Source organism: Onychostoma macrolepis, chromosome 10 (genome assembly GCF_012432095.1).
Source record: "Onychostoma macrolepis isolate SWU-2019 chromosome 10, ASM1243209v1, whole genome shotgun sequence".
NCBI lineage: Eukaryota > Metazoa > Chordata > Actinopteri > Cypriniformes > Cyprinidae > Onychostoma > Onychostoma macrolepis.
In genome coordinates, this window is record NC_081164.1 from 67,850 (window position 1) to 128,797 (window position 60,948).

The following is a 60,948-nucleotide window of genomic DNA, read 5'->3' on the forward strand; positions in this document are numbered from 1 at the left end:
CTCATTCTCTACTGTGGGAGAGGAAGAATTGTATAAACTTGTTAAATCATCTAAACCAACAACATGTATGTTAGACCCGATTCCATCTAAACTACTAAAAGAGCTGCTTCCAGAAGTCATAGATCCTCTTTTGGCTATTATTAATTCATCATTGTCATTAGGATATGTCCCCAAAACCTTCAAATTGGCTGTTATTAAGCCTCTCATTAAAAAACCACAACTTGACCCCAAAGATCTAGTTAATTACAGACCGATCTCAGATCTCCCTTTTCTGTCAAAGATACTAGAAAAGGTAGTATCCTCACAATTATATTCCTTCCTAGAGAAAAATGATATCTGTGAGGAATTCCAGTCAGGATTTAGATCGTATCATAGTACTGAGACTGTTCTCATTAGAGTTACAAATGACCTGCTTCTATCATCTGATCGTGGTTGTATCTCTTTATTAGTTCTACTGGATCTTAGCACTGCGTTCGACACTATCGACCACAACATTCTTTTGAATAGACTACAAAACTTTGTTGGCATTAGTGGAAGTGCCTTAGCATGGTTCAAATCGTACTTATCTGACCACCATCAGTTCGTAGCAGTGAATGAAGAGGTATCATATCGATCACAAGTGCAGTATGGAGTACCTCAAGGCTCAGTACTAGGGCCGTTACTTTTCACGCTCTATATGTTACCCTTGGGAGATATTATCAGGAGACACGGTGTTAGCTTTCACTGTTATGCTGATGATACTCAGCTCTATATTTCTTTGCGGCCCGGTGAAACACACCAAATTGAGAAACTAACGGAATGCATAGTCGATATAAAAAACTGGATGACGAGTAATTTTTTACTGCTAAATTCTGAAAAACAGAGGTGTTAATTATCGGACCTAAAACCCCACATGTAATAACCTAGAACATTATCTAACACTTGACGGCTGCTCTGTCAATTCTTCTTCATCAGTCAGGAACCTAGGTGTGCTGTTCGATAGCAATCTGTCATTTGAAAGCCATGTTTCTAGCATCTGTAAAACTGCATTTTTTCATCTCAAAAGCATATCTAAATTGCGACCAATGCTCTCAACGTCAAATGCAGAAATGTTAATTCATGCGTTTATGACCTCAAGGTTAGACTATTGTAATGCTTTATTAGGTGGTTGTTCTGCACGCTTGATCAACAAACTACAGTTAGTCGAAAATGCAGCAGCTAGAGTCCTTACTAGAACCAGGAAATATGATCATATTAGCCCGGTTCTGTCAACACTGCACTGGCTCCCTATCAAGCATCGGATAGATTTTAAAATCTTGTTAATTACTTATAAAGCCCTGAATGGTTTAGGTCCTCAGTACTTGAGCGAGCTCTTATCGCATTATAGTCCTCCACGTCCGCTGCGTTCTCAAAACTCCGATTCGAGATTCAAATGGTGTATTGCTCTTATCTGTACGATCAAATATGGCAGAGTAATTCAAGCTCATTTCAGCCTTATCAGGAAAATCTGCCTCAGAACGCGTATACACGTTTGTCGACCCCAGACGGTTAAATCTAGATTAAAGACACATCTCTTTAGCCTGGCTTACACATAACACACTAATACGCTTCTATTATTCAAATCCGTTAAAGGATTGTTAGGCTGCATTAATTAGATCTACCGGAACCGGGAACACTCCCTATAACACACAATGTACTCGTTACATCGTAAGTTGAATGGCATCTACGCTAATATTTGTCTGTTTCTTTCCTAGTCTGTTTCTCAGTCCGTATCCGATCAGATGGTGGATCAGCACCAAGAGATGATGTCTACAGCCCTGATCGTCAGCGGAGACCAGGACACCCAGATGACCCCCAGAGATATATCCCCAGATATATCAACCAAAATAACAAAATAACTAAAATATAATAAAATACCTAACTACATAATACTACTATTGTTAGAAATTGCAACAAAATTAAAATAGAAATATAAACTTTTGAACTGCGGGTTTCGTCTGGTCAGAGGAGAACTGGCCCCCCGACTGAACCTGGTTTCTCCCAAGGTTTTTTTGTCTCCATTCTGTCACAGAGGGAGTTTTGGTTCCTTGCCGCTGTCGCCTCTGGCTTGCTCAGTTGGGGACACTTAATTTCTAGCGATTATCGCCGATTTGATTGCACAGATACTATTTAAACTAAACTGAGCTAGACAATGACATCTCTGAATTCAATAATGAAATGCCTTTAACTGAAAATTGAAAATTGAGTGTTTAATCTTATTATACATTACTGACACTCTATCCTCCAATTTGATACTGTTAAGTGCTTTGACACAATCTGTATTGTAAAAGCGCTATATAAATAAAGGTGACTTGACTTGACTTGACTGCCTCTGTGGTGGAAATGACATTTATGGTTACAAAGTACAATTGATATGTTTAATGACTTTGTGAATTGAGTTTAATGAGTGTGATGAGTTTAAGACTTTTTCTAATAAATATCTCTGCTGTTTCTCTACATTCATGTTAATTCATTGTCATTTCCACCACCACCCTGTCATTTCCATCACACATTTTTTTAAAATATTTAAAAAGTTCTCATCACACATTAAAAATGTATCCACAATTTATGAGATCATGCTCTACTTGATATAAAAGTTATTTCTTTTCTAATAAGCTCTTACCCAAACCAATATTCAATTTCAGAGTGTGACAGGTGTACAGTTCAGCATTTGGTCCTTAGGGCAGTTAATTTATCTCAAATGATAATTATTGTACATTGTGGAAAAAGTGGTAAAACTATTTACAAAAATGATCTTAGACAATTCTTGAGTGGCATAAGTTATTCTATATTTAAATAACAGCTGTATATTGACGTGGTGGAAATGACATTTGTTCATTGCCGGTCGGAAAAATGTAAAATATTAACAATTTCTCTTGTAATCTAAGTTTGTCCTCTTACAGACCTTAAAACTAGACAAATTATTTAAACTTATGAGACTGTTACGTGACTTTTGAACAAGTTTTTTATTTTTTATTCAACTTCACAAGGCTAAAAGTGCCCCTAGTTGAAGAAACACCCTTAAATGAATTTATAAATGAAATAATGGTAACACTTTAGAATAGGGAACACTTATTAACTATTAACTACGACTTTTCCCTCAGTAAATTCCTAATTTGCTGCTTATTAATAGTTAGTAAGGTAGTTGTTAAGTTTAGGTAATGGGTAGGATTAGGGATGTAGAATAAGGTCATGTAGAATAAGGCATTAATATGTGCTTAATTACTACTAATAAATGGCTAATATTCTATTAATATGCATGCTAATTAGCAACTAGTTAAGAGACCTTAAAATAAAGTGTTACCGAAATAATTAAAAAGGGCAGAAAACAAAAAATAGAAATACACATCTAAATTAAATGACTGAAAATAAAAAGAATAAAATAAGTAATGTAGGAAATATGCTTCAAAGACTGGGAAAAACAGGGATAAACTCAAAAAAATCTGTCAATGACTTGCTGATGTGCATGAAAACACGCTATGTATTGGACCCGAAAATAACGTCTCTACAGATACTATATAATATGTATTAATCTATAAGTATAATATTAATGTACTATATGTATATATTATTATATATAGTAGATGAATATTATACTTAACTGTTATATTATATTATATTATATCCTAGCTGTCTGGAACGCAGCATTAGGTTAACATTTCAATAAACGAGCGTGTACAATTATGAGCCATTCTATAAATTGACTTTTCAGCACTTGACAAACGGATAGGGACTCCCTAGTAGCACTTAAAGCAGGGCAACAACCCTGCTGGAAAAACCAGCATAGACCAGCGTAATTCCTATGCTGGTTTATGCTGGTCTATGCTGGTATATGCTGGTTTGGTGCTGGTATATGCTGGTTTGGTGCTGGTTTAGCTGGTGGACCAGCAAGACCATGCTGGTCTACCAGCATGGTCTTGCTGGTGATGCTGGTCAACCAGCATGGTCTTGCTGGTGATGCTGGTCTACCAGCATGGTCTTGCTGGTGATGCTGGTCTACCAGCATGGTCTTGCTGGTGATGCTGGTCAACCAGCATGGTCTTGCTGGTGATGCTGGTCAACCAGCATGGTCTTGCTGGTGATGCTGGTCTACTGGTCTTGCTGGTGATGCTGGTCAACCAGCCTGGTCTTGCTGGTGATGCTGGTCAACCAGCCTGGTCTTGCTGGTGATGCTGGTCTACCAGCCTGGTCTTGCTGGTGATGCTGGTCTACCAGCCTGGTCTTGCTGGTGATGCTGGTCACCCAGCATGGTCTAGCTGGTGATGCTGGTCTACTGGTCTTGCTGGTGATGCTGGTCTACCAGCCTGTTCTTGCAGGTGATGCTGGTCTATCAGCCTGGTCTTGCTGGTGATGCTGGTCACCAGCATCTCAGCATCGGAATCAGGCCGAATGCGGCTGAGTGTCGGCTCACTCGGCAGCGGCTTGCCAGAACTGAGCCAGGTCCGGCCTGGCACAGTAATGGTTGCCAGATTTGGCTAGGTTTTGGATCTGTGGATCTGGCCCGATTCTGGTTGAGAAACGGCACATTTAGCCACATTCAGCCCGACTGTGGGCCAGAAGTCTCAGTCCTAAAATGTCAAAAATTCAGGTTTTACTCCTTATCTGAATATTTGGTCCCCACAATTAAAAATAAAAAAAATTAAAAAAATAAAACGGTACACACACAATCAATCAATTAGGCTGAATTATAAAATTACAAAAATATATATTTTTAAACAAAATACTTTAAAGTTGTAAACCTTTTGCCTGTCAAAGTTATTTATTCAATTTTATTATTATTTTAATATTTCTATTAATTTTTAGGCTGACCTCAAATGGACTTTGCTTATAATTTAAAAATGTTCCCTTAATCTAAATTGACACTTTCTGACTGTGTGTGATTGCAAAAACTGATACCTCAGTAAGAAGTGGTAAACTTTTACAAAATATGATTTCAGATGTTATAATAGTGATTTTATTATGTCCAAATAAAAGTACCACAGCAAATCTTCTGAAATCAGTGAGTGAAACTTTATTATTAATAACTGTAACAATATATATATATATATGTGTGTGTGTGTGTGTGTGTGTATGCGCCTTTGTTCTGCAGTGAAGGGCTACTGCATTTTTGTGACAAATCAGGACATAGATGTGTATAATGACAAGGGTATGACAGGTATTACAAGGAGAAGGTGACTTTTCAGGACATTCCCCCATGTCCCCACTTTTCAAAACGCTTATAAATCACGCAGAGTGGAGTGTATTGAAAATCTGAAATAGCAGAAAGTCTCCTGTAAGGGGTAGGTTTAGGTGTAGGGTTGGTGTAGGACAATAGCACATACAGTTTGTACAGTATAAAAACCATTACGCCTATGGGATGTCCCCACTTTTCACAAAAACAAACGTGTGTGTGTGTGTGTGTGTAATTTATTTCATTTTATTTCATTTTTTTTATTTTATTTTTTTAAATAATCTAAGATGTAGGCTACAATCATTACCTCATGTTATATTTTTCCTGGCAAAAAAATAATAAATAAAAAAAAAATCAATAGATATAAATGTAACTTTAACTATTTGACACCTCACGTGCAAAGCCCGCGAAAGAACCGGAGGTTATATAAGCTGCGGTCGTCACGTGACGCGCACAGCCGGACTCTGAGTGGACGTCGCCTGATGGGAGAGCTTTCACGAGGTAAAGTATTTTTTGTGTACACAAGTATAAAATCGACGGCCTGTCATTTAAATGTACCATAAGCCTACTGTTCACTGTTCAAACGAGCCGTTCCGTCTTTATTTTGTACGGCCCGCTCTTCAGCTCGGTTAATTACCGTTAATGCCGTTCTGTGTGTCGCCATTTGCGCAGATCTGCTAGAATTGAGAAAACCTCCTTTCGTTTCACATTCATGTCGGTCAAGGTAACATTAGTTTAAAAAAATGTAGCCATTTACAATTAATATTTTCACATTTAAGCAGTGTTGTCCCACAGATTTGTCTGAGTGAGAGCGAGCGACACTGACGCACACTGAACGCTCTCTCTCTCTCTCTCAGCGTGTGTGGTAGAGCGAGCGAGAGACAGAAGACTCACACAAGCCAATGTAGCCTATCCTTATGAGATAATAATAGTAAAAATAATAATATTTCTGCTTTTTAATAACAAATAATTACTATAAAAGCAAAACATGTATGCATGTGTATACACCAGGGAAGAAATAAAAGTCATATTCAAGTAAAGTTATAATTATTTTCAAAAATGAAAATATTTATTCTTTTTTTCTTTCTTTTTTCAGATTGTCATCCGATTGTTGTAAGTGATCAGTCAAGCAGTCATCCTGTATCTTGGATTTGCCATGTTCAGTTTGTACAAACATTATCTGATATTGAGTGAGGCTTTTTCTTTTGCTCCCCTTTGTTTGTGTGTCAGTAGCTGCTCCACAGCACACCACAGCACAGCACAGCACAAGCTTTGGCTTTGTAAGTATATATTTTTTAAGCTGACTGTCAAACATTTTCTCAATTTTTTTTATTTAGGTTCATTAAATATATGTCATGCAGCAGTTATTTATTTATTTATTTATTTAACAGGCTTGTAATATCTGATCTGTTTTAAAAGTTATGTATTTTGTAGTTTGTTAGTGAATTTTAATTATTTAATTACACAACATATTATGTGAATAGTGTAATAATGTTCCTGCTACATTTCTTCTAATATTTTTGTGATTACTTTTTCTTCCTACCTGGTCTTTATGCTAAGTTAGGAAAACCAGCTTCATGTTTAAATAGGCAAACTTGTGCCACATATACCAGACTGACACACACACACACACACACACACACACACACACACATATATATATATACCAGGACAGCCAGGCACAAGAACAGTTTCTTCCCCAGATTTTCAAATAGTTGTTGTCAAATAGTTAAATGTAAAATAATCTAAAAAAATTACCCTTATGACTGGTTTTGTGGTCCAGGGTCACATATTAAGTCCTGTTATATTAAGTTTTTTCCCTTTGAATTAATGAGATTTTTCTGAGCCCATTGGCAGATATTTGTTCGTTTTGATCGTGAAATCACTTTATTTTGATCAGTTTCTCAGAAAACAAGACTTTGTATAAAGTGCACTGCAAAACAAGACAGAAATACTGAGGAAGAGCATCGGTTTATTGAAGTGTGATCAGAAGGTTCAGTAAATGTTATTTAGTTATACACTTTGTTAAAAGAATGAAAAAGTAATGGAGATCTGTTGAAAGTTGTATTTTCAAACTTTGAAGTGTTATTAATTTGCATTTAGAGACCATATTGACATGCTGCATTCAGTTTATCCCTTAAATCTTACATTTTTCTTTACCTTCATAAAATCTGCATAAACCCTGTACCTGCTAATATGCATCACTCAAATATGATTAAATACATATTTATTTTTTCTTTCAATAGTGCCAAGTTATAATCACTCCAATCCAAGTCATTATGAATGAATGATCGACAGGGTCATGTATGAATGTGCCAGAATGAAGGAGTTTGTCTTCACATCAAAAAACAAAACATAATAATAATAAATAAATAAATAAATAAAATACATTTAAAAAATACAATAAAGTAAAATAAACAAATTCATTACTTAAAAAAAACATTAACTTATACTAAACACTAAAACTATATAGATATATATAAAAAAATTAATAAAATCACAGCCATATCACCCTGCAGCCCAAGACCGGTTGCCCATGGAAGCTAAGCAGGGCTGAGCCTGGTCAGTACCTGGATGGGAGACCTCCTGGGAAAACTAGGTTGCTGTTGGAAGAGGTGTTAGTGAGGCCAGCAGGGGGTGCTCACCCTGCAGTCTGTGTGGGTCCTAATGCCCCAGTATAGTGATGGGGACACTATACTGTAAAAAAGCACCGTCTTTCGGATGAGACGTTAAACTGAGGTCCTGACTCTCTGTGGTCATTAAAAATCCCATGACACTCATTGTAAAGAGTAAGGGTGTAACCCCGGTGTCCTGGCCAAATTCCCTCCACTGGCCCTTGTCTATCATGGCTTCCCAATAATCCCCATCCACTTGATTGGCTCTATGACACTCTCTCCTCTCCACCTGTAGCTGGTGTGTGGTGAGCGCACTGGCGCCGTTGTCCTGTGGCTGCCGTCGCATCATCCAAGTGGATGCTGCACACTGGTGGTGGTTGAGGAGAGACACCCCACATGATTGTAAAGCGCTTTGGGTGTATTGCAATACACATTAAAAGCGCTATATAAATGCCTCATTCATTCATTCATTCATAAAATGACTAAAACGCACAACAAATTTTAACTAAACATTTAACAAAATTAAGCTCAAAATTAAGTTTGTTAAAGTGCTATAATAACAACTAAAGCTTAATGGAAAAAAAATTATATATATATATATATATATATATATATATATATATATATATATATAAAAACGCACAACAAAATTACTAAAACTTTAACTGGAATTTTAAAATAAATATTGAAATAAAATATTATTAACTGTTAAGGTCTTTGCACACAGAGTCTGAAATTTCGTCACGCATGGAAACCAGAGGCGGACGAAGTACACAACTCCATTACTTGAGTGAAAGTACAGATACTGCTGGTCAAATATTACTCCATTACAAGTGAAAGTTGTAAAGACAGAATTTTACTTTAGTAAAAGCACAGAGGTACTTGCTTTTAAAAGTACTTAAGTACCAAAAATAAATCTACAGAACAGTTAAATGCCTTTTTATTCTCATCTTATTTTTATTGTCTGTGTGCTGTTGTTGTCTCTGTGAACTGGAAGCTTTTGACACTAAAAGAAATTGTTTGTATGTGCAAGCATACTTGGCAATAAAAGCTCTTTCTGATTCTGATGTATATTTTTTATAAATATATATTTATTTATTTTTCTGCAAATACTGCAGTGTGCTGGATGGAGAAACTGAGAAGTTTATAAACAGAAGGCATGGAAGAAGAGAGCAGGTCCTAAAACAAAGAAATTCTTCTTAAGGTATGCTCCAAATTTACCATTTACCATTGAGTTCACGGAGATCTGACTAACTGTGTCTATATGTATCCCCTCTTTATCTCTCTTTCCTTTTTTTCTGTCCTCTTTTAGGATAAACCTGGGGTCCTGGGAGTTCTTAGAGGTTCTAAAGTGTTTTTTATGCATTTGTTAATGTCACATTTTCAATAATAAATTCAAATAAATTCTCATAGTTTTTACATTTATATGGTGTCATTCTATGGTGTGTGTAATATTTGTGGAAACAACATTGTTAAAAAAAATACTGGCTTTAATAATAAATTTTTTTTTGTTTTTAGAGAACCAATTAATTACATGAACAGTTTTTTTTCCCATGTAGGCTATATATATATATATATATATATATATATATATAATATTGTTTTGGTAAATTTTTGTTTTGTTGTTATTAATTAAATTAATATTGGTTTGTGTTTCATATACATTTCCATTTGGTATCCAGACTAATTGTATAATCTATGCTGGTGTGATTGTGGCCTGATGCCGGCAGTGTCGGCTCAGTTTCGGCAACCGGACTCGGGCCAGCGTACTCGGGACGATTCTAGCGCGTCATTCACTCCCGTAATTCACAAGAGTCCGGCAACCGCATCCGCATCCCATGCTGGTCACCAGCGTACCACCAGCATCCCATGCTGGTCACCAGCATACCACCAGCATCCCATGCTGGTCACCAGCGTACCAGCGTACCACCAGCATCCCATGCTGGTCACCAGCGTACCAGCGTACCACCAGCATCCCATGCTGGTCACCAGCATACCACCAGCATCCCATGCTGGTCACCAGCATACCACCAGCATCCCATGCTGGTCACCAGCATAATACCAGCACCAAAACACAACATATGCTGGTCTTGCTGGTATGACCAGCTATGCTGGTCTATGCTGGTTTTTCCAGCAGGGAATTGTGTTAAGTGCAGTTTTGGGAAACGCACATGAAACAATAACGAATGTTCGTAAAATGACTCGTAGAAAATGCTCTTAAGCGCTAAGATCAATCGTTATAGAGAAACTCAGCCCAGCTCAGAACAACGTCGAGTCGACGCAGGGTAGATCAATGCATTTGAAACACGACTACAAATTCCCTTCACAGGGATATGATATCATATTTACACTTATACATGCACAACAGGTTACAAACGCTTAAAATACAATGCATATTTCAAAGATTAGGGACAAAACGAGGCATCAGTTACTGTAGAAAATGTGTTGCGTCGCGCCACTTCCCGTGTGGACAGTCACAGCATCAACTGTTTAATTATAATGGGTTCTCTTGGTGTAGACACGGCAGTAACGCTTTAGATTACAGCCCGCAATGTACTGCGTAATTAAACAGAATTTACAGCGTACCTATTTGTAACTATAGAGTACCTCCACAGTATCAACTCATAGGTATAAGGGAACAATATGCAATGTTTGGGGAATAAGGGGGTAATAACCTGCGGAATTATAAAACATTTATACTGTAAGTATTTTATAACTAAAGGGTACCTATTCTGAAATTACATGTATGTAGAGTCCGTGATTTTCCGCATCAGCATAACTTAAAGCTGAATGTACATGTAGGTAAACAGAAACAATTGGGGAATAAGGGGGTAATGACTTGGAAAATTAAAGTATTTACACTGTTAGTATTTCATAAGCAAGGTGTAACTATTCTAGGATTATGTGGTATTTATATCCTACTGTGTTAGGCACTGTCGAGGTGCAATACAGTGGAAAAGTAGATTACCTGTTTCCAGCTCCTCCCAAGATAAATAACAGCATAATACACAGCATGTATAATTACTGTATAATTCAGTCTGTTGTGCTGCTGAGAGGTTTGTGTTTGTAGATTAGATTAGATTAGATTAGATTAGATTAGATTCAACTTTATTGTCATTACACAAGTACAGGTACAGGGCAATGAAATGCAGTTTAGGCCTAACCAGAAGTGCAATAGCAGCAAGTGCAGTATATACAATGGTTGAATAAGTGCAGGACAAGGATATGTACTGAATATATGTATAAATATATATAGAAAGATGGTTATTAATATAAACAGAATTTACAGGTGAATATGTATAGTGAATAAATATACAGATGGCTATTACTATAAACAGAATTTACAGGTGATATGTACTATCAATATAATATATATACAGATGACTATTACTATAAACAAGGTGTAAAAGTGCAGTGGAAGTGATTGCATATTACAATTAGACATACGGTGCAAAATGTTAATGTAAACATTGATAATGTAAACAACAGTCGGCAGTGCAAATGAGCATAGTCCAATTTAGGTATGGTAGTGCAAGATACAAAAGTAAACAGTTGTTACTGTAATAAAAATTTACATTCAGTAGTGCAAATAAGGCAGATGTGAGGTAGGAGAGAAGAGTTAATAATATATGAGGAAGTGGATCAACGGGGGTTAGAGTTCAGTAAAGAGACAGCTCTGGGGAAGAAACTGTTCTTTAGTCTGCTGGTCCTGGTCCTGAGGCACCTGAAACGCCTACCGGAGGGCAGGAGAGAAAACAGTCTGTGGGCTGGGTGAGAGGAGTCCTTAAGGATGCTGCGAGCTCGATGCAGACAGCATTTCCTCTGGATGTGTTCGATGGCAGGTAGTGGAGTCCCTGTGATGCGCTGGGCAGTTTTCACCACCCGTTGCAGTGCCTTGCGCTCCGCAACAGAGCAGCTCCCATACCATACTGTGACACAGTTGGTCAGGATGCTTTCTATTGCGCAGCGATAGAAGTTCACCAGGATAGCAGAGGAGAGCTGATTCTTCATCAGTGTCCTCAGAAAGAAGAGGCGCTGGTGAGCCTTCTTGACCAGGCTGGAGGTGTTGGTTTTCCACAACATGTCCGCCGAGATGTGGATCCCCAGGAACTTGAAACTGGAGACACGCTCAACAGCCATTCCATTGATGTGGATGGTGTCGTGTGTGCCTCTTGACTCCTTCCTGAAGTCCACAATGAGCTCCTTCGTTTTGGTGGTATTGAGGAGCAGGTTATTTTCAGTGCACCATGTGGCCAGGTGCTGGATCTCCTCCCTATAGGCAGTCTCATCGTTGTTACTGATGAGGCCAATCACCGTGGTGTCGTCTGCAAACTTGACGATGGAATTAGATCCATACACAGGCTTGCAGTCGGAGGTGAAGAAGGAGTAGAGAAACGGACTTAGCACACAGCCCTGTGGTACACCAGTGTTAAGTGTGATGGATGTGGAGCAGGTGAATCCTGATCGAACATTCTGGGGTCTGTTGGTCAGGAAGTCCAAAATCCAGTTACACATTGAGGTATTGATGCCCAGGTCTCCAAGTTTGGCTATTAACTTGGTTGGGATGACAGTGTTGAATGCTGAGCTGAAGTCAACAAACAGCATACGTGCATAAGTGTTCTTATTGTCCAGGTGAGTGAGCACAGAGTGCAGTGCCATGGAAACTGCGTCCTCTGTGCTCCTATTGCTACGGTAGGCAAACTGGTGTGAGTCCAATGTGGATTGTAGAGAGTCTTTTAGGTGTTCCAGGACCAGCCGCTCAAAGCACTTCATGACGATGGGTGTGAGTGCTACAGGGCGGTAGTCATTAGGGCACCTCGGACTAGAGTGTTTTGGCACTGGCACAATGGAAGTGCATTTAAAGCATGTTGGTATGGCTGCTTGGGCAAGAGACAGATTGAAAATGTCTGTAAAACCCCAGCGAGCTGCTCCGCACATGCCCTGAGAACACGACCAGGGATGTTGTCTGGTCCAGCAGCCTTGTGCGCGCTGATCCGGCTCAGTGCCTTGCAGACATCTGTGGAGGAGAGTATGATTGGTGGGTGGTCAGCTGAGGGATTGAGCTTGGTGGCAGTTTCTCTGTTGTCTCTTTCAAAGCGAGCATAAAAGTAATTTAGCTCGTTCAGGAAGTTGACATCAGTGGCTGCGGGGGTGGAGTGGGTGGGTTTGTAGTCACTGATGGCCTGAATGCCCTGCCACATGCGTCGAGGGTCAGAGTTGGAAAAGTGTCCCTCTATCTTTAGCTTGTAGCAGTGCTTGGCCTTTTTGATGCCCCTCTTCAGGTTTGCTCTGGATGTGCTGTAGGCTTGTGCATCTCCTGATCTGAAGGCAGTGTTGCGTGACTTCAACAGGAGTCGCACTTCCTTGTTCATCCAAGGCTTCTGATTTGGATATGTGGTGATCTGTTTCTGGGTTGTAACACTGTCAATGGTGATATTGATGTGATCCAATACAGAGGAGGTGTAAGAGTCAATGTCTGTGTGAGCGCCAGTGGTGGCTTGAGAAGCAAACATACTCCAGTCTGTGTGTAGAAACCTTTCCTGGAGTGTGGAATCTGCGTGTGGTAGCACTGACTTTAAGTTTGAGTGATTAAAGTCACCTGCAACAATAAAAGCCGCTTCCGGGTGATCAGTCTGTTGTTTACTGATGGCTGCGTGAAGTTCTTTCATAGCAAGCTTGGCATCAGCATCCGGGGGAATATAGGCTGCAGTTATAATGGTGGAAGTGAACTCCCGCGGTAGATAAAACGGTCTACATTTAACCATGAGAAACTCAAGGTTAGCTGAACAATGACTCCCAACAATAGCAGAGTTTGTGCACCAAGCTTTGTTAATGTAAATGCACAATCCACCACCTCTGGTCTTACCGGAGCCATCTAATGTTCTATCTACCCGAGTGTGTGGCGTCCGCTAGCTCAATAGCGGTGTCCGTATTCCGCTGTTTAACCAGGTTTCCGTGAAGATTAGGACGTTACAGTTCAAAAGTTTCTTGCTGTGTGTGATGCTGAGTCGAATCTCCTCCATTTTGTTCACTAGCGACCGTACATTGGCAAGGAAAATGCTGGGTAAAGAGAGCCGGTGTGGTGTTAGCCTTAGCTTAGCTCTTAGTCCTCCGCGCTTCCCCCGCCTTTGTTTACGATCTCGACGCCGCCTGCGAGCACTTCCGCCCAGCCGGGTAGGGTGCATAGCCTTAGGTGTCCTAGCGCTCTCAGGAAGGAGTCGAAGATTGTCCATAAAAGTGTCGGAAATTCGCAAACCGATATCCAAAAGCTCACAACGGGTGTACGATGTAAAGGCACAACTGTTCTGCACAAACAGGCCCGAGATGAATAAGAAAAATACAGCAAAATTGCAAAATCTGGAGAGACCCAGAGCCTCGCGATGTACTCGCGCCGCCATCTTGGGTTGAAAAAAGCTTTAGGGTTAGGGTCTCCTGTTAAAAAGCTCCTGGTACCTTCACTTTTTATTGAATCTCTACCTTCCTTTCACTCCCTTTTGTCTAAAGCGATAATATATAACTTAATTCCCACCATATTTCTGGTGTTATCTTTCAAACTAATCTAACTAATTTGATTGTTCGCCTTTAAAAACTGCGAGTGCAGCTTGTTAGCCCGTTAGCTTGTCACTCGCGGTTCCATTTGCATTTCTATTCACGCCTATTATTTTTTTATTTTTTTATTTTTTCCTCGCTCCGTTTTTCACGAGCTCATCAAACAACAGTGGTAAGTGGTAAGTTAAGTTGGTATCATTCATCAATCACGGTGAGTAATGGCTTCTTCTCCTGCTATTGTTGTTTGCACTGTTTGCCACATGTATAGCTTAACTGTCTCTGTCAGCAGCGAGGGATTCACATGTGATAAATGCAGGGAAATAGTTAGGCTGACAGAGAAGGTTTTTGAACTAGAGACACGCATCCAAACTTTAGTTGAGGATAGTGAGAATGTGAGGGCTGTAGATACTGCTTTGGATGCGACTAGCTCAGGGAGTCCTGTACATTGTTCGGTTTCGGTTGAGCCCGTGCAGCAGGGCAACTGGGTGACTGTGAGGCGGCCTAGTCGCGGGTCAAAACACCACTCTTCCGTTCCGATCAAAACATCAAACAGGTTCTCCCCACTCAGTGAAGCAATAGTAATAGTAACAATTTAATTGATGTTCAACAAATAAAAAAACGATATAATACAGATAAACACATGATAAAGCTTGGCTTATTGAATATTAGATCCCTTTCTTCAAAAGCACTTTTTGTAAATGATATGTTCACTGACCATAAACTAGATGTGCTTTGTCTGACAGAAACCTGGCTAAAACAAGATGATTACATTACTTTAAACGAGTCTACACCCCAAGATTACTGTTACAAACATGAACCGCGTCCAAAAGGTAAAGGGGAATTGAAATGAATTCAATAATGAAATGCCTTTAACTGAAAATTGAGTGTTTAATCTTATCATTATACATTACTGACACTCTATCCTCCAATTTGATACTGTTAAGTGCTTTGACACAATCTGTATTGTTAAAAGTGCTATATAAATAAAGGTGACTTGACTTGACTATAATTGATGTTTTTTGAAAGCTGTAGTGCTGTTGGTGCACTTTGGGCTTCCGTGTGTGGGTTGAGGCAAGTAGAATAAAATGTACTACAACCTTTTTCTTAACTACTGTGCAAACCTTGTTACACCCTTGTTACATGTAGTTATTGTGTAAATGTAACATCCGCGGGCTGTAATCTAAAGTGATGCCTTGTTACCCTCTTGTTATGTGTGTCACGGGATGGGTCGAGAGATGAGGCGAGGACTCAAGTGCAGGAGAAAATGGGTCTTTTTAATAAAAGAGAAACAAAAAGAACAAAAACCACCCCGAAGGGGAAAAACAGGCAGGCAGGCAGAGACCACAGTACATGTAAACGAACTCACACACGACATGAACCATCCGACATTAAACAACGAAACATCACAGGACTGCAGACACCAGGAGACTATATGGGGAGCCAAACGAGGAGGACACAGGTGAAGTAAATGAAACAATAATGAGATAACAAGGAGGGTGGGGTGAGACAATAGACAGGAAAGCACATGGCAGAAACAACAAACAATAAGCCATGTGCTAACACACACAGTGACATCTGGTGGCCAACCAGGGCACACCAGCAGGGCCGTGACACAACCCCCCCTTTAAGGAGCGGATTCTAGACGCCCACACACTAAAACTGAAAAGGGAAAAAAAAAATGTCTAGGAGAGAGGTGGGCCGGAGGTGGATCAGGGGAGAGATGGTGGGCCAGGCCCATGTAGCGGCAGAGGGGACCTGGGGACTGAGGCAGCGCCGGCGGATAGGGACCCAGGGCAGAGCCCGCGCCACCACAGCGGTGTGTGTGGAGCTGCCCCTGGCAACGGGCAATGACAGGCTCTGCCATTTCGAGCCTTGTGTGCGGGCACCGCCGCCTGGAGGAACGCGAGCGGCACCGCCGCCTGGAGGAATGTGAGCGAAACCGCCGCCTGAGCTTTGTGTGTAGGCACCGCCGCCTGGAGGAACTGTGAGCGGAAACCGCCGAGAGCCTTGTGTGCGGGCACCGCCACTGGAGGAATGTGAGCGAACACCGCCGCCTGGAGGAATGTGAGCGGAAACCGCCGAGAGCCTTGTGTGCGGGCACCGCGCCTCGGAGGAATGCGTGCGGGCACCGCCGCCTGAGGAATGTGAGCGGAAACCGCCGCCGAGAGCCTTGTGTGCGGGCACCGCCGCCTGGAGGAATGTGAGCGAACACCGCCTGGAGGAATGCGAGCGGCACCGCCGCCTGAGGAATGCGTGCGGGCACCGCGCCTCGGAGGAATGCGTGCGGGCACCGCCGCCTGGAGGAATGTGCGGTCACCGCCGCCTGAGGAATGTGAGCGGAAACCGCCGCCGAGAGCCTTGTGTGCGGGCACCGCCGCCTGAGGAATGTGAGCGAACACCGCCTGAGGAATGTGAGCGAAACCGCCTGGAGGAATGTGTGCGGGCACCGCCTGGAGGAATGTGAGCGAAACCGCCGCTGAGCTTTGTGTGTAGGCACCGCCTGAGGAACTGTGAGCGGAAACCGCCGAGAGCCTTGTGTGCGGGCACCGCCACTGGAGGAATGTGAGCGAACACCGCCGCCTGGAGGAATGTGAGCGGAAACCGCCGAGAGCCTTGTGTGCGGGCACCGCGCCTCGGAGGAATGTGAGCGAACACCGCCGCCTGAGGAATGTGAGCGGAAACCGCCGCCGAGAGCCTTGTGTGCGGGCACCGCCGCCTGGAGGAATGTGAGCGAACACCGCCTGGAGGAATGCGAGCGGCACCGCCGCCTGAGGAATGCGTGCGGGCACCGCGCCTCGGAGGAATGCGTGCGGGCACCGCCGCCTGGAGGAATGTGCGGTCACCGCCGCCTGAGGAATGTGAGCGGAAACCGCCGCCGAGAGCCTTGTGTGCGGGCACCGCCGCCTGAGGAATGTGAGCGAACACCGCCTGAGGAATGTGAGCGAAACCGCCTGGAGGAATGTGTGCGGGCACCGCCTGAGGAATGTGAGCGGAAACCGCCGCCGAGAGCCTTGTGTGCGGGCACCGCCGCTGGAGGAACGTGTGGAAACCGCCGCTGGAGGAATGTGAGCGAACACCGCCGCCTGAGGAATGTGAGCGAAACTGCCGCCTGGAGGAATGTGAGCGGAAACCGCCGCCGAGAGCCTTGTGTGCGGGCACCGCCGCTGGAGGAATGTGAGCGAACACCGCCGCCTGAGGAATGTGAGCGAAACTGCCGCCTGAGGAATGTGAGCGAAACCGCCGAGAGTTTTGTGTGCGGGCACCGCCGCCTGGAGGAATGTGTGCGGGCACCGCCGCCTGAGGAATGTGAGCGGGCACCGCCGCTGGAGGAATGTGAGCGAAACCGCCGCTGAGGAATGTGAGCGAACACCGCCGCCGAGAGTTTTGTGAGCGGGCACCGCCTCGGGAGGAATGTGAGCGGAAACCGCCGCCTGGAGGAATGTGAGCGGGCACCGCCGAGAGCCTTGTGAGCGGAAACCGCCGCTGAGGAATGTGAGCGGAAACCGCCGCCTGGAGGAATGTGAGCGGGCACCGCCGCCGAGCCTTGTGAGCGAAACCGCCGCCTGGAGGAATGTGAGCGGAAACCGCCGCTGAGGTTCGCGAGCGGCACCGCCTGAGGAATGTGAGCGGAAACCGCCGCCTGGAGGAATGTGAGCGGCACCGCCGCCGAGAGCCTTGTGAGCGAAACCGCCGCTGAGGAATGTGAGCGGAAACCGCCTGGAGGTTCGTGAGCGGGCACCGCCGCCGAGAGGTTCGTGAGTGGGAACCGCCGGAGGAACTGTGAGCGGAAACCGCCGCTGGGAGCGCGAGCCGACCACGCCGCATTGACATCAGTTGGGGTTCCTGCACGCCGCATCAGCCCGGGACGCCTGTGAGCGGGCTGGAGGTACTGGGTGCGGCAGATGAGGCTTGACGCCTTTGATTGCCGCTGGGGTGCTGCAGCTTCGGCCAACACTGGAGGTGCTGCAGCTCGCGAGCACTGCCTGAGGCACTCCAGCCACCCTAGCTGGGGAACGTGCCAGGAACTCCACAAATTCCCCAAACGTCAGGTGGTCCAGCCCCTCATCCTCCACCATTTGAGGGCTCCTCAAGGGCACTATTGAAAAGGTCCTGAGGGCCGCATCATTGTACCCCAAACCCTCTGCTGCTCCACAGAACCTCAGGGCAAACTTCCTCACGTCAGTACCCTGCTGACGGAGGGAGCTCAGGGCCTGGAACTGGAGGATGCGTTGGTAGAGGGGGCTGCTGACGTTAGAGGCTGGTGGATGGTGTGAGCCCATTCTCCGCTGAGTCCTCATTTGGGATGTTTCGTTCTGTCACGGGATGGGTCGAGAGATGAGGCGAGGACTCAAGTGCAGGAGAAAATGGGTCTTTTTAATAAAAGAGAAACAAAAAGAACAAAAACCACCCCGAAGGGGAAAAACAGGCAGGCAGGCAGAGACCACAGTACATGTAAACGAACTCACACACGACATGAACCATCCGACATTAAACAACGAAACATCACAGGACTGCAGACACCAGGAGACTATATGGGGAGCCAAACGAGGAGGACACAGGTGAAGTAAATGAAACAATAATGAGATAACAAGGAGGGTGGGGTGAGACAATAGACAGGAAAGCACATGGCACAAACAACAAACAATAAGCCATGTGCTAACACACACAGTGACATCTGGTGGCCAACCAGGGCACACCAGCAGGGCCGTGACAATGTGTAGTTACTGTGTAAGTGTAACATCCATGGGCTGTAATCTAAAGTGAAGCCTTGTTACCCTCTTGTTACGTGTAGTTACTGTGTAAGTGTAACATCTGTGGGCTGTAACAAATAAATATTTTTATTATTTAACAATTTTAACAGATCTTTTCCAAGAACAGAATGCAGAAAAAAACTAATTTGCAACCACTTATACAAAATACAAAGAACTGTAAAACACACACACTGTCATGAATCCGGTTAATGGTCTTCCATCCACTCACCATCAGAGGTCGCCCTTCCTTCATATTGACTCTCGCACCACACAGACTGTTGCCCATTACACTGGACTGCATTTCCCATCATCCATTGCACTGAACACACAATTGTCATCATCACACGGCTTTCACCAATCACACGCTCACCTGAGGGCTATTACACACACCATATAAACACACTCAGATCCTGATCTAGTTTGCCAAATATTAATCTGCGTATAGCACTCCTCAAGCGCTAGCTGCCTTACCGTGCCATTCCGTGTTCCTGTTCAGTTCCAGTATTGTCCTGCGTTTATCACTCCCCTAGTGTTAGCTGCGATACGGAACCTGTTTCTTGTTTTCTAGTCTGTGTTCCCTGTATTTACCCCTGTCTCACCGTTCGGACTCTGTTTATGCCCTGCCTGGATTATTTCTGTGTACCTGGAGTTTCTCTCTGCTTTGCCCTTTGGATATTGTTTGCGCCTTGCCTGGATTATTGCTCACGTTTCAGATTACCTCTCTTGTCTAGCCCTCTATATACCTGTTTGCCAGTTGTTCGACCCTGCTTGTATTTTGACCTGATTTCTAAATAAAGCTTGCACTTGGATCCACACGTCTCACGTCTCATCAGCCTTGTTACACACACACACACACACACACAAAATCATGTTCTACATTTATTTTTAATAGGCATATTGGCAATTTTTCCTTTCAGCTGTGGGCAGGAGTCATCAAATTTCTGGAGATCTTTTGCATATGCGTGCAAAGTTGTCCCTGCAGTATATGAGGGAGCAGAAAAGTCCTCCCCCTCTGATGCAGTTTTCACCTGTGATCACAATTAGAAAAAAATACATAGCACAAAAAAAAAAAAAAAGTTAATACATGTCAAGTTTGCATAATGTAAAGAAGTGTTGCAAAAAACTTATATTTAACAAAATATATAAAATAAGGATTTCTGTGAGGACTCTGTGTCACAGCAATGTTTCAAGGAAAATCTGTAAGAGTTGCCAACACTGTGATTCGGTAAAGCAATAAATAATAAATTAACAAAGGACTACAAAAGTACACAGGTAACTGGAAAATAAAAAGAAGAACTTAATAGTATAACAAAATAGAGAATATGCGACAGTAAGTAGGTGACAGTCAACTCCACTCCGATGGGCTCCAATTTACCTTAAAGGAGTAGCTCACTTCTGGAACAAAAATTTACAGATAATGTACTCACCCCCTTGTCATCCAATATGTTATCATGTCTGTCTTTCTTCAGACGTAAAGAAATTATGTTTTTTGAGGAAAACATTTCAGGATTTCTCTCCATTAAATGGACTTCTATGGTGCCCCCGAGTTTGAACTTTGAAAATGCAGTTTGAATTCAGCTTCAAAGGACGCTAAACAAGCCGAGGAAGAAGGGTCTTATTTAGCAAAAAGATTGGTTAAACGCTCCTCTTGTCTAGCTCTGCGTTAACTGTGTTTGTTTCCGGTTCATGACAGTTAGGGTAGGTCTAAAAACTGCCATCTCATTTTCTTCTCCAAATTCAAAATCATCCTACATCGCAGAAGTACTCACCCAGTGTTCACAAAGTGAATATACAAAGAAGGTCAAATGCCCTATATAAAAACAGTGCGACGTAGGACGATTTAGGACGATTTTGAAGTTGGAGGAGAAAATGAGATGGGAGTTTTTCGACATACCTGAACTGTCATGAACCGGGAAAAAACAGCCTTGACTCAGAGCTAGACAAGAGGAGCGTAAAGCGTAACTTTTTTAGAAAATAATCGATCGTTTCGCTAGATAAAGGCTGGGGCACACCAAGTTTATTTCCACTCGTCGGCTCTCCTCGGGCTCACGTCGCGATTCAACATGTTGAATTGGCGTTGGGGCCGTCGGGACCGTCGGCGCGAGTGAAAACTCTGATTGGATGTTCAGTTTAGCGAACGAGTCAGTGCCCTAGAATTAAAGCGCAAGTGATTAAAACAAGCATGTAAATGAAGGCGGTACAGACAGAAGGCTGTTTAAATGTTACGTGATCTTTCCAACCCGATGTCATGAAAGTGCATATAATAGTACGCCAAATAAAAACGAAAACTCATGGTATTGATACGCAAAAATGGACTTTGGCGTGTCTATGCTACGTGATGGGTAGGATTAGGGTTGTGGTGTAGATGCGTATCATATGTATGCGAAAACTGCGTATATCTTTGTTTCAGTTTCTCCTTTTGAATGATGAATATATACTATTGATAGCTGCTGATATGGACAGCTCGTTCCTCTCACACATGCGCAGAACGCACGTGTTAGTTTGCCGTCGGCTGTAGTCTGTGCAGTGTGTTCGAGCGCAGCTTTTTGGTCCGACGCTGACGACGCAAGGCGACAACACCCTCAAGTAGTTCCAAACCTGTATGAATGTCTTTATTCTGCTGAACACAAAGGAAGATATTCTGAAGAATGTGGGAAACGGATCAGTTCTGGGGCACCATTGACTTCCATAGTATTTTTTTTTCCTACTATGGAAGTCAATGGTGCCCTAAAACAGCCTGGTTACAAACTTCCTTCAAAATATCTTATTTTGTGTTCGGCAGAACAAAGAAATTCATACAGGTTTGGAACTACTTGAGGGTGAGTAAATGATGACAAAATTTTCATTTTTGGGTGAACTATCCCTTTAAGACCCTTCTTCCTCAGCTAGGATTGTGTAGAGCCCTTTGAAGCTTCATTGAAACTGCGTTTTTAATCTTCAGTCCACTGGGCTGGCCACCATAAAAGTTCACTATATGAAGAATAATCCTGGAATGTTGTCCTCAAAAAAACTTTGCGACTGAAGAAAGAAAGACATGAACATCTTGGTCACATATGGGTTAGTAACTTGTCAAGAATTTTTTTTCATTTGTGTTTGTCATAAAATTATGAACAAATACATTAAAACAACACCATGGTTTAAAATTTAGAGGGTTTTCAGTCCCTCTTTATATTGAGTGGCCTTAACATTTAAATTAATAATTTGGTACTATGCACATATTGTGTACATTTATTTTACATTGTACTTATATTTTAAAAATACCTGCATATAATTACATCTGTAATTCATTTCTGTAATTGCATTTATAATTACACTGTTGAACCATCCCTTACTCCTTAATCCACCCTTAATAAACCTACCCACACCACCAAACCTGTCCCTAACCTCACCCGTATCCCACCTCAATACAAGAAAAAGTGATTTGCAATACAATATAAATGCAATAAGTACATTGTACTTATTTTTTGATGCAAGTACATAGTAGTTAGTTAAGGCCAGTTAATATAAAGTGGGAGTGGGTTTTCCGTACATAGAGACTATTTTTTATAAATGTTCTCTAATGTTTGTGGGTAGGGCACTTTTTTTAAAATTAAAAAATGCTAAAATATGCATCAGGGCTGAAGAGGTTTTTACCACAGGTTTTGTAGTACAATCATGGCTGTTTTGTGGTACCCATGGTTTAACTATAGTAACAATGTTTCTTTTTTTAACTATGGTATAAACATTACATGGTTATAACATGGTTATAACATGGTTAAAACATTTTCATAAGGTACAGGGTATACCCAGGGGTTAAGGTGAGTTGGAGCCCATCAGAGTGGAGTTGACTGTCACCTACTTACTGTCGCATATTCTCTATTTTGTTATACTATTAAGTTCTTCTTTTTATTTTCCAGTTACCTGTGTAATTTTGTAGTCCTTTGTTATTTTATTATTTATTGCTTTACCGAATCACAGTGTTGGCAACTCTTACAAATTTTCCTTGAAACATTGCTGTGACACAGAGTCCTCACAGAAGTCCTTATTTGATATATTTTGTTAAATATAAGCTTTGTGCAACACTTCTTTACATTATGCAAACTTGACATGTATTAACAGTTTTATTTTTAATCTCTAATTGTGATCACAGGTGAAAACTGCATCAGAGGAGGAGGACTTTTCTGCTCCCTCATATACTGCAGGGACAACTTTGCAAGCATATGCAAAAGATCTCCAGAATTTTTCGACTGCTGCCCACAGCTGAAAGGAAAAATTGATAAAATGCCTATTAAAAATAAATGTACAACATGAGTGTATGTGTGTGTGTTTGTTTACTGTTCTTTGTATTTTGTATAAGTGGTTGCAAGTTTGTTTTTTCTGCATTCTGTTCTTGGAAAAGATCTGTTAAAATTTTGTTAAATAATACAAATATTTCTTTAACTTAAGGTGCTTAAGGTCTTTGGACCTTGCATTTAACCATGTAATACAGTTCATTGTTAATAACTTTGAAACACATCTATTGCATAACTAAAATTGTTTAATGGTACTCTTACACAGTAACTACATGTAACAAAAGGGTAACAAGGCATCACTTTAGATTACAGCCCGCGGATGTTACCCTTACACAGTAACTACACGTAACAAGAGGGTAATAAGGCTTCACTTTAGATTACAGCCCACGGATGTTACACTTACACAGTAACTACACATAACAAGGGTGTATGTTTGCACAGTAGTTAAGAAAAATGTTGGGTAACACTTTATTTTGATGGTCCCTTTTGAACATTCGGTTGACACTAAGTAATGTTGCAACTACATGTCAACAAACTCTCATTAGAGTATTAGTAGACTGTCTACTTCATATCTACTAACTCCTTATTGTGTTGGTCTCCCAACAAATATACTACTGACTATAAGTAACTTTGCAAGAATGTGTCAACTTAATCTAACCCTAACCCTACCAGTCAACTAATATACTACTAACACTCTAATGAGAGTTAGTAGAAATGTAGGTGCAATATTACTTATAGTCAATAGAATGTGTTAAAAGGGACCATCAAAATAAAGTTAAACCAAATGTTGTAGTACATTTTATTCTACTTGCCTCAAACCACATACGGAAGCTCAAGTGCACCAACAGCACTACAGCTATCAAACAAACAAATTCGGTAAATGTACATGTGTATTATGATGGTATATTTATATGTTATATCCTGGGAGCAGCGGGAAACAGATAATCTAGTTTTCCACTGTACTGCACCTCAACGGACATGATTCGCTGCTGAGATGACCATATGCAATGCTCTTTTATCAGGTAAATTTTATAAATTTTTAAACCAAATCATAGCAGGAACTCATTACAAAATTTCCCCATACTTTAGTAATCTCAACTATGGTGGTTTTTAACTTTGCTATAATTACTAAATTATACTATAGTATAGGCCTACTAATTGTATCAATGTCATGTAAGATATATGTTGTAATAATACAATAAGTACCCAGTATGTAGTCTAAAATATACTGCATCATACAGTACATGTACGTCTGGCCGACGTCGGCCTAATATTGAAACGTCGGCCTCATTACCTAAAACATCTAAAAAACATCAGCCAGGCGTAGGCTGATGTAATTCGGTCAGTGCTCGGTTTTCCAGCTCATCAATCGTCGGCCCCGAGTCGGTTCACGACCGCAGGCCGATGCCGCGCTTATCTGTTTGCACGAGCCTCATCCCGGTGACATCTGTGGCTTTCAGGTAAGATTTCACTTCGGCTAAATTAGAAAAAAAAATACTACTTTGTTAATTATGTGACACTTAAAAGGTACTAGTAAGGCACTCAGTGTGCCACATGACAGGTGAAGATACTGTGGCTAATTTCCAACTAAAGTTAACTTGTTTAGCTAATGGTCACGGTAGCGATTTTTAAAATTAATGTTAACGTCTTAATGCATTTCCAGCAATTTCTCAAAGGGAAAATGTAAAAGCAGATTATTAAAGAAAAGTCCTAACTGCTTTTTCACCATGTTTTTCACTCTTTTACAAGCTGCCAGAAAGAATCCATTTCTATACATGAGCTATTGTTGCTGTTGCTTTTTGAACTATGAACTGAGTTTTAAATTCATTATTGAATAATTATTGAATGAGACTGTAAATTATTAATGTAATGTTTTAATGCTAGATGTTTATTTGTGTAAATGCTGTGTGTGCGTTTAGCTCTGCGAGAGTGAGGAGCAGAGTTGCCATGGAAACAGGGCTTCGACACAACTACTGGCAAGCGGTAATCTCTCTCTCGCTGCGGTTTTCACTGTTTTTAGGTAAGTTTAGTCCCTAAAATCTCGCAAATATTACAGGTGCTGGTCATATAATTAGAATATCATCAAAAAGTTGATTTATTTCACTAATTCCATTCAAAAAGTGAAACTTGTATATTATATTCATTCATTACACACAGACTGATATATTTCAAATGTTTATTTCTTTTAATTTTGATGATTAGAGCTTACAGCTCATGAAAGTCAAAAATCAGTATCTCAAAATATTAGAATATTTACATTTGAGTTTGAATAAATGACCATCCCTACAGTATAAATTCTGGGTATCTCTTGTTCTTTGAAACCACAATAATGGGGAAGACTGCTGACATGGCAATGATCCAGAAGACGAACATTGACACCCTCCACAAAGAGGGTAAGTCACAGAAGGTCATTACTGAAAGGTGTGGCTGTTTACAGAGTGCTTTATCAAAGCATATTAAATGCAAAGTTGACTGGAAGGAAGAATTTGGGTAGGAAAAGGTGCACAAGCAAAAGGGATGACCGCAAGCTTGAGAATACAGTCAAGCAAAGCCGATTCAAACACTTGGGAGAGCTTCACAAGGAGAGAACTGAAGCTGGAGTCAGTGCATCAAGAGTCACCACGCTCAGACGTCTTCAGGAAAAGGGCTACCAAGCCACTTCTGAACCAGAGACAACGTCATAAGCATCTTACCTGGGCTGTGGAGAAAAAGAACCGGGCTGTTGCTCAGTGGTCCGAAGTCCTCTTTTCAGATGGAAGTAAATCAAGGTCCCAGAGTCTGAAGGAAGAGTGGAGAGGCACAGAATCCATGTTGCTTGAAGTCCAGTGTGAAGTTTCCACAGTCAGTGATGATTTGGGCTGCCATGTCATCTGCTGGTGTTGGTCCACTGTGTTTTCTGATGTCCACAGTCAACGCAGCCATCTACCAGGAAATTTTAGAGCACTTCATGCTTCCTTCTGTTGACAAGATTTATGGAGATGCTGATTTCATTTTCCAGCAGGACTTGGCACCTGCCCACACTGCCAAAGGTACCAAAAGCTGGTTCAATGACCATAGTGTTACTGTGCTTGATTGGCCAGCAAACTCGCCTGACCTGAACCCCATAGAGTATTTATGGGGTATTGTCAAGAGGAAGATGAGAGACACCAGACCCAACAATGCAGATGAGCTGAAGGCCACTATCAGAGCAACCGGGGCTCTCATAACACCTGAGCAGTGCCACAGACTGATCGACTCCATGCCACGCTGCATTGCTGCAGTAATTCAGGCAATAGGAGCCCCAACTAAGTATTGAGTGCTGTGCATGCTCATACTTTTTATTTTCATACTTTTCAGTTGGCCAAGATTTCTAAAAATCCTTTCTTTGCATTGCTCTTAAGTAATATTCTAATATTTTGAGATACTGATTTTTGACTTTCATGAGCTGTAAGCTCTAATCATCAAAATTAAAAGAAATAAACATTTGAAATATATCAGTCTGTGTGTAATGAATGAATATAATATACAAGTTTCACTTTTTGAATGGAATTAGTGAAATAAATCAACTTTTTGATGATATTCTAATTATATGACCAGCACCTGTACATACTGTTACAGAAGCAAACTGAGACCGGGAGTAAGATGGATCACAAACGTTTATTGTTGGATTGAGCAGAGCGATATGGCTTGAAGGTGGTGAGTATAATATCCAGTGGACCAGGTAACTGCTGATGATAGGTTGATGGACGATCCTTGTTTTGACAGGAACACTTAGAAGGCGGGCCAGAGCACACATCTCACACCGGTGGAGTAACAAACTTCGGGAGCTGATCACTGGAGCAGACAGACTGGGGTACACGGCGGACACACGGCTGGAGAAAACACTGGAGGTAAGTACACAAGGAAGTAAGTAGCAGGTAAGTTGCTGTGATAGCATAAGGAGTCTACTTCGTATGAACGAGACCAGACAATGAGGTGTAGTGAAGTGTGTGCTTATATGCCGGTGTTGATTGGTGATCAGATGAGGTGCAGGTGTGGCTGATTAGAACTCGGGTGAGGGGGTGCGCTGTGAGTGGCTGGTGACAGAGCCTGGTAGATCCGTAACATTACCCCCCTCTCCACGGCCCGCTCCTGAGGGCCGAGGACCCCGACGTCGTGGTGGTCTACCTCTACTCCTGGGTGCTGGACGATATGGGTGACTTGAATGGAAGTCTTCGAGTAGTGTGGGATCTAGGATGTCGTTTCTGGGAACCCAGGATCTCTCTTCTGGGCCGTACCCTTCCCAGTCGACCAAGTACTCTAGTTGACCACCACGCCGCCGGGAGTCCAAGATATCCTTGACCTCATAGATGGCGCCGTCTTCCAGGATCACTGGGAGAGGGGGTTCTTCTGCTGGGCCAGGCTCTGTGGAGGGAGAGACAGGAGAGTGGTAAGGTTTGAGTAGAGATTCGTGGAACGTGGAGTGAATCTTATACTGAGGGGGGAGCTGAAGCTGGTAGGTAACCGGGTTGATTTGTTTTGTGGGACTGAGTTTTTTGCAGGGTAGGCGCATCCTGATGTCCCTGGTTGACAGCCAGACCTTCTGTCCGGGTTGATACTGTGGGGCTTCGGATCTGCGAAGGTTGGCCGTCATCTTGCGCCTACACACTGCACGCTGAAGCTGGTGGTGAGCGGCGTCCCAGACCCTCTCGCTCTCTCGGAGCCAGTACTTCCAGTACTACATTACTGTCTGAGGGAGGCAGATCTGTGATGAAGTCCACTCCTAGGTGTGACCAGGGGCGGTTAGGAACGGGCAGTGGCAGGAGCTTGCCAGATGGTAAGTGGCGTGGACTTTTAGAGAGGGCACAGTCAGCACAACCCTGGACGAACCTTCTCATGTCTCTAGCCATCTGTGGCCACCAGAAGCAATCTTTTAGCAGCGAGAGGGTGTTGTTGGCCCCTGGGTGGCCAGTGCCCAGAGATGAATGAGCAGAGTGGATGATCTGTGTTCGTTGAGACCTGGGTACGTATTGTAAGCCGGGTGGACAGCCCAGCAGGGTGGCTGTGGAAGCATTGGTGGAGGAGAATGGACTGGAATCCCACTGGATGGGATTTATGATGAGCGTATCCGGGATGATCGATTCGGGCTCCTCATTGGTCTCCTCCTCTGCATCATAGAGATGAGACAAGGCGTCTGCCTTGACATTCTTGGGACCTGGACGATAAGAAATGATGAAGTTAAAACGAGTGAAAAAGAGTGCCCACCTAGCCTGGCGGGGATTAAGTCTTTTAGCCTCTCGTAATTATTGTAGATTCTTGTGATCCGTGAAGACCATGAATTGGTGTTGAGCACCCTCCAACCAATGCCTCCACTCTTCGAGTGCCAGTTTGATGGCAAGGAGTTTTCGGTTGCCGATATCGTAATTCCTCTCCGCCGGGCTGAGCTTACGTAAAAAGAAGGCACATGGATAGAGTTTGGCTGGTGTCCCCTGCTGCTGAGATAATACGGCACTGACTCCTGAAGTAGAGGCATCGACTTCAACGACGAATGGTTTACTGGGATCTGGATGAACAAGGACAGGGTCTTTGGTAAACGCTTCCTTGAGCCTCTCAAAGGCTTCTGATGCGGCTGGAGTCCAGGAGAGGATTTTAGGTTTATTTCGTAGTAGGTTGGTCAGGGGGCTAGTAATGGTGCTGTAGTTGTGTATGAACCTGCGGTAGAAGTTCGAGAATCCCAGAAAGCATTGGAGTTCCTTACGGGTATGAGGAGTGGGCCAGGTCCTAATTGCCTCCACCTTCCCCTCGTCCATCGGGATGCCACTGCTGTCGATGTTGTATCCAAGGAACTGCACTGAGGACTGATGGAAGGAGCACTTTTTGGCCTTGAGGAACAACTGGAGGTCTCTCAGGCGTTGCAGGACCTCCGCAACGTGGTGGCGATGTTCGGCCATGCTCCGGGAGTAGATGAGGATATCATCAATATAGACCAGCACAAATCTATGAAGAAACTCCCGGAGTACCTCGTGCATGAAATCCTGAAATATGGAGGGGGCATTGACAAGACCGTACGGCATGATGTATCGTGCTACAGCACATATTCTGTCAGCTGCAGTTCTGGCGCCTCCGTCATATACTGTACAACGCCACATGCATTCACATCAGTGTGTATTTAAAAGCATGTGCATTTCATTTGCGCGCTGGTCTGACGTGTGTTTTTTTTTAAAGCTCCATTGTGTGCATACACCTGAAGCGCGCGCGCTAAAGCCTGTCAAACAGCGTCTGATTACTGAACTAAGTTATCTTTTTCGCTAATACTGTCAAAACACATAAGGTTTACATATAGACTCAGTTGGTTATGTCTAAAATGAAAGTAAACAGTTGAGAGGATAAATGGATACGTGCCTGTATTAGACGTGTGCAGGTCTTAAAGGGACAGTAGGCCTATTAAACATGCAGCCGACTGTCATTAACCCCCTGGGGTCGACAAACGCATATATGCGTTTTGAGGCAGATTTTCCTGATAAGGCCGAAATGAGCTTGAATTACTCTGTCGTTTTTGATCGTACAGATAAGAGCAATACACCATTCGAATCTGTAAGGGGTCTACTTTTATTTGTATACACTCATAATAACAACTAAACTTTGTGCTTTTGAAGAATAAAGAAAACAAACAGGGTGCGCTCTCTGTCTTCTCCGTCTCCGCGAACTGTTTTTAGAATGGCGTCACTAAAATGAACTGTAACTCAGCCAATACTTCACACAGAGACATGGGAGTTATATCTATAGAAAGCTTGAAGTGTCTACTTTGAAAGTCTTATCGAAAACAAACATTCTGTGATGAAGTAATCCGTATAAAACCAACACGATGTTCAGTCTGTCCCGTCTGACTCATTATCTCTAATGTGACCCCGCCCCCGCGCGTCTCGCGCTGTTCATATGTAAATAGCCACGTGGTAAGTGCGCGCGTGCAAACGCCCAACACAAACAAAGAGGAGGTCCTTCATCGCGGCTACTGTTCGTTTCTGGAAGACTCGCCGAGTAAAAGCAGGATTTCCCTCGAAAGAAGAACACGATTTCATCCAGCAGAGGAGATGAGTAAGTAATGTTTCTTTTTTACATTAGTTACCGTGTTATTGTGACATAAACTTGAACAGATTTACTAACAGTTAGCTGGGTTTTCCCCCAAACGACAACATGATGAATGCTACGCCTCTAAGAAAGATTAGACCATGTTTATTATTAATACTCTGTTCACAAATAGATTTTAATAGCGTGCTAAACAATAATAATTAATTTCTCAGATATAAAATATAATTTTTTATAGTACAAAGTACATCCTTTTATTATACAAAGCATGCTTGAGTCTGTGGCTACATAATCATATCATAGGCTACTATAAAGTCATACGTACTAGACTGTATGACTACAAAATCATAGTTGGGTTTTTCCCAAACTATAATTCCTGACTACAATGTTTGAAATCGTGTAAAACATTTTGAATATGATAGGCAGTTCATTGTATTTAAATTTCTTACAGAGCTATGATGTTTTCATGCTCTACATAAACCAATAAAAGTAATATGAGTGTACACTGTAACATGATGAATGCTACGAGTCTAAGTATGTTTAGTACATGTTTATTATTAATAGCCTACTCTGTTCAGAAATAGATTTTAATAACGTGCTAAACAATAATAATTAGTTTCTCAGATATAAGATTTCTTTCTCTTTTTTTATGATAGTGATATATATGATATATATACAGATGTTCCTGATATTAACATGCTCACAAATGTTTTTTTTTGTTTGTATTTTATTGAATCAGATACCAGCACCAGATGTATCCTGATGTCTCTTCAAACTGTTTTCCTCTGAGAGCGCTGCACCAACATCAGATGTTCAACTACACTGATATTCTATGTCAAAACAAGCTCCTTTTCTACTGATTGTTTTTTTTTTTCTTCTTGAATCCATGAAAAGAAGTAGAAACACTTAAATAAAACACGTAAATATCAGGTATGATTTACTTGTTGAACAGAATCTGTTGCAGGAATGACTCAAAGTCTGTTCACATCTCTGTGGTTAGATCAGTGTGCACAATAATGTGTCTTTGACCTTCATTATGTATGTTTTGATTATACTGTGTTGTAAATAAAATACAAATAATTTAAAAAACCCTTTTTTTCAATCTCCTCACATTCTCTCTTACCTGCCTCACAGTCACACTGATGGGCCATTAGGGGAGGGCCCTTTGTCTCTCAGGTGAGACTCACTTAATATTCATGGCCATTGCCACTCCCTCGCATATAGACCCTCGATCACAAAACATGTCTTGAAAACTTTAAATCAATATATTGTTTTCTGTGAATGAGTAAGCAGAATGATTTTCACATAATTTTGAAGTAAATATTCTAGCCTACAAGACTGATTACTCAAAAGTCTTGTTCAGGACTATTTAGTGTGGGTTTTATGGCCTTATTTCAGCTACATTTTTTTCCCCAAAACTTACAAACCACGCATAATATTTTTTTTCTAAAAAATGCAAACATGTACATCCATCTTGGTCACATATTATTGTAGCACAGTTTGTGCTGAATACAAAAAAAATTACATGTTGGTCAATAGTATGTTTTAAGTAGCTGAAATAAGCACAAATATCAGGGCATGTCAAAACATCTCAAGGGCCCCAAAATGACCTCAGACCCCAGAGGGTTAAAGGGATAGATCACCCTAAAATGTATTTTCTGTCATTATTTACTCACTGTCACGTTGTCCCAAACCTGTATTAATTTATTTCTTGTGCTGAACACAAAAGAAGATATTTTGAAGAATCTGGGTAACCAGACAGGTGCTTTGTCCACATTGAATTTGATAGAAGGAAAAGAAAATACTATGAAAGCCACTGGGGACCAGGAACTTTTTGGTTTTCCACGTTCTTCAAAATAGCATTTATGTTCAGCAGTATAAAGAAACTCATTCAGGTTTAAAACAACTTTTGAATGAGTAAATGATGGTATAAAAATAAAACACTATGACAGAATTGACAGACAGATGACAATTTTTATTTTTGGGTGAACTATTCCATTAACGTTAATAAAACAAAACACAAAGAGAAAAATCACTCACTGCTCTTGACTGAAGAACTTTAATACAGTTGCTTTAGGAATCAGTCTATATAGTGTTATATTTTTATATTTGTTTATTCAATTTCTTGAATGCTCCTGCTAAATACACCTATTGTACCTGAAAATAAAGCACTGTTTATTTTATTTGTATATTATGTGTAGTTGTAATGTGTATCTTTGCTATTATTTTATCTTTGTTATTAAAAAAAATAAGAACAAAGATTTTTATATTCGCCCACTTTGGCCTAAATATCTGCCATTCTTTTCTTTTTTTTTTTTTTTTTTTTTGTTACATTGAAAGGCTTTGTCTTTATAATAGGGAAATTAGTTTGGCTGTAATGCTCAGACAACTTGCAAAATAGTAAAATCAACATGACAAAGAATCGTGATAAAATCGTGAATCTTGATATTTCTAAACAAAATCGTGATGTATTTTTTCCATATCGCACTCCCCTATTTGATGATTTTCAACCCGCTTTGTATTATTGCAATGTCTCTAATATCTGTAAATGAACAATATTTACACATTCTCTGAGTTATGTGTATCTATATGTCCCCTTTTATTTGTAAGCAACACTGCATAGGATGATGCAAAATGAAATGACGAGTTTTGACAAAATTAACAAAGACACTTTTTGCAGCATCGAAAAAATTTGCAGCAATGAAAAAAATGCTGTGTTTTGCATCAGTTTTGCTGACAAATAAACTGGGTATCTCGGAGAAAGAATAAACATTGTTCTTTTACATATATTACCCACATTTTTAACAATACAAAATGGATTGAAAATTGTTGAACTTACCCTTTAATAATGTTGAAGGACAGTGTTTAACTGAACACATGGCTAGAGATTTTAAGATTTCATCAAAAAAGATGTTTATCATATTTTAACTGCTGTAATTATTATTTGCTCTGTTTTTGTTTTGTGTTCATGTAACTCTTGTATTATTGTAAATAATAGCTTTAGAGATAGCCTTAGATGCTGACAGTACTGAAAACATGACTTGTATTATCTATGAGCTGCTGTCAAATGGACATTACTTTGTTGCCAGAAGAGGGTCTTCCCCAGTGAGTCTCAGTCACCTCAGGCTGATTAAAGGATATTTTTAAATTGTAACCTTGAAACATGCATTTTCTGTATACCTACTTTGAAATAATAAGTATTGTAAAAGGTGCTTATACTTATACAATAGTTAACCATGGTTTTACTATAGTAAAACTGTAGCAACCATATATGTAGTAACCAAGGTTTTTTGTTGTTGTTGTTGTTCATTCCATGGTTTTGATATAGTAACCATAGTTATACTTACTGTGGTTTACTGCAAATGCTGTATTAATGGTTATTTTTGTACTTGCTATGGTTTTGCTGCAGTAGTCATAGTTAAACCATGGTGATTGTAGTAAAACTGTGGTTGATTTTGTTTTTACTATGGTTTTACTGCAAATGCTGTGGTAAAACCATGGTTATTTTTTTGAAAGAGTACAAATAGCCTAATCGTGAATAGAATTTAATGTTTCTCATTTGTAAGTCACTTTAGATAAAAGCATTTGATAAATGTAAATGTATTTGCATATTTAATATGTTTATTGAAAATATTAATAAAGTTGCAACTGTTCTTGAGAGTGGTGTGTATTGTTTCATTATAAACCAGCGGCGGTAGCCGCGGGTGGTCCGTAACAATAAGCAAAATGCCAGTGAACCGCGTCCATGCAGAGCAGCCGGTATTTACAGCTGCATCGTCCCAATATCAGTCGGAGAGCATTTCCGATCAGAGGCCGACGTCGCAACGACGTATTCCCGATTAGCAAACGCTCCCTGAGCGACATCGTGCCGATGGAATTTTGTACATCAGGTCGACGTCGGACGTATGTGTGCTGTCCAGGATATTTTATGTTATTACAATAAGGCAACTTGTTCTACATCATAATATTGTTGCCAAACACAGTACGTCATGCATACCACATAATCTTATGAAATAGCTACTAACAGTATAAATACTTTTAATTTTCCAAGTCATTACCCCCTTATTTCCCAATTGTTTCCATTTACCTACAGGTATGTTCAGCTTTAAGTTATGCTGACGCGGAAAATCTCGGACTCTACATACACGTAATTTCAGAATAGGTACCCTTTAGTTATTAAATACTTACAGAATAAATGCTTTATAATTCTGCAGGTTATTACCCCCTTATTCCCCAAACGTTGCATATTGTTCCCTTATACCTATGAGTAGGTACTGTGGAGGTACTCTATAGTTACAAATAGGTACGCTGTAAATTCTGTTTAATTACGCGGTACCAGTGTTGGGCTAGTTACTGTTACATGTCTGCCTGTCTGGAATCCCCGTTGTCCTTATTTGGTTTAGTTCCTGTCCTCATTAGTTAATTATCGTTTCATTGTCCCCACCTGAGTTTAATTATGTTGTTTGCTCTTTTGTTCCTGCTCCTTTATAAGCATTGAGTTCTCCATTTGTGTTTGTCGGTTCTACTTTGTAAATAAATGGTAAAGTGAGTTGAAGCTGTTTATTCTCTCATCATTCATTTATATTTACTCTCATCTACGCCACAACCACAGAACCGTAACAGAAGAACCGACCTCTACAGAAGATGGAATTCGTGGAAGCTGTCGCCGCCCTAACACTCCTGGATCTCCCCTTTTTCACATTTACATGTGAGTTTTGTGAGCTCGCCGTAACAACTACGCTGGCTGACTCCGTCATCATTGAGATGTTCCGGCTCGGGGCCACTTACCACCGTCCCGTGGATCTCCCAGACACAGCGGAGTTATGTTGGAAAGAGGCCATTCTTCGGTGTCTGGGAAGCGTCCGGGCCCGAGCCGGAACCAATTCGTCAGCCGCGAACCACGAATTCCCGCCGCCGTCCGCGGCCACGGCAAACCCGCCGACAGAGAGTGCGCCAAAACCCGCCGACAGAGAGTGCGGCTAGCCCGCCAAGAAGTATGGCAAGCCTGCCTAGAAGTATGGCAAGCCTGCCTAGAAGTATGTCAAGCCTGCCTAGAAGTATGGCAAGCCCGCTGGTCCCGTCCAGCTCTCCTGTGCCTCCGCTGGTCCCGTCTAGCTCTCCTGTGCCTCCGCTGGTCCCGTCCAGCTTGCCTGTGCCTCCGCTGGTCCCGTCCAGCTCGCCTGTGCCTCCACTGGTTCCGTCCAGCTCCGCGCTTCCAGAGCGCCCCCCAGTGCCTGCGCCACGAAGGCGCCTCCCTGTCTCCGTGCTGCCAGAGCGCATCCAAGAGTCTGCGCTTCAAGAGCTCCCCCCTGTGCCTGCACCACGAAGGCGCCTCCCTGTCTCCGCGCTTCCAGAGCGCACCCAAGTATCCACGCTGCCAGAGCGCCCTCAAGAGTCTCCGCTGGTTCCGTCGAACTCCGCGCTTCCAGAGCGCCCTCTAATATCTGCACTGCCAGAGCGCCCTCAAGAATCTCCGCTGGTTCCGCCCAGCTCCACGCTGCCAGAGCGCCCCCAAGAGTCCGCGCTGCCAGAGCGCCCCCTAGAGTCCGCGCTGCCAGAGCGCCCCCTAGAGTCCGCGCTTCCAGAACGCCTCCAAGAGTCCGCGCTTCCAGAGCGCCCCAAAGATTCTGCACTAAGACAGAAAGACAGGGGGGGGGCTATTCCCCGGTGAATCCTGCTCAGTCTTGGGCACCCAAACTCTCGGATCCGCCATGGTCGTCCAAGCCTCCTGCTCCGTCCTGGGCGCCCAAGCTCCCTGCTCCTCCTAGGCCTCCCAAGCTCCCTGCTCCTCCTAGGCCTCCCAAGCTCCCTGCTCCACCATGGCTCCTCAAGCTCCCTGCTCCTCCTAGGCCTCCCGATTCCCTGGATCCTCCATGGCCTTCCGAGTCTCCTGACCCGCCCTGGATGCCTCCTCAGTATCCGGTATCCCCGTCCTGCACCGGCATCCAGGGCGCCCACCCCCCCTCCCCGTTGGTACTGTTACGGCGCGGGACGCGCCTACTGGGAGGGGGAGATACTGTTACATGTCTGCCTGTCTGGAATCCCCGTTGTCCTTATTTGGTTTAGTTCCTGTCCTCATTAGTTAATTATCGTTTCATTGTCCCCACCTGAGTTTAATTATGTTGTTTGCTCTTTTGTTCCTGTTCCTTTATAAGCCTTGAGTTCTCCATTTGTGTTTGTCGCTTCTACTTTGTAAATAAATGGTAAAGTGAGTTGAAGCCGTTTATTCTCTCATCATTCATTTATATTTACTCTCCTCTACGCCACAACCACAGAACTGTAACAGTTACTCAAAGAATGTAATATATTACTCATTACTAGTTACTCCTTTCAAAAGTAATATTGTTACTTTACTTATTACTTTCTGGCAACAGTAATTAGTTACACTACTAGTTACATTACTTTTTCTTCCCGCCCCACAGAAGTTGTGACTGTGTATCTACCAGATAAAATTTTTCTAGAACACATTTCTGCCTCATCATTTGACCAAAATCCACATTGGATCGCAGTCAGAAGTTATTGCAAACACTCAATAGTGATTGATAGTGGCATTCAAGTAGAAGTGTTGTATTCATCTCATTAATTGTCATGTGTAGCTTGAAGTAATTTTTCCGTTACCCATATGTGATTAAATTTCGTTACGTATTTTATCAAATCGAGTTTGTAAGAAACGGTTTAATTTTCCAAAAATATTTTAAATTATATTAATATAATGTACCACATGCTGATCAGAGGGATGTAATGCCAGACTAAAGTGAAGCCACAACTTACACAACAGATCTTTTTTCCTGACAAAATCAATATAATGCAATATTGATATCTGCTGAATGTAAGCTTTTCCATATTCCAAGCTTGCCTGCTGCACTGGGGACATCACATGCATGTGCGAATCATGAAAATTATTAAAATAAATCTAGGAATTATTTGATTGTTAGATTTTAAATCAGCGGGGTTGAGGCATCAAAAGTAACTAAAGTAACTAAGCTGTTTTTTGGAAAGTAATTGTAATATTATTACTCAAATCTTATTAGTAATTAGTTACACTACTAGTTACTGCAAAAAGTAATATTATTACAGTAACTAAATTACTAGTAACTAGTTACTGCCCAACACTGCGCGGTACATTGTGGGCTGTAATCTAAAGCGTTACCGACACGGCTTTAGATACAATAAAGGCCGCAGAAACATGGTGGGTTCGTTTGTTACAATCCATTCCACAGCCAACGTTCTTGGTTTTCTTCTTTATTAAATTCTTTATTTATTAAATCCAGACAATTGGTTGATGAAACATTGATTAAAATTAAGATACAGTTTATACAAAGCGAAATTCACTTCAAAGAAAGGCTTTCTACAAAACAAAACTCAACGAAGTGGTCAAAATCATGTGACCCACTCCATGTCTCCCGACATATTGTGCACTTTTCATAATCAACATAGGTGAAAATAAAATATTATTGCCTAATATTTAAACATAAATAGGCCTATGAAACTAAATAGGCTACGCTTTCTTTAACCCTCTGTCCGACTAATGCACCTGAGCGTTCTGATGGATTTTTTGCTCATGATAGCGGAAACAACTTAAAATAGCCTACTCCATCATTTTTGGCCATACAGATTAGTGCAAGACATCATTATAAACTATAAATGGTCTACTTTTATTTGTGTACACTCACAATAAAAACAAAACCTTGTGCTTTTGTAAAGTAAAAATACAATTAATAATAAACAGGGTGTGCTTTCAGCCATCTCTGAGAGACTCTGTCTCAAAGATGAACTGAAACTCAATGAATAATGATCAATTTATCATATGCATATGGAAATGACATACAACAAATAAAACAAGACTATTTATTCTGTGGAATATTTTTAATAGTACTAGCCTATTGAATAGGCTTAATTTGCAGGTGGGACATGTCCCCACCACCCCATCACTTTTTGCAACATGTTGCGGTGACGCACGGATGTACCTAAAGAAAGAAACATCTCCATTCGATAAGACATGTGATAAGACGTGTGTGTCAAATAACAGGCGGTCTATCGCTGGAATGTGTTGTTTTTGAAATCATGGCGAGTGCTTGTTGCCGTTGTTATCATTTCTCTCTTGGCGCTCGTGCACAATGCACAGTCTTCACACAGACGATCGAGTGCTTCGTTCTGGTAAAAGCACAAAACCAAAACAAAATGCACACAAATGTGTCTCTGCTCTTGATATACAATCACTGATGAACACTTTTGGTTTTAATAATAAAAAAAATAAAAAAAATCTATATGAGGGTGGATTTGAACACATGCTTGACAGAAGTTCTACCGCTAGACTATCAAAGCACAAGAGTTAAATATGTGAATTTATGTATTTATTCACTGCTGTGAAGAATCTCGGCATTAATTATATTGTATAATTAATATTTATATGTATATTAAGTCAAGTCAAGTCACCTTTATTTATATAGCGCTTTTAACAATACAGATTGTGTCAAAGCACTTAACAGTATCAAATTGGAGGTTAGAGTGTCAGTAATGTATAATGATAAGATTAAACACTCAATTTTCAGTTAAAGGCATTTCATTATTGAATTCAGAGATGTCATTGTCTAGCTCAGTTTAGTTTAAATATTATCTGTGCAATCAAATCGGCGATAATCACTAGAAATTAAGTGTCCCCAACTGAGCAAGCCAGAGGCGACAGCGGCAAGGAACCAAAACTCCCTCTGTGACAGAATGGAGAAAAAAAAACCTTGGAGAAACCAGGCTCAGTCGGGGGGGCAGTTCTCCTCTGACCAGACGAAACCCACAGTTCAAAAGTTTATATTTCTATTTTAATTTTGTTGCAATTTCTAACAATAGTAGTATTATGTAGTTAGGTATTTTAACCTTTTAACATAGTCACTTCGTGCGGCTGCACTGTCTGTAGCAGTACCGCCGCTCCCTATACGCAGAGTACGCAGTTTGCGTAGGGCACTATCTCTCAGGGGGGCACCATCCCAGTTGCTCAAAAAAAATAAAAATAAATCGTTCTATATTAATATTACAATTAACATATACATAAATAAAAATATAAATATAAACATGAACACATATCATTATAAAAAATGCATTTTACGGTGAACACAGTAGGCAGCAGGCTAAGCACATGTGATTCTATTCCCGCATCCGCTCGGACCTCATGTTTGAGGCGGAATGCAAATGATCATAATTTATGGACAACTATACCCGTGAAAAGACATCAGCAATCCGGCGCTGAGAAAATAAAAAAAGCAATTGATATTGAAGCAATTTTTGAAGCAATTGATAGCAAAATTTTGGAAGAAATAGTACAGCACCTTAAATCGTCAACCTGCTATCTTGACACACTTCCCACATCTTTTTTCAAAAGTGTGCTTAACTGTTTAGAAGCAGATCTCTTAGAAGTGGTGAATGCCTCACTTCTTACTGGGACTTTTCCAAACTCCCTGAAAACTGCATTTGTTATAAGCCCTTCTGAAAAAGTGCAATCTTGACAACACAATGTTGAGCAACTATAGACCAATATCAAATCTTACTTTCATAGGTAAAATTATTGAAAAGGTCGTTTTTAATCAGCTGAACAAATACTTAAACTCAAATGGACAATTTTCAATCTGGTTTCCGAACGCATCACAGTACAGAGACAGCGCTTATTAAGATAATAAATGATATTCGCTTCAATTCTAATTCTGGCAAAATATCAGTGCTGGTACTATTAGATCTCAGTGCTGCATTTGACACTGTCGATCATAACATACTTCTAGAGAGACTGGAAAACTGGGCAGGGCTTTCTGGGATGATACTTGAATGGTTCAGGTCATACTTAGAAGGGAGATGTTATTATGTGAGTATAGGAGAGCATAAGTCTAAGTGGACATCCATGACATGCGGAGTCCCACAAGGCTCAATTCTTGCACCACTCTTGTTTAGCCTGTATATGCTCCCACTAAGTCAAATAATGAGAAAGAACCAAGTTGCCTATCACAGCTATGCTGATGATACCCAGATTTACTTAGCCTTATCTCCAAATGACTATAGTCACCTTTATTTATATAGCGCTTTTACAATACAGATTGTGTCAAAGCACTTAACAGTATCAAATTGGAGGATAGAGTGTCAGTAATGTATAATGATAAGATTAAACACTCAATTTTCAGTTAAAGGCATTTCATTATTGAATTCAGAGATGTCATTGTCTAGCTCAGTTTAGTTTAAATAGTATCTGTGCAATCAAATCGGCGATAATCGCTAGAAATTAAGTGTCCCCGACTGAGCAAGCCAGAGGCGACAGCGGCAAGGAACCAAAACTCCCTCTGTGACAGAATGGAGAAAAAAAAACCTTGGGAGAAACCAGGCTCAGTCGGGGGGCCAGTTCTCCTCTGACCAGACGAAACCCGCAGTTCAAAAGTTTATATTTCTATTTTAATTTTGTTGCAATTTCTAACAATAGTAGTATTATGTAGTTAGGTATTTTATTATATTTTAGTTATTTTGTTATTTTTGGTTGATATATCTGGGGATATATCTCTGGGGTCATCTGGGTGTGCTGGTCTCCGCTGACGATCAGGGCTGTAGACATCATCTCTTGGTGCTGATCCACCATCTGATCGGATACGGACTGAGAAACAGACTAGGAAAGAAACAGACAAATATTAGCGTAGATGCCATTCAACTTACGATGTAACGAGTACATCGTGTGTTATGGGGAGTGTTCCCGGTTCCGGTTGATCTAATTAATGCAGCCTAACAATCCTTTAACGGATTTGAATAATAGAAGCGTATTAATGTGTTATGTGTAAGCCAGGCTAAAGAGATGGGTCTTTAATCTAGATTTAAACTGACAGAGTGTGTCTGCCTCCCGAACAGTGTTAGGTAGATTGTTCCAGAGTTTGGGTGCTAAATAGGAATAGGATCTGCCGCCCGCAGTCGATTTTGATATTCTAGGTATCTAGGTACTATAGCCCCATTGACTCCCTCTGCCAATGCATTGATGAAATAAACTGTTGGATGTGCCAGAACTTTCTTCAGTTAAACAAGGAGAAAACTGAAGTCATTGCATTTGGAATCAAAGATGAAGTTCGCAAGGTGAATGCATACCTTGACTCTAGGGGTCAAACAACTAAAAATCAAGTAAAAAATCTTGGGGTGATTCTGGAGACAGACCTTAGTTTTAGTAGTCATGTCAAAGCAGTAACTAAATTAGCATACTATTATCTCAAAAAACATTGCAAGAATTAGATGTTTTGTGTCCAATCAAGACTTGGAGAAACTTGTTCATGCCTTTATCACCAGCAGGGTGGATTATTTTATGGTCTCCTCATCGGCCTTCCAAAGAAGACCATTAGACAGCTGCAGCTCATCCAGAACGCTGCTGCCAGGATTCTGACTAGAACCAGAAAATTTGAGCATATCACACCAGTCCTCAGGTCCTTACACTGGCTTCCAGTTACATTTAGGATTGATTACATTTAGATTTGAAAGTACTTTTACTCATTTACAACATTTACATTACATTTAGTCATTTTGCAGACGCTTTTATCCAAAGCGACTTACAATTTGGGGAACACATGAAGCGATTCATCTTGAAGAGGCAATTCGACAAAGGAAGTGCTTGTAACACCAAGTCTCAGGCATTGTTTAAATAAGTACAAGCTAGCAAGGGAAGGAATAAGTAAGGAGAAAGATTTTTTTTTTTTTTTTTTTTACAAATTTACAAATCACTCAATGGCCTAGGACCTAAATACATTGCAGATATGCTCACCGAATATAAACCTAACAGACCACTCAGATCATTAGGATCGAGTCAGTTAGAAATACCAAGGTTTCACACAAAACAAGGGGAGTCCGCTTTTAGTTATTATGCTGCCCGCAGTTGGAACCAGCTTCCAGAAGAGATCAGATGTGCTAAAACATTAGCCACATTTAAATCCAGACTCAAAACTCATCTGTTTAGCTGTGCATTTGTTGAATGAGCTACGTCCGAACTGATTGCACTATATATAATCATTTTCTATTCTTAAATGTTTAACCCTTGTGCGTTCTTCGGGGTCTTTTTGACCCGCAAATTAAGTTTGCTAAATTTAAAAAAAATGTTCTTTTTTTCCAAATGGCATGAGACTTTGTACGGTCGTCAACACTTTCTAGATCTACAAATAAAAAATAAAATTGGAATGATTTCTTGATTTTATGTTAGTGTGAAAAAAAAAGTTACACTTATGGTCTTTGGGGTCTCTAGAGACCCCAGGCAACAAAATGTAATTTTTTAACAAAATATATATTTTTTTAAAACAAATGTAATTTTACTCTGTTTATTAATGTTTTTACTCCACATTTGTGTAGTTTTTGGAAGACTTATGATATATTTTAAATTTATATAAATAAATTAAAATACATTTTTATATAGGTTTTTATACAAAAAACAGCTTTTTATGTAAAATTCACTTCATAAAAGACCCACATTTCTAACTTTCATTCATGGGGATAACATGGATCATTTCACATGGTTTAGTGTAAAATTTTTGCCCATATTTTGAAATTACAGTTTCAAAAGTAAAAAATTATCATTTTTACCACTAGATGGCTGCAGAGCTCCACTATTTACTATTTGCTATTTGACCAACTGAAAGATATCTTTTCACAAGTTTTTTTCAGTTGGATTCATATCTACATAATGTGAAATCACAATTATAACAATAAAAATGATTTTTGTCAAAGTTTTGCATTTTTAGAACTGAAAAAAATCAAATTTTCAATAATGTTACATTATGATTTGAATCAAACCTCAACAAGATGTTACAAAGAGAAAGGTTGGAGTCTTTAGAGTTTATCATTTATTTCAATCATCTGTTTTTCATATAATTTTAAGTGTGTGTCTGTGTGCGTGTGTTCGTGTGCATTGTTGATGTGTCAGTGTCACCAATTTATTTTTGTGGTGGTTCTGCATTTTGGATTATTTTATTTGACAAATTATAAGAAAGCAGTTTTTATGGTCTCACAAATTTATTCGTGTGTGTGTGTGTGTGTGCGCGCGCATTGTCGATGTGTCAGTGTCACCAATTTATTTTTGTGGTGGTTTTGAATTTTGGATTATTTTATTTGAAGAGACCCCGCATAGAAAATGGACAAAATTCATCCTCAAAATCAGAAACAACACAGAACACACATGGACAGAAATGAAGTGTCACACTTCCAATATTGCAAAATGATCATGCTGTGAACACACATACAGTCACACACACAAACACAGAGGAATAAATTTGTGAGACTAAAAAAAACTGCTCTTTTATAATTTGTCAAATAAAATAATCCGAAATGCAGAGCCACCACAAAAATAAATTGGTGATACTGACACATCGACAATGCACACACACACAATCACCCACCCCTCCGCCCCGCACACACACACACACACACACACACACACTTTGAAAATTATATGAAACACAGATGATTGAAATAAATGATGAACTCTAAAGACTCCAACCTTTTCTCTTTGTAACATCTTGTTCAGGTTTGATTTGAATCATAATGTAACATTATTGAAAATTTGATTTTTTTTTCAGTTCTAAAAATGCAAAACTTTGACAAAAATAATTGTTATTGTTATAATTGTGATTTCACAATATGTAGATATGAATCCAACTGAAAAAAACTTGTGAAAAGATATCTTTCAGTTGGTCAAATAGCAAATAGTAAATAGTGGAGCTCTGCAGCCATCTAGTGGTAAAAATTATCATTTTTACTTTTGAAACTGCAATTTCCAAAATATGGACAAAAATTTTACACTAAACCATGTCAAATGATCCATGTTATCCCCATGAATGAAAGTTAGAAATGTGGGTCTTTTATTAAGTGAAATTTACATAAAAAGCTGTTTTTTGTATAAAAACCTATATAAAAAATATTTTTTAATTTATTTATATAAATTTAAAAAAATATCATAAATCCTCCAAAAACTACACAAATGTGGAGTAAAAACATTAATAAACAGAGTAAAATTACATTGGTTTAAAAAAAAACCAACTATTTTGCTACAAAATTACATTTTGTTGCCTGGGGTCTCCAGAGACCCCAAAGACCATAAGTGCACAACCCAAAATGAAGACCGCACAAGGGTTAAAAAAAAATTTAAATCAATTTTTAAATCACTTTGTTTTTATTGTTGTGATTATTATTATTTTTAATGACTATTTCACTTCCTTTTATGTAAAGCACTTTGAATTACCACTGTGTATGAAATGTGCTATATAAATAAACTTGCCTTTGCCTTATATTTGCTTTTTTTACATTTCTTTGTACATTTATTTATTTATTAATTTCTAATTATGTCAGAAATGGCATTCCAAATCCTACCCCTGCCATATCCTACCCATTTCACACATTCTTCACCCCCTTTACAGTATACATACACCGGATAAACACACAGACACGCTGTTGTTAGTTTGAAGTTTTATTTTTAGTTTGTTTTGTCTTGTGTGTTGGGGGAGTAGTCGGACTTCCACGTTGCGCCAGCCAAACCAAACACTCGAGCGGCACCTGCTTATGACTTCACTGCCCGTGCCGCGCTGGTACAATGCAATCGTAGTCCGACGAAACCATTGTTGTTTTTGTGTGGGGATCTGTGTCATCTTTTCTGTGGAGAGAAAAGATATTAAATGTTAATGATTTGTGTTATTAATATATGTTTTAATAACGGTTTATTGGTTTTTGTGTTTTATAATGGGATTGACGTTTTATATGAAGTTTATGAGTTAAGATGAGAATATAAGATTAAATACCTGGTAATGGTACCCTCTGGGAAGGGGGTGGAGCCTGGCCTATAAGAAGTTGCTTGTTTACCAAGTCAGCGAGCAAAAATGAAGTTAACAAAAGCCTATATAATGAAAGAATGCATGTTTGCAGTCTTCTTTGACAAAGAATGACACTTATGACACTTATGACACTTTGTGGAGGGAAGGCTTGCTAATTAAACTGAATAAATTAGGTAAAGGTGTAAAATTTTATAATTGGGTTTTAGACTTTCTATTTGAACGTACCTTTCAGGTTAAAATTGGAGAATAAATGTCGTATCCTTATAACATTCTAAACGGAACTCCACAGGGTAGTGCAATTAGCCCAATATTGTTTAATGTAATGATTAATTATGTTTTTGATAAAATAAAAAAAAACAGGAATAGGATTAGCACTTTATGCAGATGATGGAGCATTATGGAAAAGAGGACGCAATGCTAAAAATGTAATTAAAGGCAGTCAATTAAAAAAGTGGAGGAGTGGTCCCTGGATTGAGGTTTAAAATTTTCAGTTCAAAAAACAAAATATATGTTATTTACTAAGAACAAAAAGATTGAACATTTAGATTTGAAGTTGTATGATCAAACATTGGAAAGAGTACCTGTTTTTAAATACCTTGGTTTATGGTTTGATGAAAAATTAACATGGAAACTGCATATAAGTAAAATTGAATCAAAATGTAGAATGATGATAAATTGCATGCGTACGGTATGCTAGTCACAATTGAGGTGCTAGTCGTAGTACATTGTTGTGTATGTATCAAGCATTGATTCGTTACTGCTTTGACTATGGATGCATTGTATATGGGTCAGCAGCTAAATCTTTACTGAAAAAATTAGATATCACACAATCCAGAGCATTAAGAATATGTTGTGGAGCAATTAAAACATCCCCTGTGGATGCAATTGGGGTAGAAATGGGTGAGATGCCTCTTGAACTTAGAAGGATAAAATTGCCAATGACATATTGGGTGAATCTTCAACAGTCAGTAAGTACTCATCTCACTCATAAAGTACTGGAGGAGTGCTGGGGATATTCATATGATGGAGGATGTGGTTTTGGATGGAAGAGTAGAATATGGGCCAAGGAGTATGGCATGGATAATAAGATCTTCTGTCTTAATGTACCACTCACTGATCTACCCGCTTGTAGATTTGAGTTTACTAGACAAGCCCAAAGATGAATACATTGGAAAAGAGGTTAATGCTATTCTAAATAATACATTTTATTCAACATTACAAATATTTTAGGGTGGATCTAAGGAACCTTTTAGGCAAAAGGTTGGAATAGGTGTATACTGTATATTCCAAAATTTAAAATATGAATTAGTCTTAAATTGTGATGTTATAGCATTATGCAGACAGTAGGGAGAATAAATTGTCATGGAAGAAATAGGAAATAAGAGGTGTAGCTGTCTAGATTAAGACTGAACATACAGGATTGAAATCAACGCTGGCACTTATGGGTTTACATGAAAATGGGTTATGTGATGTATGTGGTGTATCTGAAAATGTATATCATGTGCATTTTAGGTGTGGTAAATATAGTGTATATCGTGATATATTATTTAGGCACTTTGGGGAGGAAAGAATTACACATGAGGATATTTCAGGAAAAGGTTTAATGGATAGACAGGTATACAAAGCTCTAATTAAATATATATATATATATATATATATATATATATATATATGATTCAGGTTTAGGATCTAGATTATAATATGTGTGGATGGGAGTACTCTACCTAATCTGGGCATAAAGAGCTAATTGTGTGTTAGAGGAGCTGAACACGCAGTGCTAGCATGAGCATGTGATCTGAGCGCCCAATAGATTGGAGAGAGTATGAAACATCCACAATAATTTTTTTTCCCCTCTTCCCCTCCTCCCCCAATCCTCCCCCTTCTCATATTTCAGACTCATCACCTATGCAAGTTTATTTGATATCCAGTAAAGTAGGTGGCGATAATGCTCCTAAAGAGTTAGTCACCAAGTGGTCACAAGAAGAAGAAGAAGTCAGGAGCTTGTGCAAATTTGTGGATATAAATTATATAATGGTCTTGTTTTTGGATTATGATACTGGTCTAGTAGAAATGGACAACATAATTAAATGTTTTGTTTTATTTGGGAAATATATACACAAAGCAAAATGTATGTTAACTGTACCAAATGGTAGACTATTTTCCATTGATTTAAAGATTTTTTATGAATCTTAACTTCAATAGAGAACAATCGTAAAGCTGTTAAGACATCTCAGCTTTTGCGGCGGCACGACTGGTCTTCAAGGAACCCAAAAGAGCCCATGTTACACCTCTCTTTATCTCATTGCATTGGCTACCAATCGCAGCTCGCATCAAGTTCAAGACACTGATGCTTGCTTATAGAACAACCACAGGCTCAGCACCCGCCTACATGCACTCACTATTAAGAATCTACATCCCCTCCAGAAGTCTGAGATCTGCTAGTGAGCGACGCCTCGTGGTACCATCACAAAGAGGCTCAAAATCACTCTCCAGAACATTCTCGGTCACCATTCCTGGCTGGTGGAATGATCTTCCCACCCATATTCGGAGTGCTGGATCCCTGTCAATCTTCAAGCAACAGCTGAAAACTCATCTCTTTCGACACTACTTGACTTCACCCTACACATAAAAAAAAAAAAAAAAAAAAACTCTTTCTCCTTATTTATTCCTTCCCTTGCTAGCTTGTACTTATTTAAACAATGCCTGAGACTTGGTGTTACAAGCACTTCGTTTGTCGGATTGCCTCTTCAAGATGAATCGCTTTATGTATTCCCCAAATTGTAAGTCGCTTTGGATAAAAGCGTCTGCAAAATGACTAAATGTAAATGTAAATCTCAGCTACTAAAGAGGATACTTGATGTAATATATTGATCTTTTTTTTTTTTTTTTGGATTGTATTGATTTACACTCATGTATTTTTAGACTGTTGTCGTATTGTACTTTGACTCTGTTCCCCTGTTGTTATTGCAAATAAAATAAAAAAATTAAAAGTCAGCGAGCGTGCTACTGCAGTGCCATGAGCAAAACCAGACCTCTTGTATATTGTGGATACTCGTTTGTACATATTATTTGTTGTTAATTTTGTTTTTATTTTTGTCTTTCTTTTCATTTAAAAATACTTGATGTGTATGTAATTACTAGAAATTGCTGCAAATATAGTGAAACTGCTGTCTGTCCTGATTAAACCCATTCAATATAGACAGCACAGAGAGAGCCATGAACCACGTGACCGCATGGCGGTGAGATCAAAGCATATCGCAACTCTGTTTCTCAACGGCTCTGCATGTAAGGTACATCAATTTTGGTATGCTTTGGAATGCTGCCTTTTGAAAGCAAACTTATTTTGAAGTTTTGTTGTGGTCTTGCCTTTTCTGTGTTGATGTTTCCCGTTCCCTTTGTATTCTGATATTTCCTCTGTTATTGTTTCATGTAATGCCTTTTTGTGTATAAATATACCCATTTTCTTTTGTCTCCTCGAGTACTTTGTGTTCTGTGTTCTTATTTGCCAGTGATTTTTGGGTTATTCCAAAACATTTACATTTATGCCTTTAGCAGACACTTTTATCCAAAGCAACTTTCAAAGACAAGTTCACATTTTTGTTATGAAGTTCAGGCTGTTTCCGGTTTTCATTTTTTCCCTGTCTTTTAAAAAATTATGGAGAACAAAGTCAAACTTTGCCATTTAATGGACACAGAAAAACTCAGCACAAGTCAGTCATATGCTTGCTTGTAGGTGTAGTTTCTTGTCTTCATTCTTCATCTTTAGTCTTGAAAATGCAAAAAAAAAAAAAAACATTGAATTGAAAATGTTTCATAAATTTTATGTATAAAAGGTAACTTTTCTCTACATAATTATCATCTGTTGTTACCTTCCCAGCTTCACGGCTCTTGGCTCTCAGCTTGTTGACCTGAGACTCTGCGATGTCAGCACGCTCATGAGACTCCTCCAGCTCATGCTGCACCTTCCTGTACCTGGACAGGTGAGTGTTGGCCTGCTCCTCCTGTTAGGATTACACAAGATATCCAACCCCTTTCAGAGCATTGCAATCACGGAGTGTATTGAATAGAAAATGTCAAAACTTCACACTCAAGCCATTTGACATTAGACTTACAGCTTCTTCAGCTTGGCGTTTGTAGGCCTTCACTTTCAGCTGCAGCTTGTCTACCAGATCCTGAAGTCGGGTCACATTCTTCTTGTCTTCCTCAGTCTTTGGGTGTAAAAATTGTTCATGGTCTTGGTTAAACTATGTATATTATCATGAAAGGTGTTAAATGTCTAATTCTTGTGTAGTTTTACCTGGTAGGTGAGCTCCTTCACTCTCCTTTCATATTTGCGCACTCCTTTCACAGCGTCTGCACCACGTCTCTGTTCAGCTTCAACTTCAGCCTCCAACTCACGCACCTTCAGTAGAGAGTTATTGTTGTCACCTGTCAAATCTCTACCATGGCCCGTTCATCTAAAGGTGTACTCACACTAGGCGATCTGAACCATGCTGAACCCCAAAGTCTGGTTCTTTTGAACCATGTCCTGGCCCTCTTGAAGAGGTGAGCCAGAGCATGGTTCAGTTGGGCTCTGGTGTGGTACACATGTAGTGTGATCGCTAACTGCTCTACTGTCATAATTTCTACAAAAACATCTCTTACTACTTGGAAAGTAGCAATTTTCAGTTAATTTGAGTATTGAGTAATATAGGTTTATAACGGGTCTGGTTTTCACCTTACTGATAAACAGTATTTATACTTTGCGAGGATAGCTGCAAATTCCTCCATCAATGTCATCTGAGTCCATAATCATTTTCTGCTATGTGCAGCAGAGTTGAATGAAAATCACTACACTGCATAAGTGATAAATATATTTGACAGTCTATTAGCGAAAGCGCTTTTCTTCCTGTTTTCTTCAAAACAAAAGTTGAATCGTAATGACGAAAGCCTGCTCCAACCCAGAACGTTAAGTGCAATGTAAGTGCAGGCGTGCAACATCAATAGAGCCCATGAGTTTCTCTGCAGCCTTTTTGTTGTCAATGAACTGTCCCCTCAGGAATGACGCTAGCTAGTGTTTAATACTTTGCATCTAGAGGACATTTAGGGAAGAGTCATATTCTTGTGTTATCATGTAAGGAAGCGGAGATTAGGTGATACATCATCTCTAAGTAAGAAGTTGCAAAAAGATGTCTTTACCCTGGACTCCAGTTTCTGGAGCTGTTTCTTTCCGCCCTTCATGGCCAGACTCTCAGCCTCATCCAGACGGTGCTGCAGGTCTTTGACAGTCAGCTCCAGGTTCTTCTTCATCCTCTCCAGGTGAGCACTGGTGTCCTGCTCCTTCTTTAGCTCCTCGGCCATCATGGCAGCCTGAAATATAAGCCAATGAAAATGAGCTAACCAATATAGATAGAATTAGCTTCCATGAATGATCTCTTTGTTACCACAGTCAAATAAATGTTTAAATTAGAATAGAGCAACAGAAAGTAAACACCCACATCAGTGATGGCCTTCTTGGCCTTCTCCTCTGCATTTCTGGCCTCCTGGACTGCATCATCCACCTCACCTTGAACCTGGACCAGATCAGCCTCAAGCTTCTTCTTGGTGTTAATAAGACTCGTATTCTGCAGGATTTAAGCAGGTAGTTTAGTGTATATTTAACTAAAACTGTATCATGTAACCTGAATTTGCTCTTAGTATTTAATCATTTTTTGTACTTGTGAGTGCAGCAGTCCCACACGCTCGCTGACATCAACCAGCTCCTGCTCTGCCACTTTGCGGCCTCTCTCTGTTTGCTCCAGTGCAGCTCTCAGCTCCTCAATCTCTGCTTGCATTAGGATATTCCTGCGCTCCACCATGGCCACCTGCTCCTTCATGTCCTCATGTCCTCTGACAGCTTCATCAAGGTGCAGTTGGGCATCCTGTAGCAATGTTCTTTCTTTGTTAGTTGCATGTAATGCTTCAGTTAATTCCTGTATCATATTCATATTATTAAACATTTAAACTCCTCATTCTACAGAGAGATACCTTGAGTTGGCCTTGGACGTTCCTGAGCTGTTTCTGGGCCTCAGCAGCCTGGCGGTTGGCATGGCTCAGCTGGACCTCCATCTCATTCAGATCTCCCTCCATCTTCTTTTTGACCCTCAGGGCATCATTTCTGCTCCTGACCTCAGAGTCCAGTGTGCTCTGCATGGAATCAATCACTCTTTGGCTGTTCCTTTTGATCTGTTCCATCTCCTCGTCCTTCTCAGCCAGCTTCCTGTCAATCTCGCTCTTCACCTGGTTCAGCTCCAGCTGCACACGAAGAATCTTGGACTCTTCATGCTCCAGGGTGCCCTGCAAGGAAAAAAGGAAATAACTGACTTACTTTTTAAACTTGTCAAAATGTACTATATGCCTCCAGAGTTATGGCACTACATTTGTGATTGTTTAAGAAGAAAATAAGTACAGTACAATGTTTTAATATTATTCAAAGCACTGGTGTGATGTTAGTATTGTATCAAAGGAATGGCACCTCGGCTTCTTCAAGTGCAGCCTGAATCTCTGATTTCTCAGACTCCACTGTCTTCTTGGCTTTCTCTAACTCATGAATGCTCTTTCCAGTCTCTCCAAGCTGCTCAGTGAGGTCAGAAATCTCCTCTAAAAGTATTTAAAAATGAATAGTACATAATTTTTTTTTTTTTTTTTTTTTTTAATGCATCTGTTTTTTAAAATCTTTGCTGTAAAAATAAATGTGCCATTTACGTTGCAGATTCTTGTTCTCCCTCTTCAGGGTCTCGAGGTGGTCAAGAGCTTCTTCATAAGAGTTCTTCATTTTGAAAAGCTCAGTGCTGAGAGAACGAGCTTCTTTCTGAGCAGCTTCTAGTTCAGCCTGGCTTTCCTCATACTTCTGCTTCCACTCTGATAGGACCTGAAAAAGAAATGTAGTCATTGTTAATTAGCCAAGTCCATGGTTCAAGGTTTAGATTTGAAGATTATCCACATCTTTCTTACCTTATCAAAGTTTCTCTGCTTCTTGTCAAGGTTGGCAGCCAATGCATTTGCCCTCTCCCCATCAATCATGAGGTCCTCTACTTCACCCTGCAGTCTCTGTTTGGTCTTTTCCAGTGAGGCACACTTGGAGTTCACTGCCTCAATGGATTCTTCAGCATCCTGCAGACGCTGTGCCAACTTTTTCCTGAAGAAAGTGGTATGAAATTATGAATTCTTACTAATATTTGTGATATTAAATGTAGGATACTGAAGACTTTTTTTGCTGTATTTACTTGGCTTCCTCAAGCTCTTCAGTGCGTTGGATGGCATCAGTCTCATATTTGGCTCTCCACTGGGCCACCTCACTGTTGGCCTTAGACATTCCACGCTGGAGTTCAGCTTTGGCCTCCTGCTCCTCCTCATACTGTTCTCTGAGCAAATCACAGTCATGGCGGGCAGACTGAACCGCATGGGCCAGAGCATTCTTGGCCTATAAGGCAGCGCATTTTGGGATTTTAAACACTTTTCAAAAAAGCATTAAAATCAATTGATTATCAAAACAAAATAATATGTGCAACTCTACCTTGACTTCTTCCTCAGTATGTCTTTTGAGATCCTCGATTTGCTGAGTATAAGCCTGTTTTCCTCTAGTTAACTGTGAAACAAGTGCTTCTTTCTCTTCCAGTTGACGGCTAAATTCACCTTAGAAAGAGGTTACAGATATTAGCATGAAATATAATAACAGAATCTTTAACTCAGTTTTGTTTTGAGGTTTATTACACGTGTAACTTATTCTCTTACCATTTTCAGTCTGAAGTCTTGCTCGTTGTGCATTCATGTCGTTCAACTGGCGACTATTTTCATCACTTTTGGCCTTGATTTCGCTCAGCTGGTCTTCAAGTGTGCGGCACATCTTCTCTAAATTACCCTAAAGAGATGAGAGATTTAATGAATGTTTGTAAAGATGATTTTGTACTTATTAATGATCATCTAGTGACATTACCTTTCCTTTAGCCACAGCCTCCATGTTGCTTGCCAAGTCATCAATCTCCATCTTGTATTCACTCTTCTCCTTCTCCAACTTCTGCTTGACCCGCTGGAGGTTGTCGATCTGTTCTCCGAGCTCAGCCACACTGTCTGCCTGCTTCTTTCGGAGAGCTGCAGCTGTAGCTTCATGCTGCAAGGTAGACTCTTCCAGATCACGACGCATCTTCTGGAATTCGGCTTCACGCTTCTTGTTCATCTCAATCTGGGCAGCAGTGGCACCACCAGCTTCCTCAAGCCTCTCGCTGATCTCTTCAAGTTCCCTGGAGAGATCAGCTCTCTGCTTCTCCACTTTGGCACGAGCAGCTCGCTCTGCCTCAATTTCTTCTTCCAGCTCCTCGATACGGGCCTAATTGGAAAAATAAATAAATAAATAATTATTGATATTTGTAATGTGGATTTTTCCAGCTATGCATCTACTTCACCATTTCACATCAGACTAGGGTTAGTGTTACCTGAAGTTCTTTGATCTTCTTCTGAAGCTGTGCTCCCAAAGTCTGTTCATCCTCAAACTTGCTGAGAAGCTGACTTGTCTCAAAGTCCTTCCTGTTTTTAAAGTATTGTTTTGTAAAATGTGCCAAATACTTATTTTGTGTAATTGTGTAAAGTTCAAAATCTGATGCCCACTCACTTTTTGATCTTCTCATCTGATTGCTGTTTGTCATTCTCCAGGTCCATTATGGACTCCTGGGCCAGTTTCAGATCACCCTCAAGCTTCCTCTTGGCTCTCTCAAGGTCCATACGGAGCTTCTTCTCTTGTTCCAGTGAGCCCTCAAGCTATTGTGACAAATCAGAGCATTAAAATATTAATTAGCAACAATATTAATTCTCATTGATTCCCATTGATTCACAGTCTTATTCTTATGCCAAACATCTTACATCGTCCACTTGCTGCTCAAGCTTTGTCTTAGCTTTAGTCAGAGTGTTGACTTTGTCTTCCTCTGACTGAAGGTCATCAAGAGTCTGCTGGTGTGCCTCTTGGAGGGCTTTCTTCTCTTTGGTCAGCTTAGCAATGCTCTCATCCTGAGAGGCCATCTCCTCCGTCAGGTTTTTCACCTAAATGGAAACATTGATTACAGCCTGAATCACAATCTGTAGTGTGTGTATATATATATATATATATATATATATATATGTGTGTGTGTGTGTGTGTAATACTGACTTTATTTTCTGTTGCATGTTTCTCCTTCTCCACTTTGGCCAAGGTGAGCTCCAGGTCATCAATGTCTTTTTTCAGCTCAGAGCATTCATCCTCCAGTTTCCTCTTCTTGGCAGTCAGTTCAGCATTGATTTCCTCCTCATCCTCCAGTCTCTCGTTTGTCTCTTTGAGTTTGCCCTCGAGCTGGATCTTGCTTTTGATGAGCCCTTCGCATCTCTCCTCAGCATCAGAGAGGTTTTCAGATTCCTGTTCATTGACATGGACATAGTTAATGACTTATGTTTATAGCTATAGGATCCATATTGGGATAAATAAGAGCTGACATACTCACAGAAGTTACTTGCAGTAGAAGATCGTTTTTCTCCTGAACAAGTGACACCATTTTCTCCTCAAGCTCCTTCTTTTTAGCTAATGCCTTTGTTAAATCTTCTTTCATTTTCTCATAATTCTCCTTCATGGCTGCCATTTCTTTCTCAGTCTCTGCAGTCTTCAGAAGAGGCTTGATCTTGAAGTACACCTTCATCCATGGCCAATGTTTCACATTCATGAATGAGCGGATGTTGTATTGGATGGAATAAATTGCCTCCCTGTGTAAATTGAAATCAGTCTTTATCACACTGTGGTACTAGTGTGGAGTTGTGTTCCAAACATTATTGTAAGTTCATTGTACCTCCTCTCCATCATTTTGACAAACTCCTTCCTCATGACATATCCACGGCACAAAGCCTGAGTCATGGTAACCAGATGTGCTAATTTCTCATCTCTCATCTCCTCAAGAGTACCCAACAGACCAGCTTTAAAGAACACCTACAACAACATTTGGAATATATTAGTGGTGTAGTGTTGAATAAGCCAATATGTCCTTTTCAGCATAGATGTGGCCTGGGATACACTATATGGCCCTAATAATATTTGAGTTTGGCTGTAATTCCAGTGGGAAAAAAATAATATAATATGTTCTACACTATACTATAGAATGACATTTGAGAGAATTCTGTCCTTTCTTTTTTGATGTAACAGTTTGGAGAGGCATGACAGTGTCCAGTACACGAAGTGGGGACCATATATAATATTTTGGGGTAATAACTTGTGGAAAACCTGGTGTGGTGTGGAATAACTTGACTGGCACAAAGCCTAGACTGGAAGCACTGAATTCTCTACAATGTCATTGTGTTGTAGCAGAGTCAAAAATGAGAAGGAAATAGTTGAAATAGTTTTGTCCACATGGTGTATTTGCTGAGTAGCTCACCTTGGTAAGTCCAAATTTGTATTGGGTGTGGTCAACATCAATAGAGCCCAAGAGTTTCTCTGCAGCCTTTTTGTTGTCAATGAACTGTCCCTCAGGGATGACGCTAGCGTTTAATACTTTGTATCTAGAGGAAATTTATGGAAGAGTCATATTCTTGTGTTAACATGTAAGGAAGCGGAGATTAGGTGATACATCATCTCTAAGTAAGAAGTTGCAAAAAGATGTCTTTACCTCTGCTTGAAGTCACCGTAGTGGATTCTGCTGGGGAAACCCTTCCTGCAGATTCTGATACCCTCCAGGACACCATTACACCTGAGCTGGTGGATAACCAGGAAGTTCTCCATCAGACCTGAATTGCAAATGTTCTTAAGGTTCCAGACATTTTTTCAAAACTGTGATGCATTTGAGTCTTCAAGGATCAAGATTACCTGGAGTCTTGGATTCATTAGGAATCAAGCAGCGGACAAAGTGAGGGTGAGTGCTCCTCAGATTAGACATCAGTTTAGCCAAGTTCTCCTGTGGAAATGTTTGTAATTAATCTAATCTGTAATGTTGAAAAACTTCACAAACTTCATTAAGAGAGAGAATCTGTTTACCCTAAAAAGTGCAGACACCGTCTGGAAGGAGCCACCCTTCTTTTTGCCTCCTTTCTTTCCACCTCCCTCTGTTTTATATCAATGACAGAAGTTTTTTTGTTGTTGTTGTTAATCTTGTGTTGCTTTCCATTAACCCCTTTAATAAATCTCTATTTACATCTTGTTGAATCTTTTAACTTGAATCTACTTCATATTTTGAAAAATCTGTAATCACATAGTTTTTTGCTTTCTGATGATCTTATTCTTTTTTCTTTTTTTTAATAAAGTTTTTGTATAAGCAGGTGTCTTGTACATAATTAAAACTTACAAATTAAAGAATTGAGGAAATGCAGATGTCTGTACCTTCTGCACCTGCAACAGCGGCATACAGGAGGGCCAGCACTTTGAGTGATGACTTTTGGTAAAGTTGCACAACTGAGTCATTCAGTGGATCCTTGTTCTTGTCCAACCAGCCACTAATGTTGTAGTCCACAGTGCCGGCGTAGTGCACCAGAGAGAAGTGGGCCTCTGCCTTACCTTTGGCAGGCTTGGGCTTCTGGAAAGCTGCAGTTTTGCCCAGATGCTGGTCATGCAGCTTGTTTTTGAAGCTTGTGTCTGTAGCCTTTGGGAACATGCACTCCTCTTCAAGGATGGAGAAGATGCCCATTGGCTGTTGAAGAAATATTCACACTCAAGTACAGCCACAGTGAGAATAGTTATTTTAATTTACTGAATATCCTCTTACTTTCTCAATGAGCTCAATGCAGGCAGCCAAGTCCATACCAAAGTCAATGAACTCCCATTCAATGCCTTCTTTTTTGTACTCATCTTGCTCCAGAACAAACATGTGATGGTTGAAGAACTGTTGCAGTTTCTCATTTGTGAAGTTGATGCAAAGCTGCTCCAAGCTGTTGAACTGATAATTCAACAGAAGCAATTATTGCAACTGACTGTTATCTTTTATGTCTTGATTCTTTCAGAGACATTAATGACTGATACTCACATCAAAGATCTCAAATCCAGCAATGTCCAGCACACCGATGTAGAACTGTCTAGGCTGCGTTGTGTTCAACATCTCATTGATACGGACGACCATCCACAGGAACATTTTCTCATAGACAGACTTGCAGAGTGCCGAGACTGAATTGCTCACCTGAGAAATTCAAAGGACTCTCACGATGACTATGTCTGAGACATTTCTCACTGTATCCATAAGTTAAATGTGTTGATAAAATCATCACCTGTGGTACTGTCTGGCCTTTGGTCACCATCTCGTTCCCGACCTTCACTCTGGGGTAGCACAGAGCTTTCAGCATTTCAGCGGAGTTGAGGCACATGAGGTAGGCGATTTTATCAGCCGCTAAGGAAGCAGAGTTTTATGCATTATTGTTGCTAATTAAGTGAATGTTTATATGTTAATATGTGCAAAAAATTTGATCACCCTCATTGCCGTCAGGTTCGGCCTGCTCCTCTCTGCTTCTGTTTGAACTTCATGCTCCCATGATGCATCACAGCACCCGTCAGCTTGTAAATGCTGATTTTCTCATCAGCAGTGAAGCCAAGAATGTCAATGGCAGTCTGTTTTTACACAGACCAAATAAATCACATTGTTTATTGGAGTCAAAAAAGAAGGGTATTTTATGCTGTGTCATGCAGTATTCAGTTCAAGCTGGTGTTATTCTTATGTTTGTTTGCTCAGATATATTGCATAGAATCTAAAATACTACTACTAATAATAATATTGCAGCTGTCCACATACATCTGTGGCAATGAACTCCTCCACGTCATCGATACTCTTGACAGTGATTTCACCTTGACTGATCATTGGATAGTCAAAAGGGTTGGTGGATATGAGCAGGGCCTCTGTAAAGAGTTGATGTGCAGTATGTTAACAGTGCTCTCAAACATGGAAACAACTGAAACACAATCCTGTAGATTTCTCACCGAGCAGCTCTGGCTTGTGTCCAGTCATGAGCTGGTAGAAGATGTGGTAACTCCTCTCAGCAGACAGCTGGAATGTTACCCTTGACTTTTCTAGCAGATCTTTCCGTGAAAAAAAAAAAGAGGAAAAAATACTTGTTCAATTGATTAACCCACATCTTAGCCTTCAAATAAAATGTTTGGCTTAAAACAGTGTTGACTCACAAGTTTCAATATCTGCTTTGGCCAGTTTACCAGTGGTCCCAAAGTGAATCCTGATGAATTTACCCTAGATTGAAATCATTGATAAAAGCTCAACTGTTTGCCTGCTTTGAAATTGTGATTGAAAATTTATGATGTTATTAATCATGATTCATAGGTACAACTTACAAAACGAGAGGAGTTATCGTTCCTTATAGTCTTGGCATTACCATAAGCCTCCAGCAGAGGGTTGGCTGCAATGATCTGGTCTTCCAGTGATCCCTAGATGTAATTGTAGGACAGTGGGTAGTCGTGAGGTGAATTACAAACACTGTCATTAATAACATTGTCTAGAATAAGTATTCACTAACCTGCATTTTTCCAGGGACAGGCTCTGCCTTCTTTGGACTAGACATCGCAACAGTTGCAAAGTACTGAATGACACGCTTTGTGTTCACAGTCTTTCCTGCACCAGATTCTCCGCTGGAGATTTATATGAGATCATCATTTAGTCATAAATCTTTTATTGATTTACAATTATAATTGAAAAGCTTCAGGTTGTGTCAGCAGAAGAATATTTACTCACGTAATCAGGACAGACTGATTCTCACGATCTGAAATTAAATCGTAAAATGTTAACAGGATTTCTAAAATAGATAGCACTTGAAGCTATAAAAGTGTTTGTGAAGTTTGTTTTCTTGCATTGGTATTAGATGAATAGGCTACATCCTAAACTTAACATTTAATTTATTTATTCATATACGTGCATATAGAAGAAGGTAACTTGTTATACAATAATGCAAACTAATGGTTTTTATGAAGTACTTACTAATTAAACATTAATTTGAACTGTACCACTCATTTTCCTTAGCTTAAAAACCTTATTTAGGTATCGTTTACTAAGTAGTTGTTAACTAAGGATAAAAAACATCAGTCCTCTTTCTATTTGGATTTAGCTTATTTATGAACTCTGTCAAAACGGCAATATATAGACAATGAATTATACACTAATACTTCACACTTGTTATTATTAAGTGTATTTTTTTCTTTGTCTTTTTAACTGTTATTTGTTGAGACTGCTGGAATCCACTTACCAGTGAGCATAAACTGGTAGGCATTGTCAGAGATGGAGAAGATGTGAGGTGGGGCTTCAATCCTCTTCTTGCCTCGGTATCCAGCCACAACAGCTGCATCGTACACTGGGAGCCACTTGTATGGATTGACAGTGGCGCAGAACAAGCCAGAGTAGGTCTGAAATGGAGATCGTCCAGTTTTACAATGTTGCTGCCCTATTCCAGGAATAAATAATGATTTACTTACATAGATCATCCATGCTGCGTAACGCTCTTTGAGGTTAAACAGCACAGCAGGCTCATTGAGGTGGGTCATCATAGCCATGTCCTCCATTTTGTCAAACTTGGGAGGATTCATTTGGAAGATTTCATCTTCTTTTACTGTGACAGTCTGTAATGAACATTGTTTAGACTTTTTGTACACACATTTCTACACAATTTAAGAAAAACTTCTGAACTCAAGCACAGTAACATGAAATGGTTTTTTGTTTGTTTGTTTAGTCTATGATACGTACTTTCCCACAGTGAGTTTTGACAGTAGCTTTGCCACCCTCTCTACTAACAAGAGTACTTTTCAGGTACATCTCAGCTTTATCTGTCACGAAGAATGCTGATTTGGCATCAAAGGGGGTGTTCTGAGCCTCGAGTCGCTCTCTTTCTGGCTTCCGGAGGTAAATGGCCGCCGGGCCGAAACACTCCATTTCACCATCTCCCATGATTGTACTTCACTGTGGAGTAGAACTGACATCACCATGCTGATATACTTAGATTCACTTTTTGATTGTCATTGTCTAACTTTCAACTCTAACTCTCCTAATACATTCCAATCAGTGAAACCTCCAAACAGATCATATTGTCACCATCTGTTGGCAAGTTATTTACCTTGTATTTTGCTCAGATATAAATCACAGCAGTCAAGTTCAGGATTCTGAAAAAAATATATATAAATGACTAGTCACACACACACATATATATGTATATATAATGATAGATAGATAGATAGATAGATAGATAGATAGATAGATAGATAGATGGTTTACTCACCCACCTTTGATGGGCAACTGTGCTGCAATCAGAGGCTGTCGTTTATATAGTGTATTTACTGAACACTCAGCTAAACTGTCCAGCTGGATTTGGTCATGTTCTTCTACTTGGTTTATGATGATGTATCTCAGTCCTAGTGGAAAATAGCAACATGTTGTCCTTCATTTGTTTTTTTTTTTGGTTTGCTGGAGCATGTGATATTTTAATTATTCTCATGGTTTACATCAACTGAACACCCTTTCTATACTTATATTCATGATGTTGATATGTTTTAACTTTAAAGCAATAACACATTCATCATAGACATTTGGATAATACACTTATATGGCATAAAAGTTTTACAGTCCGTGCTTTTTTCATGTTGTGTTTCTTCTTTTTAATGTAGGCTTTCTTGTTGTGTGTATTTGTTAGTTTACAATGTTTAATTCGTTGTTACTGAGGTCTTATTTCAATATCGCATCTTATTTTAATCTTGGCAAAGAGGAGGAACTTGGTTCAGAT

General features: G+C 40.3%; 1 long non-coding RNA gene and 1 pseudogene across 1 annotated transcript; one reads left to right on the forward strand and one right to left on the reverse strand.

The window, feature by feature from the left end:
* The first annotated feature begins 5,653 nt into the window (after positions 1 to 5,653).
* Positions 5,654 to 9,126, forward strand: LOC131547910 (uncharacterized). Its single transcript, XR_009273052.1, has 3 exons — positions 5,654 to 5,689; positions 6,285 to 6,301; positions 8,922 to 9,126. It is a non-coding gene; the product is annotated as an uncharacterized LOC131547910 (long non-coding RNA).
* A 39,773-nt stretch (positions 9,127 to 48,899) lies between these two features.
* On the reverse strand, positions 48,900 to 60,333 carry LOC131547908 (myosin heavy chain, fast skeletal muscle-like; annotated as a pseudogene).
* Between the last annotated feature and the right edge of the window lie 615 nt (positions 60,334 to 60,948).